This window comes from Mytilus californianus, unplaced genomic scaffold (genome assembly GCF_021869535.1).
Source record: "Mytilus californianus isolate M0D057914Y unplaced genomic scaffold, xbMytCali1.0.p SCAF_2, whole genome shotgun sequence".
NCBI lineage: Eukaryota > Metazoa > Mollusca > Bivalvia > Mytilida > Mytilidae > Mytilus > Mytilus californianus.
In genome coordinates, this window is record NW_026262668.1 from 40,056,550 (window position 1) to 40,128,638 (window position 72,089).

The 72,089-nt window shown below is 32.0% G+C and overlaps 1 protein-coding gene across 1 annotated transcript; it reads right to left on the reverse strand.

Moving 5' to 3' along the window:
* Positions 1-19,636: 19,636 nt before the first annotated feature.
* On the reverse strand, positions 19,637-56,094 carry LOC127727932 (homeobox protein MOX-1-like). The gene is made up of 3 exons (XM_052235092.1): positions 55,550-56,094; positions 22,228-22,397; positions 19,637-20,465 (listed from the first exon to the last, which is right to left on the reverse strand). Exons 1-3 carry the CDS (start codon positions 56,019-56,021, stop codon positions 20,286-20,288), a joined length of 822 nt encoding a protein of 273 aa, XP_052091052.1. The 5' UTR covers positions 56,022-56,094; the 3' UTR covers positions 19,637-20,285.
* Between the last annotated feature and the right edge of the window lie 15,995 nt (positions 56,095-72,089).

Below are 72,089 nucleotides of genomic sequence, written 5' to 3' on the forward strand. Positions count from 1 at the left end.
TTCGACAATAAATGTCTCTCCAGTGATGCTCGAGGCCAAATATTTGAAGATCCAAAAATTATTGAAATATTGAAGAGCTGATAAAACTAAAATATGTTTTCGTCCTTAATATGCACTCACTATATGCAAGCAGCAATCAATCGACTTATCATATTATGTTGCATAATATATAATTGGAATAATACATCACCTTACGACTTGAACAATTTATGATTTGTGAATTTCATTAACTGTTATTTACCTTGTTAATACAGTTTAAATATTAGGCATAATAGGCAACCTTTAAAATATCCGAACCATACTAGTAATTTAGAAATTAATTGTCATACACAGACAAAGATAAATTCCGAAATAAACACCAAAATTCAAACTATGAATTTTATAATTAATCACTTTCATAAATTTACAGAATTTAAATGACACGTCCATGCTTTTCTCAGACTATTTATGCATCTATAAACTAAATCCGTTGGATGTGTACTGATTGATACTTTAGTCTGGGAGAATATGATTCATTTATTAGTTTTTATTGGTTTTAAACCAGCTTTCAGTAGATGCAACTATTCTTAGATCAGTATTTTGTGTCTTTGTCTTTACGTTAGTTATTTTTTGTGCTTGGTGTCGATCTGATGAGTCAAACCATTTCCAACTGATTTTTACAGTTTTTTATTATGTTGTGCTGTTACACCACTGTCCCAGGCTAGGGTAGAGTTGATCCTTCACAAGCATGTTTTACCCCCGAGTAGTCTTCCTTTTTAATGCCCTAAGTCAGGAGCCTGTATTCCAATGGTTGTCGATGGTTGCTGTCTATCATATTTTTTTTTTCGTTTATTGTTTTGTCATCAATCGTTTTTTCGTTTAGATTGTTAATAATTTTGTCAAGTCGGGGATTTGTATAGCTGACTATAAGGTATGGGATTTGCAAATTGGTGGACCTAATACGGTGACCTATAGTTGTTTAAATCCGCATCATTTGGGCTATGTTGGTTAGTGTCTCATTGGCAATCATACCACATCTCCTTATTTGTTCTATGTTGAATTTGGTTAAACCGGTAATTTTCGAACATTTGATAAAGGCGAATAATGTTTATTCAGGTTCGTTTAACTGTCCATCACGATTCTTTTCATGCTGTTAGTCAAAGACATACTTTGATTTGATCTAAGGTTTTTGAAGATATTAACCGTTAAATGTCTTGATTTGGTTACAGTTTTGAACCATTAATCTCTTTTTTCTGGTCAAGAGTAAACATTTGACTTTGACAGGTGGTTTTCAAAAATAAATTAACCATTCTAATGTGTCATTTTGTAGAAATTACACTAAAAATTCGTTAGATCTACTAGATGATGTATCAATCATTTGAAATTGATTCGAATTCTAAAATTAACCAGTTAACGGCAAAGAAGAGGAACAATAGTTCTATTTCACTAAAATACACAAACCAACTGCTGAATGTTAATCTATAAATTAAATTTCAATCATCTTTTTATGTCAAATTTAGTACACACGTATTACTCGACAGAGAAAAAATATATGACTTTAAAGATTAAATTTTATTGATATATAATAATGTTATTCGTATATAGCATATACTGTAACACTCAATAATTGAGCGTTTTAAAGTTCAACATACGGTCATCAACTATAAGGCAAGTGTCAATATGTAAAGCTCTAAATAGTCCGAGGTCTAGAAAAGTTGTTAATAAATTTAACAGATACTATCAAATAATATGAAACTTCTTAAATGACGAAAAATGCATATACAACAATACAACCATACCAAGACACAACCACTGACAAGGTTTCTGACTTGGAACAAACACACGCACATGTGTTCCTTCTTTCATACAAACGAGTCGACAATGTGGATCACGTAAAGACATTGAAATAAAATAATTTTAAAAGTTTAAAGTTTGCCTTCGTCGTACTGATATCTACAGTTCGGATCAGTTATAACCTAGTTACAACGCACTTTTTCGAAAGCAATGTTATTTTGAATCAATAGTCCACAACTTCGACTAAAAAGTACATTACTCTTTGGTGTTGATATAACAGTGTCCTAAAACTATGACAATGTCGTTTTATAATAACATTGTTTCAAGCATCACCGTACTTCTATCTGTGTTCGATAGGACAGTTGATTGGATATGAATAAAAATAAGAATATTTATTGTTCCATTTAAGGGTACTTGATGGGCAGCATGACACTTATACACATAAACCAATACACTATGATTTTGTAAAAAACAAAAGTACTTTGAAATGAAACATGAACCTACATATATTTCTTCATCTTATATAAATCTTGTACATTTTATTCCAGACATGACCAGAACCATAAAATCGTTACAATAATCATCGTTTTTAAGTATATATACTCTAACATCTAAGCATTTAATAGTATCATTTCTTAAAGATACTTTAGGACAGACAAATTTTCGTAAGTAAATAACCAAACAAATTTTGCCTCATTTGAGAGATCTGTAAAGTTATGACAAATATTGTTCATCTCTTTGAAAAATATCTCTCTATCATCATAGTATGCTGGACAACTAATACTAAAATGTTGTCCAAATCAAGAGAATATTTCTTACAAAGCCTCTGATCTCTTTCTATATATATATAAAGTTTTATATCTGTTTCTTTCTATTTTGAGATCATGGGCACTGATTCTGATTTTACATATGTCACTTCTAAAACGAAAATTGTTTAAAGATAGATAAATTTCTTTTGAACAACAAGTTTTTAGTTTGAAATAAGTATCTAATTTGCTACTTTTTGTATCTGTTCATTTCGAGTTCCAAAACTTTATAAAGCTATTACAAAGTTTTTGCTTAACTGACTTGATAAAAAAAGATTGAATATAGTTGAATATTCAGCGTTTTAAAAATATAATGTATGGATGAATACCAGCATTCAATATCATTAGTAGTAAACATGTTTTTGTCACACATATAGATATCACACAGTATGTTCCATATTTATTTTATTCTAAACCAATATTTCACCATTGATAATACAACAGAAAAATATAGAGGGAATCTAACAAGTTCTCCTAGCACATCTAAGTAAGAGGAATTTTTTCTTTACACCTAAAATATATTTCATATATCTAGAATTGGATTTATCTAATAAATCATAAATATAAATGTGTTGTAATAAATATTAATTTTCTTTCTGGCATACTGTAGAGCTAGTTATGAACATACCTGTAATTTCACTGCCATACATTAGAATAGGTTTTATTGACTATGGTCATATATTATATGTAATAGAGTTGAAATACTTGGAATGGAAGGAGATAAAGATCTTTGTAATTTAAAACAGTTTTAGTGATTTTTTGTATATTTCTTCCTTTCCTTGCTTAAAAAGTCCACTAGATGTAAATTTTAAACGTAAATATTTATGACTGTTAACACATTCTATAGAATCTTTCTCGCAGGAGAAATATTCTTTTAAAAGTTTACGAGGTTTGTTAAATATAGTAACATTGGTTTTCGATAGATTGACATCTAAACACCATTTAGTACAAATTAGGACAAACCATCAAGTCGTTAAAGACCTGTCTTGGAGCTAGAAAAAAATAACAATATCATCTGTATTCACGAGGCAGTCAATTTTGCGGCTATTAATATCAACACCATCTGAACTTTCCTTAAATGTATCCTTTAAATCATTTATAAAGATCTTGAAAGGGTTGGGACTCATCCCCTTGTTTTACCCCAATTTGAGAATGAATATTTGGAGTAAGCACATTGTCTTTTTTTTTTAAATATAATTCACTTTTATTATAAATATCGATCAGGACTGCATAAAATTTACCACATATATTATGTTTAGTAGCTTATATTTTTAAACCAGAATGAATGACTTTGCCAAATGTTTTTTTTTTAAACTCGACATAGCAAGCAAAAGGTTTCCCACCGTCCATACTGGTGTACTTATCCATTATAGTTTTTAATACAAACATATAATCAGATGTCCTACTTTTACTGGAAAAACCAATCTGACATGGAGTTATGATATTATTTGTAAATACTAATCAAGCCATTTGTTTAGTATTGAATTAATCAGTTTTCCAATACACACACTAATTGGGATACCTTTACATGTATAATTTTCAGATTTAGGTGGAAACATCAGATTTAAAAATCGGACAAATATATGCTGAAGCTATAGTTGTTAACTTCTATGTCATTTGTTCTCTGGTGGAGAGTTGTCTAATTGGCAATTTTACCACATCTTCTTATCTTCATATTGGCCTACTTCGATTTGTTCAACTCGGGTTGACCAGAGTTATAAAATCAGTGTTAATGCGCATGTGCGCACCCATCCCGAATCGAAGTGAAAACTCTTCTCGAGTTGACTCTCAAAATGGTAGATATAAATATAGCAGCAGTACTTAATTTTCTTTTTATATATACCAGGAGCGGATCTAGGATTTTATGTTGGGGGGGGCGCAAACTTAAATTTTCGAAATTTGTTTGGAGGTAAAATTATCGAAATATTCTTTATGAAGCTGAGGACAACCCATGCTTTGCAAATTTTAGGGGGTGCCACGCCCCTGCCTGGATCCACCCTTGTTAATACGTCGATAATAAACAACATGTTCAAATTTGTAACATTATTAAATTAAAGAACTTATTATCATTTAATCATTTCCAGTTCTTTTCGGGTCATTACATTCATTTTAAAACTCGTGTTGTAAGTAAAGAGAATGGATTGTCGTAATACATTCACATCTTACTCTTAGCAACTCAAATTCACGAAAATATTTTTTTTCTCTGATCTATTTATAAACATCACCGACAGTATTTACACACGAAAAATATTTATTTCATTCCAAAAACCATAAGTTTGTGTAATAATTCTTTGGAAATAATTTATTTTTATTATTTTTCAGGATTTTAGAAAAATCGGCATTTTTTGCTACATATATTCATCCAAAAAATTCATCGGTGATTTCTTCATAAAAATTGGTACAAATAATTGTCATACATAATCAAGTGAAATGTCATTTTAAAAAAGAAATGTTGTTTTCAAGTTTCTTGATCGAGTCAAATGTATTTTTGCGTAAGCTGTTGCTAAAAGTTAATTGTACTAAAAATATGATGTCAATTAAACTTAATTTTACCAAATTCAATTCTATCTTGTTTATTATACAGTAACGTCACAAAGACACCGTCCTATCATGACCCAACTATATTATCCAATTCATAATATTGTAATTATCTATTTTTCAAAATTGATTCAAATAGTTGAAGGCTGTATTATTTTTGCAATTATGCGTCTTACCGACGTCTACCTTCCAAATCACCCTTTTTTTTTACTTAAAAAACATAATTATTTAACACAATGTACAATAACTTTCATGTAAATATGTTCGTGGTGACTGCATGTATATGCACGCAATATTTGTTGTTAGTAAGCATGATGTAGAATTATTGTTAACCTGAGTTGGGCAAGTTTAAATGGCCATACTTTTAATGACCCTTTTGATCATATGGATCTCCGCGTAATCTATTGATCATATGGATCTCCGCGTAATCTATTGATCATATGGATCTATGCGTAATCAAGTTCTCACACACCTTAAGTTTTTAAACTTTTGGGTTTGGGTGTTCAAGAAGAAGGCTAATCCAGAAAAAATTCGGATGTGCCAAATTTTTAAAATGTTATTTTCATTAACTTTTATCTCTGTTTACATTTATATCATTGTTTTTTACAATGGACATTTAAACATAAGGGGTCGCCAAAGGTTTCTCAACGCAAATAACTCGAAAAATACTACATGAGTAAACCTTGTGTTTTGTTTAACATCCAATACTTTGACATTCTTCACTGATAATCAATAATCGATGATCTAATTATTTTTGATATCAAACGTTCTTTTAACATTTAAATCTAATTTAGCTAGCTTTAGAAATAGTAATGCATGTGTTAGAAATTACCTTTTTCGGATTTCAAAGCGATATAACAAGTGTGGTTTTCTAAAAATTGTTGTGGCTCTTCGTATCTTTCAACTTATTTCTCGTGTAAAATTCGATTTTTAGAACGAAATTCGGAATGTATGATACACTTTAAATCGTGGTGAAATTAAGAAAAAGAAAAAATATACTTTCGTACATCTTTTTCGTACTTGCAAGTTATTGGACAGTTAAAAGCTACATGTATTTGGACCTAGCTTAATACAGTTTGCATTACTTTATGAAATAGGAATCATTGAATTCAATATCTAAATATAATAATATTTGTTGAATTATTTATTTTCTTTAAAGCAAAGATTTTGAAAGAATTCAAATTAGTTGGCCCAACGTTCTACTGACTGACTCAGCATTCGGACTAGGTCTGAAAATTTTCTAGAATAATACATTATAGTTTGATGTAATGGAAACTGAAACTTTTCTGCTAACCACTTTATATGATAAAAACCCATGCTTGGCAGTAGAACCGTATTCCTGAATTCATGATTATGCACTAACCACTCATTTGTTCTGAGTGTGGTTTTTTTCTGGGGTGGGGTGAGGGGGGTAGGGGCGTTAGTTTATTTAACATACAGGAACAATATTTTTTAATCTCAGTGTCGTATTTCGTATTTTTTTTGTTGTCCCTAATTCTAAATTAATATTAATTAATTTAGTTTTTTCCACTTTTTTCTTCAAATGATTGAGGACTATTGAAAAAAAATATGTATCGATCCGAAACATAAATACATTTAATCCGGTCGGGTATACTACCATTTATGGATACACATACATTGGCATACTAACGTTCCCGCCATCATAATTGTTTGTATAATAAGCAATATTTTCGGAGTTAAAGAATTGACCAATCCATTGAATGAGTTGCAATGCATGATGGAATACTACGTACTTTACCGCCGAGTGAAAACACGTGTTTTTTCAGTGACTTGCAACTCAAATTTTCAAAGTTTACCGGAAAGAGAATTCATTTAATTTTTTCTTCTTTTGTGTCTACGTATAAAGCATAGGTTATATGCTCAGATTAGAATAATAAACCAAGAGCTGATCAACTTTAACACCTGATAATTTGTAGGTTATTATGTCAACATAATCCTGTAACAGTGTAATAAACTATATGTTAAAGTTAATCAGCCTAATATGAGGTTTAATTATTCGAATACAAAGATATTGTGAACAGAACACATTAAAATTATTTAATAAATATTGAAAGACAGATTAAAATCAAAGTACTGACGTACTGTTAACTCGGATGACCCCCCCCCCCCCCCCCCCCCCCCCCCAAGATCTGATAGCTGGTGAAAAAATCATATAGATTTCCATCTCCCTGTAGACAGATATCTGTAGAAGTAACTTGCAGTTGCTTTCTTACCTCGGGTGTCAACTATCACAGCGTAGACCTTTCTGATTTTGAACATTGTCTTTTTTGTTCTTTGATTAGTTTAATGGTTCAAATTTTAAAAGCAAGACCTCATCCGTTTTATTAATCATGCCATGATCTAACCAATGCATAAAATATTAAATTCATATATTCTTAGAATGTTTATAATAGAAATTGTTTTAGTTGACTAAATGATTTGTTCTAACGGAAGAGGTAATTCACAGAAGCCTATTTTGGGTTGCTAAGCTTAATCAGTAGTGGATCGAAGAAGTTTTAAAAGGGGTAATTATAAAATGTGAATAAGGGGAGCAGGAAGGAGCCAAACCTTATACTTTACTAACTTTTACTTGAGTTCACAACAATTTAGATACATTGTGACTTGTGAACCACTGTCAAACCTTTTTACGGGTGTATTTTCCTTATGTTCCATTTCATTAATGATAGGCTTACTAAAATTATAGATGACCAATTAAGTAACAGTCAATTTGGTTTCAGAGAGAACCACAGAACTGCAGATAGCATTTTCATATTAAAATCTCTAACAAATAAGCATTTACATAAAAACAAAAAGAAATGTTATGCTTGTTTTGTAGATTTAAGAAAGGCATTTGACTCTGTATGGAGAGATGATCTTTTGTTCAAAATTTATAATATAGGGGTAGGAAAGAAACTTTTTAACATTATAAAACATCAGTATGATAACACTGGGTTTAATTACAAAAACATGGCAACTGATGTGTTTAATATTACAAGAGGGGTAAAGCAATGCGATTCACTGAGTCCTACTTTATTTAATATTTTCATTAATGATGTTACAGAGGTCTTTGAAAATGATTTATGTTATCCTCTAAGAATCATAGACTCAAAACTTAGGTGCCTGCTTTTTGCAGATGACTTATTACTATTATCAGAAACTAAAACAGGACTTCCGAATGGTCTAAATAATTTAGCCATATACTGTGATAAATGACAGATAGAATTAAATATTAAAAAGACAAAATCCATGATATTTAATTGGATATGCTCTAAACTAGAACCACCATTTATAAGTTTTAAAAACACTTACATTGATGATGTATCAGACCATTCATTTTAAGGCTTATTACTTAAATGTAATGGCAACATGGCTCATAGCACTAAGGAACTAGTGAAAAGGCCAAAAAAGCTTTATTTGGTTTGAAAGCTTATCCAAAGTCTGAATAATTTACCAGTAAAATTTGCATGCTACCTCTTTGATTCCCTCATAAAACCAATTATGATATTAACTCTAAAGTAACCTATTTGGACACATATATATTTCCTTTTAGAGCAAAACATAGAGCTTTAAATTTTGGAAAAGAAGTAGACATTTTAAGTTTTACTGAATAAAGTCCAATTTAGAATTTTGTAAATTTTTACTTGGAACTAGAAAGAATGCATCTAATCTTGCAACTAGAGCTGAATTGGAGAGACTACCTATAGAATTTAATATTAAATCACAAACTTTATTATATTTAAAGAGATTTGAATGTTATTAGTTAAATCCTCTTTTAAAAGAAGCTTAGCAAAAATTTAGACACGAAAGGAGTATACTCCTGGTTTACCTATGTAAAAAATATTCTATGTGAACTTAATTTAGATCTAACACAAATACAACAAGATACTAGTTCAGACCTACACATAAATAATTCATTTAAAGGTTACTAGTATATAAAAAAAAGTCTAAAAACTACTTTGAAAATTTGATTCATAATAAGATGCTAAAAAATGATGAAAAAAGTAAACTTTATTCATATAAAAACCTCAAACCAAATTTATATTTTGAAGACTATTTAAGAACACCAAACTTTACTTATGGAAAATTAATAAAAAAAAAACTAAGAATTAGTGACCATAATTTAAATAAAGGAAGGCATTCTGATATTCCTAGAGAGCAGAGATTATGCCTTAAATGTAACATATAAGAAGATGAAAAACATGTTTTACATGTACTAGTATCAGATTGTGAATTAAATAGGGAACTGAGAACAATCTTTTGATAATTTTGAATTCTATTTTAAAGATTTGTCTGATAAAGTAAAGGTGATTTTTATACTCAATCCATCAACACCATCACAAGTAAAAAAATCGGGGTCCTACATCAAAAAATCATCAGAACTGAGTACAGGGGACTCTGGACTATCTACTGTCATTAAATATTGTGTATATATATGTGAATTTCAGTTATATTGTTTACTAATTTTGTATTTGTCACAAACTTATTGTTTAAAGTTAATATGGCAGTAAACATTTGAATTAAATTTAATTGAATATAAAAAATAAAAACTTCTAGACCATTATAATAAAGAAAATCAGAAGTTTGCCATCCCCTCCCCATTTTTTAGTTTTATCCTATGCCGTTGTATTACAAACACTCGACTGCACTAAACTATATATGACTTACACTTTTTATTAATTTACAACATTTCATTTTGTTCTCTACATCATTAAAATCCACTGAACTGGGTAAAAATTCTGCTAAAAGAATAAACTCTTCAGTCTTTGCATATTCTAATTAATTATGTTTTGAAAAAAATCATATATAACTATAATAGAGGCGGAAGATACGACCAAAGAGACATTCAAAACTCACAAGTCGAAGAGAAACTGACATCGCCATCACAAAAAATGAAAGACGCCGAAAAGATAAAGAAGTCTACACAACACTACCTAAACAAACTTAGGACTGAGCAACACGAGCCCAACCAAAAACTGGGGGTTATCTCATGTGCTCCAAAAGGGTAAGCAAATACTGCTTAACTATATCTACGCTTAAAAATATTAACATCGTTGAGAACTAAACTTAACATTTAAATCCTCGAGACGATTTAGATCTTGACATATATAGCATAGACACCTCTCTATTATAGAAGAACGCATGTCTATTGCGTGAGTGATTTGTTTGTACGTGCGAAGTTATATTAAAGATTAATTTGACTTTAATGCCAATATCCACTGAATTTATTTCACAAACGGAGCCATTTCAAAAAGTATGCCAATGTTTACTTAATGCAACAATTTCACAGCTCCATGTGTGCACTTTGAGAACAGTTGACCAAGTTATAAATGCCTAAAGATGGCCAAATACCACAAGTTTGAAAGAATTTGGCAAATTAAGAGTATTTATCCACAAATGTATACGAAAGACTTACACAACTAAAACCAAAATTTCTGTTGGAACTAAAGTTGTTTATTGTTTTTCTGATACATATTATTTCCTTTTCAATATTGAAGACCTTTGATGAATTTACAAAGACATGTAAGATTTATAATTTTACATCAAAATGACTTCAAAATAGCAACATTAAGTACCGAAAGGGACAGTACTTTATTTCTGTTATAAGCGTTTACTTGAAATTATTTTATCTATAGTCATCAAACATTTCTTCTATAAAATGATATGATATTCAAGCATCTAGATAGATAAATATTATAAGAACTAACAATGATAATTCCAGTCGTCATATAAAATAACTCTTGAAAACTGGATTCGATTAAAATATAGGCTTTTAAAGGGACATTAGCAACGAGATATAAAAAAAAAATAAAAGTATGATATGTTTTTGTTCAATCATTAATAAAAGTGAAATAGTGAAATAATAATTCACTTTTAGCAGCCAGTTTGGTTCAATTTTGTCAAAATAAGATAAGAAACATCGCTGATGAATTATTCACTTGCAAGTGAATAATTCGACCTCATTAAAACCGTATTCATCTGACCTTCAATTTAACCCCTTAGCTAGAAATACATCTGATGAAAGATTTTTGACATTTTTTAAACACTTTAGTGTCAACTTCAGTTGATTTAATTAGTTTGTGTAAAAAATGTGAACTGATTTGGTCATTAAAGATGCTTAAATATGAAAAATCTATCTAATATGTCATAAAACGTCGCTTTTCAGATGGTTTTTGTTTAAAATGTAAGTGGCCGCATTCGTGCCATTATTCTATATTTATCTACTGAGTCATTTTTCTCACTACTAAACATGTTAATATTACAAACAGATATCCTTAACAAAATAATTTTCATGAAATTTCATTGATAAGATTTATTTATATGAAAGATAAAGAATGCGATTTTGCACTCGATAGTGTCAGCGTAGGCATTGCTGTGAATGCGTTTTCAAAACACACTCATAAAATCGATAAGCCATTCGAAATAGCCTCAACATTCCCTTCGCTTAATTATATAGTAAAACTAAAAGAGTTTTCGAATAGCTAAAATTGGGTGATAGCATAACTACGGATTTCATCCGAGTAAAAAAAAAGTAATTAAAATTCTAAATTAGAGTGTTGTGATCCAACAGCTGCATTTAACAGGTCGGGGACATTTCCTTTTTCGGAATATGCAATATTTTGCATACTAAATAAATGCTCCCGCCAATACATGTATCAGACGAGTGTTTGTTTACAAATAAAGCATTTTTTTTACCTGAGCGAATGACCGGTCAATCCACTGAATGAGTTGCAATGCATGATGGACTAATATGTGTTTACAATTGCTAGTAACTGCATGACATTTTTTTTTAATTCTATGCTTAAATTCACGAATAATTACTTCGTTGCTATATATATGAAAAGATTGCTTTAAATACTCGAACCAAAGCCACTAATATACTGAATAAATAAACAAAGAAAATTCAGATATTCGTTCACGAAAAAAAAAAAGAAAAAAATACCCGAACTACAACCACAAGGATGAATAAACAGACTAAATGTATTCTTCACGAATCAGCAGCCAATTGACAAAAGTAATGCATCATGTTTCCGAAATCGTGAGTCGCATGAACTTTTCAGTAATCTGGTAAAATTGGGAAAGCGATTGTCAAATTTCGGTACAATGGACTAAAAATTAACTTTTTTGTGCACACAATGAATATGGATTGTGTGATATGTAATTTATATGTCAATTTGTTAAAAGCAAATTATGACCCTGTAAGAATAATGTTGTTTTTTAAATTTGTTTCTTATTTTGATTTACAATTTATTCATTCATTTTCAATTTCTGCTTTTGCTACTAGTTAATTTACAACATCGTTACAAAGACCAAACTGTACCGGTTTCCCCTTTACATAAACCATTATACAAATAGAAAAGTCTTTTCATTATTCAGTTTTATCTTTATTTTTTTGTTTGGTTTTGTTTGTCTGTACGTATGCATACTTTTTTCTTGGTGTGGAGGGGTATATATAAATGCAGGGGCGTAGGAGCCGGGAAAAGGGGGACCATACCCGCATTACACACTTGTAAAAATGAGGGGCAAAACTTTAAGCACCCCCCCCCCCCCCCCACCCCCCCACGAACACTCCATTTTTTTGGCAGTTTATTAGTTATTAAAATATAAAATGGCTACGAAAGAGGACATTAACTTAATTTCTACACTATTATGATAGAAAATATAGATTAAAGGTTTTTTTTTGGCTTGTCACTTTAAGAAGTTCTCCCTCCCAACTTTTTAATCTATATTTCGACTTCACTGATATGTATCAAAGAAATAAGCAATAACTTTACTCACACACAGCTTATAGAATTGAGAAGAGCTATTGTAAACGCAAAATCCCTAATTCATTAAAGACTAAATATCTCCAAATATCATGGTACAAAGGTCGGTATGCGCAATTTTTTTTTGTGTTCAATCTTTTAAATAAAAGAACAGAGTTCCAATATCCCCCGCGTTGCACATATTTTATATTTCCAAGGGGCATAACTCTTTTAAAAAAAGTCGATCGTCCACCATTATAGAACTTGTCCGAGATATTGCTGATATTAACCTATAGTATAAGTGTTATAAAATTCTGACAAGAATTGTACCCGTGAGAGCGCTAACGAGGCCATTTTCCATAAATTTAACATTTCCAAGGGGCATAACTCTTTTAAAAAAAGTCGATCGGCCACCATTATAAAAGTTGTCCGAGATATTGCTGTAATTAACCTATAGTATAAGTTTTATACAAATCTTACAAGAATTGTACCCGTGAGAGCTCTAACGAGGCCATTTTCCATAAATTTAATATTTCCAAGTGGCCAAACTCCTTTAAAAAATGTCGATCGTCCACTATTTCAGAACTTGTCCGAGATATTGCTGATAATAACCTATTGTATAAGTTTTATAAAAATCCGGCAAGAATTGTACCCGTGAGAGCGCTAACAAGACCGGACACGGACGGACGGACGGACGCCCGGTATTTCCATGTCCCCCGCAACGCGTTACGCGGGGGACAATTATGCAAATAATATTTATATAAAGGCAGATTAGTTTGCCTTTTCATTAATATCTATATAAAATTGTATTTTGTGCATATAATATTGTATGTACTTTATGTATTATATGTTATTATTATTTTAAAAACTCTCAGAAAGATTAGTTTTAACTAATGGGATTATCCTCTTAAAATAGATATTATCTATTATTTGTGTATATGGCGTCACTATAGGATCCCGATCTGGATAAATTTTGTCTGCTATTGGGGAAAGCCAATTCTTGACCTATTTGTCGCATAAACTGTTGTTCGTCGTTCTGGTGTCCAAGAAATTATATTGTATAAATAAAAGCATATATCACCGAAAGCGCTAAAAACAACTTGAGTGTGTATACAGTGATAACGACGATAACCGGAAAAATATTGCTGTTGTGGCTCTGTTATCGGACGATCTATATTTCTGAACATGTCCTACAATCGCGCCCATTGCGATCGGTAATTTTATCCAATTTCCCTTAAATACCTCCATTCATTGACTGTTGGCCATGCAATAAGTGATCCAATTTTTTCTCTAAAATCTGGGTTTAAAGACATTAATTTCATCGTTAACGATTGCAAGCAAACAAAAACAAAACGAAAGTCGGATTCGTTGATGGAAACAATTAGAAAAACCAGATGGAATATTATAAGTTCATTACTAAAAAAAAACCTAAAACTAATGATCGCACTCGATGTTTCTAGCTCCAATTCCGAACAGAAAAATTGAAAATCAATTGCAGAATTTATAATTTTTTACCTCCTATCAGGTTTTCGAGGTCATTCATTCAGTAAATTTTGACATTTTGATATGGTCCCTTTATTTTTGTAGTAAGTGTAGGTGTCAGTGTTGGTATAAGTGTCTGTGTAGATGACTTTTCGAATATGTCTATTAACAACATACGTATTATGGTCGTCCACACTGTTACGGTGTTGCCTCTATGGTTGGATGAAGCGAACAATATTTTTTCCTGGAAATAAGTTTATGCTAACAGCTATGTGAACTGCACGTACAATAACTCATTCAAACTTTGCAGAAGTTAAAGTTGATATCTGATTTCTTCCAATATCAGTTGTTTGGTGACAATTTTTTTTCATATCAATAGTTATAAAAAAAAACAAGTCATAATAACAGAGTTATTATACTTGTATATCAATGTGTTTGAAATACATGGAGATAAAAAAATGCATTTATTTCAGTACTGTGCAGTTTTTATATGTATTGATTGACCTTATGACATTCTGTTGGTCAATTCTTAAAGAGTGTGAAATTCTCAAAAAGTTAGCTATGCGCTTGTTTTAGGGATATCTCTGTATATGAATGTAATATTTTCATTCCTACCAAACTTTTAAAACAAGCAAATAGATAGCTAAAATTTATCAAACCTTTTAATAAATGTGATCGCAAGTACAGCGATTTGTTGTGAAACTATAATTCCAGCAGCAGGAATTTATCAAAAGTGATATTTTACACATAAAATTGAGAATGGAAACATAGCTTTCTTAACCAGACTCAAGCTAGCAACCAATTTCAGCGACAAATCAAGCTAGCGACCAATTCTATCGACCACTAAAGAACACGGTAATATTATCCATTAATCTAAAAATAAGTATTAGAAATTGTCCTGTACATTTTTCTATAGGGCTAAATGGTTAAAAATTATAATCATACTGTTGTTCAATCATTGCATCTAGTATTTGGGATTAACATCAATTCGCAATTCATAATTAAAAACAAGACTAACTTTCTTATTTTATTTATTTTTTCCTGCAAATTTCCTATGTCGTTTTAAAAGATCGTGTCTTCCTGTTCTGGTTATGTCGTTACTGTTTGAAATCTATTTTGATTATAGTCAATATTGCAGTGTAGCAATTACTTTGAGTACTTTGAGTTTGCTATTAGTAACTGTGCACATTGTTTGATTTTATTATTGTATCGATTGTTTTTGTATTTTTTTATGTCCAGCATATTACTACAAAAGTCATGTGAATGAATTGAACAGAAACCCAAGTAATCTACCAATTACACCCAATTATCCAAATAACAAAAAAATATGATATACTACTATTGAAAAGGTTCCTCACTTGGGACAGGCATATTAAAAATGACGGGGTTATACTGTTTATGTATTATTTTATTTTTCATTTCGACCCTCCCACTTTTTAATCTCGATCTGTAGGTTAACGCGCAATTAAAGGAACAAATAACAAAGACACACAATCATAACAAATTATACCGTATTTAACAAATATCGCAGTTACGAAAGCAATCTAAAATTACTTAACCTGCTGTTAAGAAAGCATACCATACTACATTTGATATCGGTTGCTGTACTTTAAAGAAGATATCATACAATTAATAACATCATTAACAGAACATAAAGACACAATACTGTGCAATGCCCAAAACAATCCGTAAAGGAAAACAAAAGAAACATTTGAGTATTGCTTCAGACTATAAATTAGCGAATTGGAAGTACACCACTAATTCATGGCCCCATTGCTTTCTATGTTAAATTCCTCAATTTCAAGCAGGCACAGCTCTTTCGTTTTAAGTTCAAATAAAATGACAATCATTGCATGTCAAAGCAACACTTTATGGTGCCTTGTACTAAAAAAATCAACATACCTTTAATGGCATATAAGAAAGAACTGGTTCCCGGAACCTCGGATGTACCAAAACAGGTACTCCAGATCTGACAAACAGGAAAAATGTACCCTCTTTTTTAAATTTCATGCAATTTTTTTTATTATTCAAAATTATAAGTCAAAAAGTGTTCTACAATGATCACCAGTCATTTAGCTTTCATTTGATACAAAAATTGCCTAAATATTTTACATATTTTGAAAGTAACACCCATGCATAGGAACTATTTTGTGTTAAATATGTACTACTTTCTGGTACATGTATGTGCTTTCTGGCCGGGCCCGAATTAGTAGTGTTACACCAATTGATATTTATCCCAAAAAATATGAGACGTAATGATTGAACACCATTATTATGATTATAACTTTTATCACTACGTCTTTGAAGCCAATGAGACATATTTAAAGACTTTTTAAACACGCGTGAAAATAAACCTACTTTGTTTCCTCCTGGAATTTTGGGTCCTCAATGCTCTTCAACTTCGTACTTTATTTGGCTTTTTTAACTTTTTTGATTCGAGCGTCACTGATGAGTCTTTTGTAGACGAAACGCGCGTCTGGCGTTTAAAATTTTAATCCTGGTATCCATGATGAATTAATTAGTAATATATTCCACAATGATATCCTTTGAAACATTCAAATATATCAAATGAATTTCTGCATTTCTTTAGTTTAGTTCTACCTTAATATGCCTGTTTGGTTAATTGCTTTAGACTTTTATGTTTTTGGCAAGTTTGTTACTCGGTATATTTCTTAGCGTGGAGTATTTGTTATTTCAATTGTTTAGGATAATTTGGCGGGAGTGGAGTGCATATTGCACTATCATTTTGGTTAAACTGTATAAAAACACTTTATATATAGGTTAAAACTTCAGAAAATTGTGAGCATAGCTCACAAATCCATACTGATGATGAAAACGAAAGTCGCGGAGAGGCAGCTTCAACATGGGGAAAAAAGTCTCACCTCGCTGCAAATAATGACGGCCCCTAGCACCCGGGCCTGTTTATGCGGCACTTTATTCTGTCGATCAGACATCATCCGTGTTTTGAAGAATATCAACAAATTATCAAATATTACTGGCAAAGAAATTAACAAATACTGGCCTAAATTGTCCGATAATCTGACTTGAAAATACAAAATCAGTACAAACATATATACAATCATTTGGCACATATAGATAACTGTCAGATAACTTGGTAGGACATTACGTATGAGTAGGGAAAACAATCCTCCTCCCGACCTTATCTTAGATTTTGCATGTTCTAAACATTGCAGCGTAAAGATTACAAAATAGATGAAGAGATGCACAATGAAATACTGTATGTAACAAAGATTATATGACAATTTTATTAAAATTAATGTCTTGGTTTTCGAGAGAGTTTTTTTTTTTTTTTTTTTTGGCAGATATGGCAAACTTCATGTTATGCAACTTGAACACCCTTTTCCCAGAAAAAAATTATGTACATTTAAAAATTGATAAAAAATAGAATTAGGTACTTAGATTTTATGAAAGCCTCATTAATATTCAGTCTCTGTTTTATGGGAAGTTGCGGATACAATGCACTGACGGACGAGGAAGGGTCAAGGAGGCTGCACACTGTCTTTGGTGATTTTGTACAATGTCCTTAATGTGGACTGTTTGTTGAGGGTGGTATCACTAATGTGGAAATATTAATAATTTTGAAATACCCAAAAAAAAACGAAGATCTCCCTTAGATATGTATTTGATCAATATGAAGTCATGACTTGAATTTGTTTACTGATTAAGTTTGCAAACTAACCGCAGATCGCTTTCATGAAATTGTTTTGCATTTGGTATATCTCATCAGCTGGCAATGCTTTTTCCCACATAGATATATGACTTGGAGAATTAAGCTTAACAAAAAAAAAGTAATTCTTAGTTTGTATTATATGTAGCATGAACATTAGCACATGGTCTGAATTTCATAAGCGAAAAGATTGCATATGTATTCTGTAGAAAAAATCATTCTTAGCAATGTCAGGGTGGGAGAGCAGTTGTTTACACTTTGAAAAAAGAATAGACAACTGTCATGATATACACGTGCTTACTTCTAACACTTTTTAAAAGTAATTAATGAAAAAACATCAGATAAATAAGTTTCAGCAACCTTGTCAAAAAGGAAGTTTATTTGTTCAGAGGCAGAATTCCTTAATATTGAAAACAGTAGTGTGCGAGACAGCTGTGTGGATGTAAAAAAGCTGAAAAAAGTTATACAGATGTAGAAACAAATCTTGCGAAGAAAACTGATGCGTAGCGTAACGTTGTGACGAAAAAAACAAGTAAACTGTTAACATAAAATTGTTCCTAGGTAACACTAGATCCCCCTTAGAAAAAACAAGTAAACTGTTAACATAAATTTTTTATCCATTCTTGTGCCAGTTGCAATTTAAAACTAGATGTGTCGGAACGACACGAATGGGCCCTCTCACAAAAAAGCTTGAAGCCATTTTTAGGAGTAAAAATCTGAGAATGAAAGTCCGTATAATTGTTATGTTTACGAAATTTTCAAAGTCAAAATCCCGTAATTTCGGCACAAATCAGTGGAGCGGAACCAGACGTAAACTCAATCTTTATCTCATCATAGCAAACTCACATACTAATAAAAATGTTAACACGCCTAATTGTTATTTTGATAGTAAAATGCAAATGTTGAAATCAAAATATCAGTACTTTAACATGTAAGTTATGCAAAATTTTCTAGGTCAATGAACCATTACTGAAGGAACAGGGCCAAACAATCTCCATGGAAATGAGATATGCCAAAGCTATTACATCTGCATACCAAATATCATTGACCTACCACTTGTGGTTCCCCATAAACTGACCTAATCACAAACTAATACAATGTTAACTGAGCAAAAGATTCAAAGCCAATAGACCATGACTGAGGGGGTAGGGCCAATTAATCTCCATGGAAATGAGATGAACTGCATACTAAACATCATTAACATCATTCCATCTTCATGCCTAATATATCATGTACTGTGTTACAACTCTAGATTCTACTGACGAGGAAAGGTAATACTAGGCCACCGAAAACTGAATTTTTAGTTCAGCCTAGGTAGCCGAGTGGTCTAGAGCGCTGGACGCAGTGCAGGCGGTGTTGTCTCGATATCCCAATAGCATGAGTTCGAATCCCGGCGAGGGAAGAACAAAAAATTTGCTTCCGCAGATTTAACATTGTTGTGAAGATATTTAGAGTAATTATGAATATAATATCTGTTTTCAGCCGTGTATCACCTTCACTGCTGATCCAATAGATGGATCTGTCGTAGAGTTGTCACTTGTTTAGACGTACTTATCATATAAGTACTCTAATATATATATATATATATATATATATATTTGAGAGAGTGATTCCTGAAATAATATATTTTTTGAATAACACGATTTAACATTACAACACAATTCCAACATTTTCTGCAATGCAATATATTTTTACAGTTGTTCCTTCGAAATTGATAGGATTGGCAGGTTAACTCTTGCTTATGCAAAACTACAGACATACATCTAATCTGAGTTTGCATGAAAATGTAGTCAAAAATCCTTAAAAACACAGGAACAAATGTAGTCCCTTACGCATGTTGAAGAAGGGTGTATAGCCTATTGATCCAAGTAAATAGTTTAAAACTTAGAGTATGAATGCGTTTTTTAAATAGTGCTGAACTGAAAAAACATGCTACAATTAAACATTATATAGGACTATAGACTCAACTTGCAACAACTTTCTATAACACTTCCGAATCGACCGTAAAAATCTTCTTTTCTACAAATAAACAAGTAAATTTTGTATATATAATTTTCAGTTCATCGTATTTTGTCCTATTTTGTGCATTTGTAAACCAATGTTCAACGGATTAGTTTTGATTTAAACCAATATCTGTGCTTCAACTTGATGCTATAAGACACGTACCTTCACCTGCCTTTTTCACATTACGATACATACGTTACACCGATTAACGTCATGTCCACTGTATGAAAATTTAAACTTATAAAACTTGTGTCATGCCGACAAATCACATAAAGTCGTTCTCTGTGAATCTTCGATCTCAGAATTTGCGTTTGTAGATGTAATGTTTGGAGCCATTATTGGTTTCAATTGTCCGTCAACTTTATCTTTCACTAGTTTTGTGCCTTTCACCCTTTTCCATTTCATCCGTCGGTTCTGGAACCAGACTTTAACCTACATACAAAAATGTATAGAAGGATAGAAGATATACATTGTATTGTAATTATGTAAAGAATGCTGGGTATACAATCTATTCTAAGTTCATGATATTACTATGAAAGTTTGTTATTAGACACATTTAAGTGTAAAATACCTAATTAACAAATAACATTTTATGAAAGTTTACAAGTGATTTTGCTTAGAATTCTAATATAGTTATGAATTATGGTTGCCCAGAGGTACATGTATACGCTGATAATCAATCCTTAATCACTTCTTTTAGTAGTTAGTTTTCATTTGAGTTTTTTTCTTTATAGTTACTCACCAATCATATTATCGGGTTGATTTATGTAAATAAATAACAACCTTTTTGAACCTTTTAATGTCTAATTGTGTCTGTTTTCTTAGCTGTCACTTTTTTCATATATAACTGTTTTCATTTTACATACAACAACACTTAATACAGAGAAATATTTGATAAATAGATATAAGAAGATGTGGTATGAGTGCCAATGAGACAACTCTCCATCCAAGTCAAAATTTATAAAAGTAAACCATTAAAGGTCACAGTACGGTCTTCAACACGGAGCCTTGGCCCACACCGAACAGTAAGCTATAAAGGGCCCCAAAAAATTACTAGTGTAAAACCATTCAAACGGGAAAACCAACGGTCTAATCTATATAAAAAACGAGAAACGAGAAACACTTATGAACCACATCAACAAACGACAACTACTGAACATCAGATTCCTGACTTAGGACAGGTGAAATGCTCACTTCACATACTCGGATTTTTTTTACGAATCGCAAACATTCTTACGATTTGGAAACTTTGACGACCGATTTTAGAGTTGTTACGAGTTATTAGAAGCTATTTACAGGTTTTTACAGATTATTACTATGTATTTTTGGCAAAATTCCACGATTTGTTACGAGTTGTCACGGATAACTGCGAGCAACTTATGAACATTTAACGAGCTTTTTATGGATTGTTACGAGTATATTACGGAATGTAATTATTCATCGAATCTTTTACGTGTTAGTTACGACATGATTACGTGTTGTTACGAATATCTACGAGTTAGTTACGAGTATCTACGAGTCCTTACGATTTTGAAGCTTTTATACTTTTACCCAAATCCTAAACAATTCATACGAATACGTAAAGTATACTATCTATTCGTAAAGTAATCGTAAATAAACGTAAAGTGCTCGTAATAACCCTTTACAATCCGTACAGCCATCGTAAAACGATCTGAATAAAATCGTAAACAACACGTAAGCACTCGTAATAATCCGAAAACAAATCGTAAAATAACCGTAAAAAAACGTTTAAAAAATTGTTACGAGTCATTTACGGATTCTTGCGAGCAGTTTACAGATGATTAAGTGTTGTTGTGAGCGGCTTAAGAGCGATTTTCGATACTTACGAATTGTTACGAGTTATTAACGGAAAAATCAATCCGCGGACAAATCGGAAAAAGATTTTTGACATGTCGAAAATTTGCCTCTCCTTTCACGAATCATTAAGAGTGTCGGCGAGTTGTGACGAGTTATTTACGGATACCAGCGAGTTATTTGCATATGCTTGCGACTGACTACGAGTTTGGGATACGAATGGATTCGCAAGAAAAATCCGTGTATGTGAAGGGGGAATAAAGCCTTTGTTCACTACAACTTTGTTGCAAGTCATTCAATGATCTGCAATTAAACGTTTAGTTTGTTTTGCATGATTGTTGTATCACATGTTTTGATGGCCATACATTTATGTACTTACTTGTCTTTCTGTGAGATCCAAGGCAACTGCTATCTCATACCGTCTTAGTCTCGTCAGGTAATTATGTACTGCAAATTCTTTTTCTAATTCTCGTATTTGGTGTTTAGTAAATGCTGTCCGCTCTTTTCTTGGTTTTACTGATAAATCTAGTTTATATGGATCACTGCTGTCTGAAAAAGAAAATAGCAAATATAATTGATATTCAGCATGATAATGTCAATTATCTGGTCTCAACAATACTTATTGTCATACTACAGTATTATGCACAACAGATACAAATTTTGCAATTCAAACAAAGTGTTTCATATTGTCGATTCTGATCCAACTGTCTGATTGGTAACATTTTGCCTATAAAAAGGGAAGTGTGATGACATTAAGGGAGAAGGAAAACACAGTTAGGGGGGGGGGGGGGGGGGGGGGAGACTGTCAAAGAGGGAAAGAAATTTAAAGAAATTAGGAAAAGGGTCAAGATTGAAGATGACCATAAGAAGTTGTAGAAAAGGTGACGCATCTATATGTCTATCGTCAAAGAGATTTTATATATGAAAAGTATTCAGGAAATACAAGCATTCTTAAAACTCCAACGACTTAAATTTATGGTTTTCATCTTATTTAATTGCCTATCATGGTTTTGTTTATTATTACAAAATGTGTGTATCTGTTTCGGGAGAGGCATGACCTATTCTTGGACTACACACACATTTTCTCTTCCATTTTATTACAATAAACGCACATTAAAACTTTACCAATATACTGTAGGCAATTTTGCTACAATTTTGTTTTCTCGTTTATTCCAAACAAACATCAGTCTAATTGCTTAATGCCATTCAGAAGCAGAACAACAGACTAGTTACTAATTACTAAAATGTCCCATCGAGAATGTGTTGTATTTATATCCTATCCTTCAACAAAAACTGTTTGGGAGCGATATTCAAACAGAAATTAATTACGTTTAGGATGGTTTTTCCATCATATTTTTCGGTTATGGTTGTAGAGTTTTCTCACATCTCTAAATAATGAGAAAACCAGTTCTATAGGGACTTGTTTTTGAACGGTATGTTGCTTTCGCGTAGAAATATAGACCACACGTGCAAAGAGACTGACGAGAAAAGATTTGTTTTCAAATAATAAAGTTATGGAAGTACAATTTTCAAAGATGCTAGTTGTTGGAACATGCACTTTGACGGAAGAAGAATATTGGTTATTTTGCACTGTCAATAAGTGATTTTTTTTTAATGTTGACCTGGAACAGTTTTCCATTACTTAAAATGTATCTTGAAAGAAACCGTATATCAGTGCATCAGAGAGTATTTAAATGAAATCCAAATGTAAACCGAAAAGTAAAAGAGTAATGTCTTTTTATTGATATCCGTTTTCCATTGTTTTAAATGGCCTAAATAAAAAGCCGACGCGGAAAGGCATTACTCGACTAACGAAAAAGAGAGGCGAAAGATACCAAAGGGACATTCAATTTCGAAAGTCAAAAATGAACTGTCAACGCCATGGCTAAAAAAAGAAAAGGACAACAGACAAACAACAGTACACAAAACACAACAGACAAACAACAGTACACAAAACACAACATAGAAAACTAAAGACTGAGCAACACGAACACGACCAAAAACTGGGGGTGATCTCAGGTGCTCCGGAAGGATAAGCAGATCCTGCTTCACACGTGGCACACGTCGTGTTGCTGATACAATTATATTCTAATGCAATTCGTTTAGGACGAAAAATTTCATTGGACGTTGAAACATATTTTGAAGGGTTAAATTCCACGTTCTACCAGTCCGTAACTAAGGAAAGCCACCATTTTGAATTCCGAATTATTTTGGAATGTAATTTCTCCAAAAAATATACCAAACGGTCACATTTGTGCCTCAAAAACTTCTTTTTGTCAATATCTAAACCTTCCAGAAGCGTACGAAAAGTATAAATACGTCGTGTTTATGTTTGACGTCGGGAGTATACCTATGACGTCACATTGTTTAGATGCCAAAGACGATGTAACAGTTTCGCGGACTTTTTCTTTTAACCCTCTTGCTGCCAAAGGGACATTTATGGCTTCTACACACAAAACTTGTTGATTCTGTAGAACGTCAAAAGTCCATGGAAACGTCACAATACAGAGGGCACTGACAACGTAAAAGCACGGCAAATGATGAAGGATCATAAGCTTGTTAGTACTATAATACCAACTTATTTAACGTGTTTACTAATTAGAATCTATGTAGTTCGTCATTTTCCAACATATCATCCTTTCCCAGTTGCAATCTCAATTTTTAGCCATTCATCTCAGATCTTTTACTTTGTAGGACCTACTGAGTAACAGATTTATTGTTCATTAGATCTCAGTCGTCCTTTATATTGCATGAAATACCTGCCACTGAACGTTGAGCAAACAACAATTTATCAATCAACGAATTTTAAGAGATATTTCATGTTTGCCAATTACAATGTGTATTTCATCATAGAAAATGAAAATAAAAATATAATATTTTCAAGTCATGAATAATGACTGATTCAGGTTCACATGTAGACAATAGAAATTATTTTTAGAATTTCTTCTCTCATTTTTCAGTTTTTCAAATTCACATTTCAAACATTTCTCTAAAATTTTGTGCAATTAGTGGTCAACAAAATAATAATAAATATGGTTAAGAAAAAAAAATGAATATGGATAATAAGGTTTATAAAAATTCTTTCCTCGCCTACCGAAACAAGGCTTGGAATGAAAAATTTAATCTGACACATATAATACTTTTCACCACGAAGTAGTTCATACAATCGGCTACTCGGAGTTTTGTTTATTTTTATTTGTACATGCATTTTTTTAAATTTTTTAAATTTTTATTGGGGGCCGTTGATTTGTTTATATAATTGTTTGAGAGATTCTTTACGGTCTTTTTCAATTATAACAAGGTTTACTAAGCTAATTAGATAACAAGGATAAATATGTTCTAGTATTTTAGAGGTGGTTAAGAATCAGTTATGCATTTCACTTGACAAAGATAAAACAAAAGCGCTTATAAAATAAAATATTTAGCAATCTTCATTTTTTTTCAAGATAAGAAATGTAAAAAAAACTATATTTCAAGGTTAAAAGTATTAAAAACATCGTTTATAACAATCTTAGAGCAAGAATTTTTATAAAATTACTTTTACATCGCTTTTCCTAATCTAGTTCCTAATTACGGCTAAATTGACGAGGGAAAACTTATGAACGGCGGGAAAGTGCTGTTCTACAGAGAGGCACAAGTTTTGCAACGTCACAAATATGAAACGTCAAGATGCTTTTGGCGCGACAAAGCAAGAAATAAACTCGGCAGCAAGAGGGTTAAGGCATTTTAGGCCAAAATATTTACTAAAATGGAATTTATTTTAATATGTGGCATGGAGATAACTGCTATATATAACAAGAAATTCTGCTCAAACGGATACCGAGGGCCTTCTTGGACTAGCAGTGTAAGCTTTTGTTCCTATGACGTAAATATAAGCATCGATAGGTCTCCGTACGACCTTCAAAATTTAACAAAACCCACGACGTAAAGTAAGCATATTAAGACCTCGACATGAGAACATGTAAAACAATTCAAAAGAGGAAACCAACGGCTTGATTTATGATAAAACAATAACTGAAAAAAAACCAAATATGACAGACACCAACTTCAATTACTGAATTACAGGATTCTGACTTGGGACACGCACATACAGAATGTGGCGGGGCTAAACATGTTTGCGAGCGTCCAATCCTTCTAATCTTGGACAGTATAGTGTAACAGAACAATATATATAGAAACAAACTGTAAAACCTAGTTGAGAAAGGCTAGCTTTGACTCATAATATCGACACGAAGCATACACAAAATATCAACTAACAAAATAACAAAATGTCAAAGGACAAAGTACTGATCTAAGAGTATTCACAGTAACTGAGAGATTTTTCACAGCGATTTACAATCAATAAATAGCCTAATTATATATATTTTCGACGTGTGTTTGTGTATGTGTACGAAAAGCAAAGATCAAAATAAGGAAATTCAAAACTTAATACCGGCAAATTATCACGAAATTTTTTTTTAAGATGAACATGTGCTCCTAAAAATTCAGCAATCGCTTCAAACTTGAAAAAAATACATGCAGTTAATTTCCTCATCTTTCCTTTTTTTCTTTTTTCTTTCATTGCTCTCATTTCCTATATATCTATAACCTTATGTTAATCAAATTTGTTCTATCTCCTAAAGTTTTGCTTATCTTAAAATAAGAAAAATAATACAGGAATATTGACATGCATGCATTTTTGCGTGTAATCTTTTGAAGTGGTAATTCCCAAGTGCTAAATGCTTCTACGATTTGACGTGAACAAACAGCATCTATCTTTGTGTTACTTTTGTTTTTCTTAAAGTAAATGTGTTTACCCGCTAGTTACAGCTAAATAAATTTGATCCAACTTGAAACTGCCATTTTATAAAATACTTCGATAAGTCTGATTTATCGTGTGTTCATTTCACTAAAATAATATTCCCAAATGAAATAGATAAGTTATATAAATATGTAAAAAAGAAACATTAAAGAATTAATTACAAAACCAGAGCTGCAATGCGTTATCCTTCATCTAAAATATGTGTTTGGTACGAAAACTTTATACATCTTTTTGACTATGGATACATTGCAAAAACACATGAATAACGCATGGGATGGGTAACTTTAATATCAATGTTTCGTTTCTATGAAATGTAACAGCCCTTTTACTTTGAAAAAAACCCTTGAAAAATTACATTACTCGACAACACTTGTGGATTTTAAATATTGTAAGTAAATGTTCAAACTAGATTCGATAGACATTGGTTCTAACACGATTTTCTGTAGATATGTTTTCGTGGGTTTTTTTTTCCCCAGCTGGATAGAGGTTATTTTTTTCTGAATTATGTCTTTAAAGAGTTGGTCAATTTTCTCAATTATAAACTTTAATTAAGGTAGTAGTACCACATATCTTTCGTTATTTTTACCTGAATGTCCAACTTCGTTTCAGAAACACTCGTGATTCACATATACACCTAATTAATGCTTAATGTCATTTGAAACTAGTTTCTTTCAAATATAATGTTATCAAAATTATTGAACCAATGCATGCATATATACTAAACTAAGTTCTATATGAGCGTTTTTTTTTTTAAAGATTTATTACGAATCTAAAACGTATTATTGACAAATAATATTTCAAACAGTGATTGTTGATCGCAGGCTAATTTAAAACTTTCGAGTTTGTTGCTGAATTTAACCGGAACGTGACATTGATAAACAATCAATACAGAGCAAGTGGAGCACGTAAACAATAGGCGAATTGATAAAGCCATGATTTTTGTTTTCATATTTTGCATGCGTTTCAATTTGTTAATTAAACTGTTCCTTTACAGTTGTTAAAGAATTTAGTGTATTTAATTTGTTCTGTTAGAATCAATTTTGATTTTGTTTTGATTATTATTGTTATTAGTTCTTTCCGCTTTTCTGTGGAAAGACCTATTGATTTTGATCTGATTATTAAGGCTTTTCATTTTTTCCGTTTTGGGTTTGTTTTGATTATTATTATTTCCGTCACTTTTATTTCTTGTGTGGTATTTTGGTTTCGCGAGATGTCGCTTAGATATTTGGTATATGATATTGAACAGTTATTGCGCTTTTGAAAGTCATCCTGTTTAACCGAACACTTTTCTTTGTAAGAATTACTCCCCCCCCCCCCCCCCCCCCCCCTATTTTTCTTGTTATTTTCAAAATTGCTCGTTGCATTCTCAGCTTATATTTTAAAATTTTGACCGAAGCGATCCGGAGACTCCATATGAGCGTTATTTACCCTTGTGTTTTTGATATAAGTGAAATGTATTTATAACTGGCAAACAATATGTGATAGAGATCTAGGGTATATTAATTAAAGGTCACAGGTAAAGATCGTGTTATAAATTTTGGTGTTTGCTCATTATCGTTTCTCTTCAGAAACCGTTTAAGATATTGACAAAATGTTTTTGCTAAATTGATAGTTGCGACATGTCGTAACATATCAATTTTGGTAAGATATGTGCGGCGACATTTAATGGGAGTTTTCTCCCCTCTAATGTTTAAAATTAAGCTGTATTTTGATTAAACTCATAAACCATATAGAGTAGAGACTTAAGGTCTTTTGATTTGAGGTCCTTGCTTTATGAACATAAAATTGAGGTCAAGGTCAAAGGTAAAGTTGACGTTCTAGATTTGACCTTTGCTATAAATTCCTATTTATACATGATTAAGCAATAGGACATTCCTATTAGGGTAGTAGAAATATGACCTTGAAAAGGTCAGCCAGAAGTGATCTTATGTAAAAAGGAAGTAGCAATTTGTTGCACAGATTTCATTAAAAAGTACCTAGAACCATATATTTTTGGAATCAGTGTAAAGTAACCTATCAGATGATACAGGAAGTGAAATTTTTCAAACCGGAAGTAGCAACTTATTTCCCATATTTCAAGCAAAGGTATGTAGAAACCATATATTTTTAGAATCAGCGTAAAGTGAGCTATTATTTGACATCCAGAGTAACTTTGTTTAAACCAGGAGGTGTCTTCAACATTGTATTTTTGAAATCAATGTGAGATAAGATATCTTCTTACACCAGACATACCATTTTATCCAAAATTTCTTATCTTAAATAAAATTGTTCTCTGAAAATTTTTTTCTTCCGCTCTTTTTTTTTCTTGCGAGAAGATTTTGTGTCGTAAGATGATGCTTAGATATTTGGTATGTGATATCGAAAAGTGTATACGCTTTTGTAACTGATACTGCTAAACTGGACACTTTTCTTTGTAAGAGTTGTCTCCCCGAACACCGTTTGTCTTGTGATTCCTACTCCTTTGCAACCGTAAATGAAACCGACAAACTAATTTTCCCACATTGCCCTTTCATCCTCAGGATGTCAACAAAAAAAATTTACCAAAGCGATCCGGATAATCTATATGAGAGTTATTTCCCCTTATGTATTTGATATAAGTGATATGTATGTGTAACTTGGTAAACCATAAGTGTCTAAGGTCTTTTGAGGTTCCGGGTCCACCAAAAAGAAAATGAGGTCAGGATCAAGGACAAAGGTCAAAGTCATGTTCGGAATTTTGATTTTGGCCTGTTATAGCTTCTCAAAACCCTTATAAGATATTGACAAAATGTTTTTACTAAATTGTTAGTTGCGACATGTTAACACACAAATTTTGGTTGAAATGGTACGTTTACATTTAATTGGAGTTTTCTCCCCTCTTATACATTAAATTAACTGTATGGTGACATAACTCATCAACCATATACAGTAGAGATCTAGGGTCTTTTGATTTGAGGTCCTTGCTTTATGACCTTGAAAGTAAGGTCAAGGTCAAAGGTAAATTTGACTTTCTAGATTTAGCCATAGCAATTTCCTGCACTGATTTTATTTAAAAGTACCTAGAACCATATATTTTTTGGAATCAGTGTGAAAAAAAACTATCAGATGGTACCGGAAGTGAAATGTTTGAAACGGGAAGTTGCAATTTATCTCTCTTATTTCAAGCTAAAGAATATAGAAACTATATATTTTTGGATATCGGCGATTTAGAGTAAGGGAAGATAATGATTCAATAGTAGTACGTTTATGAAAATTTTGATCATATAAAGGATTTTTTTTACAAGAAAGTTCACGTACACTTGTTTTACAGTAAAGCTAAGTCAATCAAGTATATAAAACATATTTAACTTTTTTCTTAAATTTTAAATTTCATATGACTTTAATTCAATAACAAAAAAATTACATATTCTGAAATGTTATAAGAACCAAAGAAACAACACAAACTGCACCTTAACTATGAACATGACATTCTCGTATATAGATATCGCGCTTGTACACTTCAACTTGAAATGTACTTCTTATCATGTATACATACGTCGCTGTTTTTCGGGTTAATATCTATTTGGTATTTTGATTACTTACATCTTTTATGATGATCAACTTCGGATTTCAGTTTTATAATTGCTTTCAACTAAATTCATTAAATGAAACATAAACCCTTGATATTTTCTCTTCCTTTCTTTTAGACTTCTTTGTTTTTTGTTTTTGTTTTTTTATCACTTATTACACGTTTATGGTTGGTACAGTTCATTTCGTATTCTTAATTTAGTTGGATCGGTAATAGTAACATGCGTATAGAAAATGGTCGTGTCATAGGCTGGTTTTCTAAAAGTTTCACTTTTTGTGGTGCAAACGGATTAAGTGATTATAAGCGAAACGAGTTTTTTGCTTATCCAAAAATTTAAAGTATGAAGTTTTGAGTTTCTTTACTCATAAACGAATGTGTTCATTATGAACTAGCAGATCTCAGTGTCTTCTTATTGATGTATGCGGACGATATATATAGAGTCTTAAATTGGTACCAATGGATTATAGGATTTATTCAATTGAGATAGTTAAATTATCGAATTTTCAAGTCCGAGCCTCTGCGTGCTTTACAATTCGAGAATTTAACTATCGAGATTGGATAAATCCGATAATCCACGAGAAAGTATGAAAGAATATGTTATTCAAATGATTATCAAATAACTTTTCATTTTTGATGAACGAAAATCTATGGAACGCCACAGCTGTCTTATGTGGTATCTGATATTACGTTATGTGGTTTAATTATTACTTGACTGTGATATTTTGTCTTTACATAATATGGTTTTGACATTACTTAATATGGTTTTGTCATTACTCGATGTGGTTTCACCATAATTCAATGTGGTTGTGTCATTAGGTAATGTGGTTTTAACATTACTTGTTGTGTATGTGGGTTAACGTGTAGTTGTTTTCTTACATGATGTGGTTTTGTTTTTTGGTAATGGTGATTTGTTAATTCTTTATATAAGAGATTTCCAATAAAATGACTTTACTCGACATAACCGACCTAACTCAACGTGTTTCGTCCTATTGCATTGAGGCATGACGGAGGGGAGCATACACTGCATGCACTTTTTGCTTTTTGAACACGCATTTTTTGCTGATATAGACTTAATGTAAAAATCAATCCCAACTACTTTTTTTAATCTTTAAATATTTTCTATTAAATTTTGGATGATTTTATTGACAAAAATATTTTAATGGAATACTTAAGCTATCAACTTGTAATCAAATACACCCATCATTTCTTGTCATTTCACTTGACCCATATTTCGGTTCTTCTCAAAATGTGAAATATATCTAACATAAGTTAGTTAATATATGAACTAGAAGTGTCTAAACAAAGCCATATTTGCAAAAGTTGTATTTAAGAAGATATCAGTCTGGTGCATAAATTCACTAAAAGTTTGATAGAAATGAATGCTTACATCTTATTTTTATTTTTGCATAACTTCCCAGCACAGTTATTGTTTTCTTTACAAAAGACCTAGAAAATAATAAAATCATAGCATTTACAAGTTAAATTATCTGTTTTATGACCCAGGGGTAGGCATTTTTTTCTGTTTTTTGTCCCTGGGGCCTCACATTTCCTAAATATTTTCCCTGTTTCTAGCAATGTGGTATATTTAGTATATATTTAGGATAGAACACACTATTGTAAGTTTTATTGAGGTCTTTTGTAATTCTAGCTTGTACTTTTTAATGCCGCGGTCCAAAAAAGCACATTTAGGTGTTACGGCTTACTTTTGGGTTATCGACAGGACAAAAACACCCCAACAAAAATATTTAGGAAGGATCAATGAGTTGCAATGACTGCGAAGAGTAAATATAAGCACTTCTAAACAATTTAAATTACAAATAGGCATATATTATGAATTTATTTTGAATTCAGGGCTTTAAGTAAACCATGCATACTGTAAACTGTGAATTTATGCTGAGTCATCATAGTTACGGCTCAGGATTTTCTCAATCTTCATGAAATATTTATAAAACTTCATATTTCAGTTAAATTCTTTAAAATCTCTGAGATAAACCAGTTTTTGTGAAAATCTGTATGTTCTATTTTTTAACCCTATATAGGTTGCAATTCTGTAAATATAGACAATGCAATTTCCCATAGGAACTCCCTTTGCGGCTGAAACTGATACACTTTTACTATGAAGTTTCGTGAAAAATAATATCCCAGAACGGAAAGTTTATATGCACTACTATTTTAATCAAAGGTCAAAATATAGGGCTGTGCGGCATATTTTCAACATTTATATGCCCTGAACTTCTAAGAGTTTAAACTTGTACTAAAATTCTATACTACCCTTACCTCCATATTTGGACCTCCTAAGAATTAAAATTTAGGCGCTACCATGTTTTTCTATACTGGTTACATTCCCAAGTGATGTCTCTATGAGATGAAACACAGAGATCATAAATGGGAACCAGTACGTTAACAAATTAACATATCTATGAATATTATATATCTCCCCAAAAGAGGCGTGGTTTGAGAAACAGCTGCATTTATTTTGGTTTTTTTATAATCTAAATATGGGTCTGAGTGCAAATATGGAAATCTCAATAATAACAATTTTTAATTTAATTTTTTTTTTATCTCAAAACGTGATAATTTGACTAAATCTAAAAAAAATTCTAAATGCTGTCTGATTTATATAAAAAGGTACTTCATTCAGTGAATGTGCCAATGAACCATCAAAGACGTGTTGGATGAAACATCTATTGCGTGCTTTTCTAATATTAACTGAATTACTTAGTAATACCTTGTTTTGTGAGATTAAGATGGGTAGTTTAACATGTTTAATGACAAGAAAGCTTTAAAGAACCATTTCGATAAAGTGAATCGACTTCTATAAGTAACAATAGATTGTTTTAAAGTGATTCTTTTGTAGGATTTTCTTATTTGTCTCTGAAAAGGTAGATCCATCTAAAAGTATTTTGTATTTAATATTCGGACGTTTTTTGAAATATTTCAAAAACAAGATCTCCTGCTTCTTTTACAACTATTTATCAAAGTCTCGTAAATTTATACGGGAATGTTGATAACAACTATTATCCATATATTCTATCTACAACAACATAACGACAACTGTTTAAACCAAACCAGTCAAAGAATGACCTTGACCAAATGGATTTGTTGTATGGTTTTATGTATACAGGGTGCTTGAAAATGGTCAGATTTTGAACGAAAACCACGAAAAAAGCACAGACTGGCACTTTTGGTCACATACGGTTAAAACAAATGATTTTATATAACAGGAAACTTTTACTAATATAACTAAATAATTTAATTTTGGATGTAACACGTCTTCTGATTGGCTGACGTTGTTTTGTTTATCAGCTCATAGACATAATTTTGTCATGTCACCGTGACGTCATCAACGTTTTTTCATGGTTTACTCAGGTTTCAAATGGAATTTAAAATTAAATTATAAGAAATGACTGTAATATTTTTTCTGTCTATTCGAAATAACATAAAAAATGTGGTGCACACTTTAAAATAACACGCTACGCGGGTTATTCAGTGTGCACCACATTTTTGATGTTATTTCTTCATAGACAGAAAAAATATTACAGTCATTCCTTAAATGGACAAAATAACAAATAAAAATTTAGCATGAAAATATTAAAATTATGAAATCCGAAAGGAGAATTTTATTTTATTTTTTTTTTTTTTTTTTAAGTTTTAACGTTTAAAAAGTAGATTCCAACACACCCGAATGTAAAAGGTGTACGCGACTAACTTTAAAAAAAAAATCTATAATTTAATTCAAGTTATTTGACAGAAATTTATATCATTGATACATTTATCAAATAGTATTTTTAAGTCTTCAACTATAATAATGCATGGGACAAGGTTTTTGTCCACGTATACCTAAACGTGCATTCGCAGATACAGGGGAAGAGGGCGTACTCCCCCCCCTTTCGATCTCCAAATAATTTTGAAAATCTCACATTTTCCACGTTACCTATCTATACAAATGTTTAGTATAAAATCGTCCAATTTTTTTTCGCGTTGCTCCGCTTGGCAGTATAAATTCAATTATTGGGAACTATGCCCTCTTTCAAATATCTTGAATCCGGCCATAATCACAAATTGTATGGCACCAAAAAAAAATTAAATGATTGTCGTTTGACTTTGATAAATACGTTTTAAAAACAACAATGTTTGAACATTAATTTAGACATCTCGCACGAGATTTAAAAGTTTAAGACTACAAACTGAATTGGATTTTTTCCTGGATTTAGAGCTCACTTAACACGGAAATGTGATACTGGCATGTAATCTGACACACATTCTCGTTTCTGATGTTTCTTTTAATATAAATATTCATTTATTTAGCTATATATAATTCCACTAACAAATAATCATGTATCTTTTACTGATAAATTATCATTACATTTTATAGAAACTACATATAATCTGCTATACAGTTATGAACACTAATGGTCCTACAGACACTCTGTGCTTTTGACATGACACAAGGTCTTGCTTTTCTAGAGTGTTTATGTACTTTTTTTACTTAATTTGTGATATGCACAAAAAAAGAAGATGAAGTTTGATTGCCAATTCGACAACTCTTCACAAGAGACCGAATGACAGAGAAATTAACAACTATAGGCGACCTTCAACAATGAGCAAAGCCCATACCGAATAGTCAGATATAAGAGGCCACATAATGACAAATGTAAAACCACTACAACTATAAAACTAACGGCCTAAATAATGTACAAAAAAATGAACGAAAGCACAGCAGCAAACGATAACCACTGAATTACAGGCTCCTTACTTGGGACAGTCACATCCATACATAATGTGGCGGGGTTAAACATGTTAACAGGTGTAACAGTACGAAATAATTGATTAATATTCTAGACTGGATAATTATTCTGTATTTATTAGTTGTAGTTGTTTTTAAGATAGTGTTCAGTAGCTGTGAATACTCTAAAATCGGTACATGGAGTTTATTTGGAAATACTAGTAATTGCTGTTTTTGAGCTTCGTTTTAGTCGGACGAGTCAATCCCTTTCTTACTGTTTTAATTGTGAGTAGACATGATCATCTGATAAACATACTTCTATGATCTCTATTAGCTTTAACTTGGACATTTATAAAAACTATGTAGAAAAGAGATGCATGCGTAAAATAAGTTCTCGACATAAATTGGCTAAAATATCAGATAAGAATTTAGCCTCAAGCTATGATACTTACAAGCTTTAATAAATACGACGAATATTTAGCCTCAAGCTATAATACTTATGATGATGATGATACTGATGTTTGTCTTATTATATATCCAGCGACAAATATAACATATATATTAAGGATGATGAAATGATAATGATAAATGATTATTCCTTTTTGTACATGACCAACACTTACAGTCGCATTTTTATATGCTAGGTAAATTAGCGTACCCGATACAAAGACACACTTGTCTTTCTTCGATTAAACCAACACCTGCTCTTACTCGTGAATGCATCATGCTTGGTGGTGAAGCTGAAAAATCTAGTCTTAAAATCATTCGATCAGGGGGTCCAACAAAATAATTGAACCCGTAATCGAGGCTAACCTGCTACCAGTCAATCCCATATTTAATAAAAACCTGTTTATAGATTTTATGCTTTATGTTCATATATTACTATTCTAGCAACACTTGTTTTGTTGCATAATTTGTTTGAGATTTCCCTTGTTTCTTTGTATCAAAAAGCTTAGTTTTTATTGTAAAATGTGTTTCACAGCTTCCATTATCCTTGTGACTTGCTATTGTATTAATATCCAGTAGGCATGCTATTATTCTAAATAGTATAACATATTTTGTAACAACAACAAGAACAAGTAAAGATTACCCCGTTTTGATCCAGACTTCCTTACCACAAGCATCTAAGATACATACACTGATAAAATATTGTACCTGCACTCATATTGCAATCACTCTGTCTGTCCGTCCGCCAGTCTGTCCCGGTTCAACAAATATTTTCAATTTTCTCTTCAAAAGCATTAGTATGCTTAGAATGCATTCTTTTTTTGATTTATTCCTTACACTCCGACATGTATATACCTGGATCCGTGTGGAGCGTCCAACTATCAAACAGAGTCCAAATGGCGTGAATTACACTACAGTGGCTCGTGCTGTCGTCAACAATAAGCAAATACTCATACCGTATTATCAGATATTATAGTATACTAGAACACACCCTCGAAATCGCGGGCATTTAGAGCTTGGTTGAAAGTACGTAAACTGTTGTAGGATGTATTTTTGTAAAAGATTACATGAGGAGGCGGATTTAGAGGGTTTTCCAGGGGGCTAGGGACCCCCCCCCCCCCCACCCCCTTTGTGGGAAAATTTGTTGATTATATAGGGAATCAATAATGCATGACTGGAGCGGGACCCCTCTTAGGCAGTCAGTGCCCCCTCCCCCTTTGTGAAAATTTCTGGATCCGCCACTGTTATGTCTGAAGAATTTCAGAAAAGGTATCAAGAGTCATAGGTAGTTGGAGACAGGACAATATTTTTAAGCCCTCTCTCTTTTTTCCAAAATCCGTTATTTTTTTTTTTCTGTTGAATTCCATTATTTTCGCGTTTCTGTATACTATGAAGTCCTATGAACATACCAGTACTGCCAAGTTTTCATGAAGCAAATGCGTGAGATTTGGCCAAAATTGTAAAGATCAAAGGAAAATGCCGCCAAATATGCATGAAAATGCGGGAGTGAGACTTGGCAGCCCTGATGTCATACGTATATTATAAATAAAGTGTATGTGCTATTAACTATCAATTCCAAGTTTCTTCTTCACGGCGATCACTGCTATAATATATAGAGAGTCTCTATATATTATAATAATATACATGCAGATAAACGCGATAATGATTGTCCTGTTCCCGAGGACTTATGAAAATTATTTGTAAGTTTAAAACCGGAAGTCTTGTCTATGACTTAAAAGTCGGTCTAGAGACGGAAACAATATCCGGACGTCTTTATTTGCGTTTTTCTCCCAAAATAACCCAAACTGAATAATCATAAGAATAGATGACAAATGCGACTATGCAAGGTACCTATAGGACACAGAGGCATGATGATTTATTTATTGTGGAAGGAAGAGAAGCGACACACAAAATGAGGTCTTCTCGTTTAATAGTATAGATAAGGCATTGACTTTGAAAAATGTAAACAGTTAAAACGAAAATAAACATTTTTACAAGTTAGAGTAAAATTAACCCAAAAATGACAGAAAGTAACCAACGACATCCACTGAATTGAAAGCTCCTGACTTGGGAAAGCCAATATAGAATTTGGCCTGATTAAACGCGTTTACCAGCGCTCAACACTCTGATGAAACAGCACAATATAAGAAGAAAAAACCCTGTAAAATTCAGTTGGAAACAGCTCAACTAATCAATATTGAATTAAGCCTAAAACAATTACATTTTTATAATGAATGACAAAGAGTACCGATCTTAAAGTACCCACAGGTACTGAAAGCTAATTCTTACATGTTAAATTACCTGAGAATATTAAACGTATTTAGTTAAAAAAAAAAAAAAAAAAATAAGGAGAAATGGTATGATTGCCAATAAGAAATGAAGTGGATGTAAGCAACGATAGGCAACCGTACGGCCTTCATCAATGAGAAAAATCCATACTGTATAGTCGACTATAAAAGGAACCAACTTGAAAAATATGAAACAATTCAATTGAGAAAATTACCGGCCTGATTTAAAACAAAACAATTTACGGAAAACAACTATAACAGATATAAACCAACGTCAACAAGTGAACCACAGACTCCTGACATGGGACAGGCACATAAGGAATGAGTGTTCAACCCCCCCCCCTAAGCCTGGGACAGTGGTGCAACAGCACGACATAAGAACAACCTGGAAAAACCTTCCTTAAGAGAGCTTGGTTTACATATGGAATTTTTGGTCCTCAATGCTCTTCAATTTTATACTTGTTTGGCTTTCTAACTATTTTGATCTGAGCGTCACTGATGAGTCTGATGTAGACGAAACGCGCGTCTGGCGTATCAAATTATAAGCCTGGTACCTTTGATAACTATATACATATTTAAAGTAATTATTAATATAAAATGTGTTTTCAGCCGTGTATCACCTTCACTGGTGATCCTATGTATGGATATGTCGTAGAGTTTAACTTTTATATATAAATATATACCTCTAAGGCAAGACAAAAATTGAAACTAAAATTTTTTGCTCAACTCAATCAATGTGTGATAGTTTTAGAATCCACTTCTTATTGGATTAGTAAGAGTTGTCTTAATCCAAAAACAACTATGACAATATCAAGCCTTCCTAATTAAAAGTACATTTTAGAAAGAAAATTACTGTAAAGACTGAAGTGGCATTATAGTTGTCTTAAAAATGTAACAAGTATATACATTGGCATTCTCGTCCACTTTTAATCAGAGATACTTGGGGACAGGACATTTTTTAGCCAATTACTATGTACTATAAATTGATAGTTTACTATCCACAGCGGTCAATGTTTATATGCAGATTAGTCATCAATTGCTAATCAAGTACACCTTCCAAATTACAATCTATATAACGAATTGGTGTACACATTTATTTACATATATCATTATTAATTACAATATTCTTTTTTTCTTATGTTGACTTTCATTTGAAAGAGAAGTGTATGTCAACTCTTAAAATTTAAAGAAGTACAAGAACTGTATTAATATTTTTTTAAATATACACATCCCTTTGTCGAACGTTTTCCCTGGGAAAAAAAATCGGAGATTGTAAAAAAACAAGATTAACTGCAGAAGAAGAGAACGTTTGAAATGATGCCTAATAAAGTATGATGCAATCCCAGTTATCAACTTTAACAGAGACAAATTCTGACTAACACTTTGAATTCGATATTTCTGAAATTGCTAGAAAAATCTCTTTCTAATAATAAATACCCACGGAAATTAAATATTATAAAACATTAAGAGACGAAAGGAAAAAGGGACACCAATCTGATAACGAAAAATAAAAGCATGTCAAATATTAAATAATAAAAGGTTCATTTACAAAGTATATCGAAAAACAAAGTCATGGTCAAAACCATGATAGACGACTCAAATCAATTGTATGATAGGTAAAGATACGTGTATATACGTGGTCTTATGACAGTGAAGTTTTGGCGGGAATCTCAATAATCACGTGATATATAAAAATCATGATTTCCTTCGTTTTTCATCATCTTAGAAATACTTGATATTGATAAAATTTATCATGAATGGGTTTTTTGTTTAGGAATACTTAGTAAAAACTTAAGTGACGCATTTAACAAAATTAATAGGTTAGCAATAACCGGTCCCATTACGTGCGTACGTCGAGTTAGGTACGTATGTCATTTTATTGGAAATCTCTTATATGACTTTAACATAACATTATGATATTTCAAAATTTGACGATTTCACACTGTTAGTTCTATTAATTGATGTGGTCCTGTCATTCTTTGATGTGGTTAATTATCACATTACTTGATGAGGTAAAACCACGTGACCATTTTGAAAAAAAAACATTTTATTTTTAAACCGATTTCCATTTGTCGTTTGTTTATTGTGCTTCGGATGAGTGTCGTTATCCATTGAGTTAAAGTTCAAATTAAAGTTCGAGTTGTTGTTCAGAGTTATTTGGTATGAAAAGGGGAACGGCAGAAAAAAATAAGAAGAAAAAAAGAACTAAAAAAATAACAATATTTCGGACATAAAGGGGATATCCCCAAACCACTTAGTCCGGCACATACCAAATGAAATAGAAGTAAACAACTATATGTCACTGTATGGTCTTCAACAATGAGCAAAACCCATACCGAAATAACAAATGTAAAACAATTCAAACGAAAAACCTAACGATCTAAATGATGAAGACGCCGACGCCACTACCGACGACGGAATATAGGTTTGCTGTGTGTCACTTCCGCGAAATTAATGTCGCAGGCTCGACACAAATCAAATGACTTGTACTTTATTGTTTACAAATGAGACACTTTTAATCAACTCACACTAAAGTTACAGGGACACGGGGGGATCGGACTAAGCGACAAAGCAAGAATTCTATAAAATAAGAATTCTCCGATTTTTTTTTGCGTGTATGATCATTTGAACATATACGAATATCAATCTTTTTTATATAAATTGCATTCTCTGATATATAGATATAAGAAGATGTGGTATGAGTGCCAATGAGACAACTCTCCATCCAAGTCAAAATTTATAAAAGTAAACCATTATAGGTCACAGTACGGTCTTCCAACACGGAGCCTTGGCTCACACCGAACAGTAAGCTATAAAGGGCCCCAAAAAATTACTAGTGTAAAACCATTCAAACGGGAAAACCTACGGTCTAATCTATATAAAAAACGAGAAACGAGAAACACTTATGAACTCACACTAAATTGAAAAAAAACAACATCTTAGAATATCTGTTTCACAGGTGACGACGGACATGTTCCAATTGCCGTAACCACAATCCCGTCCTCTTTTCCTCGAATGTGACCTACCGAATTAGACCAAATCATTGGTTTTGTACTTTCACGAATAACACGACGGGTGTCACACGTTTCGCAGGATCTGCCTATCCTTCCGGTGCACCCGAGATCACCCACTGAATTTTATGGATTTATATTGCCCAGTCATACCGATCTATTGAGGTAAGCCAATTGCAACTGATTTTTACTGTTTTTTCTTATGTTGTGCTGTTACACTACCGTCCCAGGTTAGGGTTAGGGTTGAGCGCTCACAGACATGTTTAACTCCGACACATTATTTATGTGCCTGTCCCAAGTCAGGAGCCTGTAGTTCAATGGTTGTCGTTGGTTCATGTGTGTCATATTTGTTTTCCGTAAATTGTTTTGTTATAAATTAGGCCGTTACTTTTCTCGTTTGAATTGTTTCAAATTTTCACGTGGTGGCCTTTTATAGCCGACTATACGGTGTGTTGAAGGCCGTACGGTTACCTATAATTGCTTACGTCCACTGCATTTAAACTCTGGTGGATAGTTGTCTCATTGGCAATCACACTACATCTCCTAACTTTGTTTAGATTTCTATGTCATGTTTTGTATACTGTAACATTGTTTATCTTTTGTACGCATACCCCTAAGCCCTCTTTTCGGAAGCCCGAGCAAAAGCCCTCGATCCGCGATAGAAAATTTAAATACGAACTCACATTAGAAAACTCGAAATCTTAATCTAAATGAGACTCAAATTCGAAGTCTTACTCGAACTCTACCTCAAAAAGTGACTCAAATTCAAAGTTGAAGTCAAATTGTAACTCGAACTCTACCTTTAAATGTGACTCAAACTCGAAGTTCAACTCGAAACTCAATGCTAACTCGAACTTTAATTCTAACTATGGCTTGAGTTCTTACTCGAAATCGAATACTAACTCGGAGTTTAACTCAAACAGTAACCCGAACTTTGATTTGAATTCTAACTCGATGGATGGCCACACTCATCCGAGGCACATATAACTTGGAAATCTGTTTTAAAAATAGAACTAGATTTTTTTCCCAAATGGTCACGGTTTGACCTATCAAATAATGTGATAACCACATCAAAAAACGACAGAACCACACCAATTACTGGAACGAACACATTATGTAGTGTAAAATGGTAACCTGTAAAATCGTCAAATTTTTAAACCTCATTATGTAATTATGTTATATAAAAAATTGGCAAATCATCATTACGAAATAACAAAACCACATCATGTAATGAAACAACTACATTAGCGTTTAAGCCACATACACATCAAATAATGTTAAAACCACATTTCCTAATGACACAACCACACTAAATAATGGTGAAACCACATCGAGTAATGACAAAACCATATTAAGTAATGACAAAATTATATCAACTCAATACGAAACCATATCATGTAATATCGAAATATCATTAAGTAATAATTATATTAGATGTATGTTTCATTATAATACGTTATTCTGATTGGCTAACTGCAATCTCGCGTTATTCCTTAAAGAAACTTCATTACACAATGAAATTTATTATTCATGATGACACGAGGTCCCACAATAAAGTGCACAGGTAAATTAAATAAAAACTTGATAAAAATCGTGTTTTCATGATCCTAGCTAAAAAATGTAATTATAAGTATTGAATGCTTCTTTTTGTAACTTCATAGGGTTGTAAAAGCGTTGACCGTGCGCACATTTTTAGAATGAAGCGCTTCCGCTTCATACAAAATGTACTTCGGTCAAGGCTTTTACACCCCAATGAAGTTACATAAAGAAGCATTCAATTCTTTAATGAATATTCCATATTGAATTATATCAAAACATCATTACGTAATGTCAAAACCATATTATGTAACGACAAAATATCATTTAAGGAATGACTGTAATATTTTTTCTGTCTATGAAGAAATAACATCAAAAATGTGGTGCACACTGAATAACCCGCGTAGCGGGTTATTTTAAAGTGTGCACCACATTTTTTATGTTATTTCGAATAGACAGAAAAAATATTACAGTCATTTCTTATAATTTAATTCTAAATTCCATTTTAAACCGGAGTAAACCATGAAAAAACGTTGATGACGTCACGGTCACATGACAAAATTATGTCAATGAGCTGATAAACAAAACAACGCCAGCCAATCAGAAGACGCGTTACATCCAAAATTAAATTATCAAGTAATAATAAAACAACATAACGTAATATCAGAGTACCACATAAGAAAGCTGTGCCGTTCCTTAAAAATCCCCTTCCACATTCTTGATTTCTACATCATACAAATTTGAAATATAAATTTGTCTCAATTTCTCTAACACCAGTTAGCACATTTCGATTCATCCAGAGAGCTGATAAAGGTTATGACCTTTTAAAACATAGCCAATCATCTAATGAGATCATCGGCAACCACACGTTGATAAAATTCAAGCAGCAGTAAATTTGTCTAAAATTATTAAATCTTCAATTTCAAGTCCATAGATTTTTTTCTTTTAAAATTGTATGTTGTTGATATCATTAAAACGGAAATTTATAGGTCAACAACTTGTGACTTTTTAAGAAAAATCTATGGACTTGAAATTGGAGATTTGATGATTTTAAGACACATTCACCGATTTTATGTGCTTCCAATACAGTTGTTCACTTACTTTGAACTATAATTGTTAACTTTTTATACATTGTGACTTGGACGGAGAGTTGTCTCATTGGCACTCATACCACATTTTCTTATTTATATACACAACAAATTTCTTAATATTGATAAGACAAAAATAGTTATATTCCGTAACTGATTTTTTTGACGAAAAATGGTTTTACAACGGCAAAAGTATAGAAATAGTGGACAAGTTTTGTTATCTTGAATTTATTTTGAACTTCAACAGAACATTTACAAATGCACAAAAGAAACTTGTTGAACAAAGAAAGAAACCGATGTTTGCACTAGAAACTGTCACCTGAACCTAAACTCTCTTGTAACTTTTTGATATTTACGTTGGTAGTGTTTTAACTTAGGCATGCGAAGTCTAGGGATTTTCTAAAGCAGATGAAATCGAAAACAGTTCGTTTATGTTTTTGTAAAAGATTACTCGGAGTTAAACAATCAACCAATACTTGTATGGTGTATTTTGAGCTCGAACGAATTAATTTTGAAGCTTAAATTACAGATTTTTAAATATTGGCTTAAATTTTTAAACACAAATAACTGTATTCTGAGATATGTATACGAGAATCTTAGTTTTTTTTGTGTAAACACTATTTGTTGGTCGACGAATTGGTTAACTGATTAAGGATAAACTACACAACTTGGGCTTATATGAATTTTGGTTACGCTAGCCTGAATTGACACTAATGTGAAAACGCTGTCCACTAATAATACAGCGTCTTGTAGACGTAAAAACACAGGAATTATATTCTATATTGGAATACAGTATCAAGTGCATTATTTACAAAAATATCATCACAAACCTAGATTTACGATATTATGTTTCTAAATATATTCCCCCTTTAGCTCGGAAGGCTATTACAAATAAAAAGACTATCGTTACATTCACTGAATAATGAGACTGGCCGTTTTCTAAATGTACCTTTAGTGGATCGTTTATGCAAATTATGTGGACAATGTATTGAGAACAAGTTCCGTTTTATTCTTGTGTGGTCGGCACTTTTCATTTATCATCCTGGCTTTTAAAATTAAGGACAATATTTTACAAAAATAATTAACAATCTCTTTCTACGTGTTTATTGCAAATATTACTATAATATCTGTATAAATCGATGAGCTGTAAATCTTAAGGTAATAAAGTGTATCAAAATAATACCAGTAGATACTATACTTGTTAAGCCATATATGTATCGCATCAATTAATAACTGTTCGTCCATATCGATTAATATCCGAATGTTGTAAATTCACACCTTGGTGAAAACTTCGAAGGGATTAAGATTTACAAAGTTATCAATTTATCATTTTATCATTGATGACAATCTCACATCCGATCTAACAGTTTAAAGTAATTACTGTCAAACATTTTGATGATCCAAGCACGAGACAATGAAATTCCTGATCTGAAGTTATTTAATTAAGTGATCATACACGCGAGTCTATCAGATTTTAATTAATCTCGACATATCTGTAAACGAGATCGAATAAATTGATGAAATGCGTCTTGATTTATTGACCGTGCAAATGCACATGCTGGCGTATGTTACTTGACAGTTTTACGAGTATTTAGTGGAATTTGAGTGTCGATTGATGTTTGGGAAAATCTTTTCTTTTGCTACATTACTTTGAGTTTTCAACCACAGTCGTTACGGAGGATACATGTTTTGTGTTTATCTCGTTATGTACACAAAGTTCACAACTTAGAGATGAAGGTTAATTCTTTGAAGGTACACGTGCTTTTTTCATATGACCAAATACTGTTACATATATACTGATTGTCTCGAGGGATACGAACATTTGTGAACATAACAATCGGACAAAAGACTCACTATGTTTATTTGTAGTTTTCTTTTATTCCAAATATATATATAGCTAACTTGACTTCGGATTGAATTGGATTGGTTTGCGTCTAGTCATTTCATTTCATTGTTTCCGCTTATATTTTTCTGCTACAAAATTGCAGGGTTATTCCTTATGTAGATTAATTTAGACAATTAACCTAAGTTCTGTACGGGCTTTTAAATTCATTTTCTTACTCAAATTGAAATCGCGTTAAGTTAGTTATAGGATCTGAAAAGAAAAAGGAAATCGGGTTCCATTAATTAAAGAGGATACCAAGTTTTCCTTGAATATCTTAAAATAAGCACTTTAAAACTAATTAAAGATATTCGATTTTCATTTCAGTAAACACTTAATTGTCTATTTTTATAAGAAATAGCAATATTTATATATGCAGTCATTCTACAATTTACATTTTTTAATTATATATATATATATATATATATATAATATAGATTGCCTAACAATGTAATTTTAACACACTATTTAGTATGTAAATATAAGAATGTTTAAAATATTTACAAAATGATGAAAATAAACGCAATATTTCGCTAGACTAACTAGCTTTATCAAGCGTGCATCTATCCAGGTGAAATCGGATGTAGATGATAAGAAACTTTTGCAGCTCAATGTATATGTTGCACTTGAATTTAGCTGCCTTGAAAATAATACATAATTTGGATGAAGTTCAAGATTTTAACAAAATTGGTGGTTGAAGTTAGCAACGTCCATTGGCCAATATTACAGGATAAAAAGGACGACGCTGTGTACTAAATTATTCTTTATCTTTCCTGTATCTTTTCTCATCTTTTTCGTTAAGACCATCAGGTTCTAAAGTGTGGAGTTGGTGGATCCAAAAATTTTCTCTTCTCCTTCTCGCCGTGGTGTCCCACTCAGTGTTGACTTCTATGATTTGGAAAGTAACATTATCAAAAGAATGTTTCATTGAACGAAGATGTCTTGTGAGAGGACAGTTTTTGTTAGTTTTGTACCATGAACGATGGTTATTGAGCCGAATATTAAATTTGTCCATTGTTTCTCCCACATACTGAATGCCACAAGTGTCACACGTTAATATATAAATTGAGTTCTCCGTTTTACAGTTGGAATTTGAGTAGATGGTATAATTTTGTTTAGTAACGGAGCTGATGAAAGAACTGCTTGTATTGGCAGCTTTACAACACAAGCAGTTCCTTCGACCACATTGTTTGTAGCAACCGGGAGATGGAGTAGGCTGCTTTGCTAATAAAGATGTCACTAATTTGTCACGGATGTTTTTAGGTCTTCTGAAGGCCATTACTGGCGGTGAGGGAAATACTTTTTTAAGATTTGAATCATTTTCTATAATTTTCCAATGCTTCTGAACAATGGAAGACACATTTTTAAAATATATATATATATATATATATATATATATATATCTGTGCATGAGTAGATTGTAATTTATATATATATATATCTATAAACAAGTTTAAATTGAAAACAACGTTCAAACCTATGATTGCGTTGGATAAAAACCGCAATTTTTATACGTGTGCATGCACAACAAATTTCTTGGTAGAGGGGTCTAAATACAGCACAAACAACATTTTCCAAAAGACCAAAAAAGTGAAAAAGTATATTTTAACAAAACGCGCATTTGACTAGCAGGTCGAACAACGGAATCGCCTTGCACTATGCCCGACGCGCTAGACCACTCGACCACCTAGGCTCGACAAAAATCAAGCTTTCGGTGGCCGTGTCTTACCTTTCCTCGTCAGATCAGCTGAATTATCTATCGTAGAGGATCTTACAAATTAATGTAGGATGCAGTCAATAAAAATTATATTATATATATACAGTCAGCCAAAAGTTAAGCACCACCTATATATAATTAGCAATATTTTTTTTAACTATTGCGAAGAAATTATTAATGTTTGGTGTTATGAATTGCCTTTAACATACACTAAGAAAATTTATTACGACCAAAAAGATTGAACTCCGATAAACCCGTCAAACAACTTTTTATTCAAGGTCATCTGCACTTTTACAAATACACTATTTCGATACCTTTAAATCATCTTCCTACTGTCACGCGTGCAGGTGAAATTTGATCATCATCAAGTCATTGTGTAATATGGCAAGGCGTAAGTTATCTGTGGCTGAACGTTAGCAAGCAATTGGCATGTCAAATGCCTGTAGGAGTACTAGGAGCATAGGTAACCATTTCAATATTATTCACACCGTCATTGTCAGACTTTTACAACGTCATGTTGACACAGGAACTGTAAATGATAGACCAAGGTCCAGAAGACCCTGTTTAACTAACCGTCGAGATGACAGACTGCTTATTCGTCGTGCTAAAGCCAACCCATTTACTCCTGCCCCGCAGCTTAGACACCACTGGCCTCCAGGTGGTCGTTGTAGTGTTCGCACATTGATCTGTCGACTTCATAGAGGCAACCTAAAAGCACGTCGTGTTGTCAAGAGACCCGCCCTAACAGACAGGCACCGTATAACCAGGTCTCAATGGGCTAATGACCATCGACGCTGGAACATGAGAAGCTGGCAAAAAATTCATTGGTCAGATGAGAGTCGGTTTCTGTTTTGACCAGTAGACGGCAGAATACGAGTTTGGCGGGAAAATAAAACTGCCTATGACCAAAAGAACATTTGCCCAACGACTGCATTCGGTGCTGGTGGTGTTACAGTATGGGGTTGCTTCTCATACCGTTGTAATCTGGGTATGCATATTCTGCAGGGTAACATGAACGGACAGACTTACAGGGATTTGGTGCTTAGAAATATTGTAGTCCCTCATTTTGACAATCACCCACTTGCGTCAAGACCCATGTACATGGACGACAACGCTAGACCACACAGAGCAAGGATTGTAACCGAGTACAAAGAGCAAGAAGCCATTGACACTATATTTTGGCCTTCCATGTCTCCAGACATGAACCCTATCGAACATGTCTGGGATGCCATTTGCAGAAATTTCAATCGCAGAGATCCACCACTGCAAAATCTTGGCGTTTTAAGAGTGGCAATTGTTGATGAATGGAATAGATTTCCTCAAATAAAGATCAGAAGGCTTATACAGACGCCGTGTTATGGAACTGTACCGGAAGAGAGATGGTTACACATCCTATTGACTCAAATATTGACATTAAATTTGCCGAACATACCAAAGATTATTTGTAGAGAATTTTAATGATATTGGGTGATTAATTGTTGTAAAAAAATAAAATCTCAGTGAAACTTAAATTCCGTTTCTGATTTTTGTAATTTGCTCTATTTCTATGAACGCAAAATTTAAATGCATAGAACCTGCATAGGTGACCAAACTTAAGTTTATCGTTTGTGCATGGTATATGTTGGCAAAATTGCTACATGATTGTTTTCTCTTTTTCGAGGAATATCTGATTTTTAGGTCTTTCCACTTTTCTGTGGAAAGACCTATTGTATTTGTTCTGATTATTATTATTAGGTCTTTCCACTTTTCTGTGGAAAGACCTATTGTATTTGTTCTGATTATTATTATTATTTTCTTCCGCCAAATTTTGTTCTCGCGTAAAATTTTTGTTTCGCAAGATGTCGCTTAGATATTTCTTATATAGTATCATACAGTTTATGCGCTTTTTATTTTCACCCATTCTAAGCCGAACAATTTTCTTTGTAGGAGTTATCTCCCCGAACACTGTTTTTCTTGTGACTGCATCTCCTCCGTAACCGTAAAAGAAAGCGACAAATTTATTTTATAAAATTGCTCATTATATCCTTTGCATGATTTGTCCTATTTTGACCGAAGCGATATGAATATTCCATATGAGAGTTATTTCCCCTTATGCATTTGAAATAAGTGATATGCATTTGTAACTGGTAAACCATAAATGATAGAGACCTAGGGTCTGTTGATTTGAGGTCTTTGGTCCTTAAGAATAGAAACTAGGTCAAGGTCAAAGGTCAAGGTCATGTTGTGATTTTTAACATTAAGTTCATATCGCTTCTTCCTAGAAAGAGTTATAGCTATCGACAAAACAATTTAACCAAAAAGTTTGTCGCGACACGTGTTTACTAGAAATTTTTTGTCGAATTGGTACGCGTCATTTTATTGCAGGGTCAATGTCCCTGTTATGGTCGAATCAACAAATTACTTATCAAAACTTCAAATTTTGCAGCTATCATGTTGTAAATTTTTCTTATCTCAATTATCAACCACAGTCTACCACTACACTCCCCCCCCCCTTTTTTTCAACTGATTTTTTTTTTAAGTTATCCCATTTCTATGAAAATAAAATCGCTTTTAGTCCCATACATTATACAGTAAAATGCTAATCCTTCTTATGTACAAATTTCTTTCTGAAATAGAAATCCATCCCTGCAAAAATCTGCTCCAATTCATGTATTTTCTGAAATTAATCGATTAGACACGTGCGGTCTGCTTGATTGCGAAATTAAAATCAATGTTCCAAGTTCGTAAATATTACTGAAATCCTACAATCAAATTTCTAAACATGCATTAAAATACAAATCTGTGCTCCCGTAAACATGTGTACGTAATATGTATGCATGATCCGACATCAATGACCTGTACAAAATAAAAACAATAGTTATCGTGTTTCTCTGATCAATACACATGTGCTCTGTTCAACGGTCTCCCCTGAAAAGAAATTAATATTCTAACTCCAGACATATATATTCGAGGGTCACATGACTTCACAACACTATCTCGCGCGCGGACCTAAATTTAGAATAAAACATTCCATATCCAAATAAGGAAAATAAAACTTCCAAGATAAAATTTACTCCGTTTTCCTACAAATTCAATCAAAATGCATACACAACAAATAGATGAAAAATGGAAGTCCGAGGTAACATAGAAACTAGAGAAAATTTATAAACGAATGATGCTAGTATCAATTTTTATGAGGACATCTCAGGCGTCCGTTTCGCTGTGCGAGATGTATAAGTACGCAGTCACGTTCGGTCAGAATATAGGCGTTATTTAAGTAAGCTGCGTCGCACAGAGAAAGTGCCATGCAATCAATCAATCAATCAATCAATCAATCAATCAATTGACCGACTGACCGACCGACCGACCAACCAACCAACCAACCAACCAACCAACCAACCAACCAAAACACCAATTAATCATCTTTCGGAGGGGAAAGACCGTTTAACAATTGTTTTTAAAACAATTGATTTATATTTTTACATGAAATTTTTTTCGATGCAATAAGAATAGGTGGTGCTTAACTTTTGGCGGACTGTATATATAAGTTATGCAGCACATTTTAATATAGTTGTATATTATGTAACGAATAATTTAAAATTTTATTTTTTATGTTCATGTTTTCAGACGATACAGGGATAAGCATCACCAAGAAATGTAAAAAAGGACTGTGGCACCGTTAAAGTCCACAGATTGCACACTGGTTCGTTCAAATCTAACTCCAGAAGAAAATTGTATATTGACATTTTTAAGTGATGTGCCACAATTATTTTGTATATATTTTTTCTACAGTTGATTCAATTATAAAAAAAAACTTCGCTTTATAAGGAGATGCTAACCCTGTCGACGCACCCGTGGTCTCGCTCCTTTTGAAGTTCATGCGATTCCCTCAGTTTATGTTTGTTACTTTTAATCGATTTACGAGATTTGAACATCGGTAAACTACTGTAGCCTTAATTAACATAACAAAAAAAGTTAACTTCTTTTTATTTTTCATTTTTTCGTACGACAATGGCTGTAAATACAAAATAGCCTCCATATTTGTAAATAAAAGAAAAACTCTTCTTGACAAATGACAAGAGGGAAAACCTTTTCAAAAATATTTAAATCTTTCAGTGACAAATATTACTAACGCAATGATTTGAATATTGTCATTGTTTAAAAATACATGGATGTTAAAAAGTAAAGTTATAGCCAGTTTTGCGCCTTTATGTAAAGTAAAAATAAACGCTCTGACTTAAATTAACTATAAATAACAGGATTTGGACCTTCCTGTGTAATATTGTCAAGCATATAGTTAAAAAAAAAAATTCTGGTGTGTGTTTTGTCAATTATATGAGTCAGCGGAGACCCTCCTATTATATTCTAGACCAAGATATACTGATTCAGTAATTTTATTAAATATTGTAGCAAGATAATGCAGTTTGTTTTCATCCATATTTCATGTCGTGCAGTTTCCTCTTTTTATCTTCTTTTCTCTTTTTATTATGTTTAAGTGTTGTTGTAGCTGTATCATTGAAAAAATAAACGAAAATTAAACAACCTCAATACTTTAATACGGTGTAATGTGACAAAAATCATTTGAATGTCCTTATATATTTGATAGACATTTAAAAAAACTGTTAAATCATTTATATTTGGTTCGTCTTTTTGCAAATATTATAAGTACTTGTGTTTATCAACAAGGAAAATTTGGGGGTTTTGCTTTGTTGGTTGTTGTAGTTGAAAAACAACGAGATTAGATATTTTTAATAAGTTTCATTACATGATAATACTTGGAATCATTACTTTTCAGATTATAACTTACTTGCATTTTGTGTCTGTATTAATGAAGTTTTAGTTGTACTAATATTGAATTATAGTCTTTGGGGATACCGATTGTGACGAGAAGTTATAAATATATAATATTAAACACGCTGCCCTTTTTTTATATTTCTGTTTAATGGTAATAAACGTACACATTTTCCTTTACTCTTTCTTTGCAAGTAACATGCGTTTTTATGCCAAGCGTTTCCGGGATGACGCTATTTATTTTCTGCAAGCGACAGTTTTATGACAAATAAACATAAAATTGTTCCTCCTCAGCGCTTACATAATTACATACGTTATGCATTCATTACATATAATAATGATACTGGAATTTAACGTGCGAAGGAGAAATGGGACAACAACTTTATCCTAAAAGTTCTATTTTTCACTGATTTTGTATGTTAATTATATCTTTTTAAAACCAGTCAATGTTTGAGATGCCCTATCTTGGTTATGCATATAGTAATTCATAAAACAATCTGTTGACCTATAGATTTTTTTTGTTTTTTGGATTTATTGTATTGTTTGACTTTCTGTCTTAGTGTCGTATATTCCATATCTCCTTTTATGCAAAATATTAAAATATAATGAAAAAAGGGAACATGTCGAACAGATATACCAAGATTTGTTTAACTTTGTTCATGTCTGTAATATATGTCGTTTCATTTAATATGATCGTTTATATTTTTATATATTTGTTTTGCATGTAAACATTGTCCATAAGGGCGTTAATTTGTAAATGAAATGCATGGATTTTTCTTTTATTAATCAAAATCTTCGGAAGGAATTTTAGGACAGCTAAAAAAACATGATTCTTGAAAAAAAAATACCATTACGTAATTTTGACGAACGTGTCTACTCGTTTTTGTCATTTAAGAAAAATGTTCAAGATACACAAATTTACTTATCTTTGTGGTGCATTTTGTGTGAAAATATCCACATAAATTATGTGTTTTGAGGGCAACTCCCTCAGACAATATTGACAGTATACGATTTTGGTTTATATATTAAAAGGGTAACTTGGATTACCACAATGCTGGACAGCAGAGCAGACCACATCAACCACCAACATCAACTACTCAAAAAAAAAAATAGATAAATAAAGACAAACAACAAATTAACAACATATTGTTCAGATAACCTGACTTGGTACACGAGATTAAACGAGTACGCACACTGACACCCCCCCCTTTTTTTACTATCTACATCATATGTCGTAAAAGTATAATCTCAAATCTTTGGATTGTTTTGCTTTCTAAACCTTTTGTCTAGAGCTTCCCAGATGAAGGTTATTCGAGAAAGGTGTTGTACGAGTTTGAAATCGATATCATATATAGATTTGTAAAAGGAATTAGTTCTGTGTGTACTGGACATATTCAACTATTCGGTTTCCCGTTCTTAACTAAATTTAAAACGGTTCAAGATCTTGTAGTACACTCTTACAATTCATGTAAATTTCATCAAAACTGGCTATTAAGGTGGTATGGGTGTCTTCCGCCATTTTGGATTGTACAATTGCAGAACATAATAGGTCCAGATTTTCAATTAAGTCAGAAAATTTTGATGCAGGAGTGCAATTTAATTATACGATTTTTCATTTAAATGAACAAATTGGTGTGATTTTAAGTTACAATAAATAATATTTTTACAAAAGTAGAATATTTTTGCTCATTTTTTTTTTAACTTTGCGTGTTAAAGGGATGGAACTCAAAAATAATAGAATTTTTAAAGGAATCTGCAGGAAATGTGTCTATTTTATGTTATAGCAGGAAAAACGTACAATGAGACCCCGTTTATTTCTTTTGTATTCTGACAGCATTTTATGAGAGCTATTTTCTCAAATTGTATTTCAAAATTCTATCTTTTAGTTTTCCTTCTATTCACATTATGATGCTTTTTCTCTGTATAATCTACACAAAATGTTGCATACTTCGCCATCTGTAGCTTGGAAACAAGCTAGGTGAACTATAAATTTTATTATATTTTTGAACATATCATACTATATACTTCATTTTGATAATAAAGTATAAAAATAAATTCTCTCATTTTTTTTTATACTCCCATACCACCTTAACTTTTTCTATATGTCAGTCATTTCACAAAAATATAAACGAACGTATGCTTTGCAGATGCTAACTTGAAGATATACCATTGATATGCAATCTGTATCCTTCTCATTTGGTATATAAAGTGTTCAAATATCACCATGTTTAAAGAAATGCATAAAAATATCAGGTTAAAAACAAATATCGTGAGCTTTTAGTTTAAAGGTGAATAAAATTGAATAAATCAATATTTGATCTCCCTTTTAGCATTTGTCATAATCAATAGAAATTAATTTATATTTGATAAATTATTATTTTATTGTCTATGCTTCAAAGGTATGTTCAATTAAAATTTTCTTTGAAGCTAGGAATAAATTATAAAAAATAATCATAACCGGTTCGCAAATAACATTCAGAAATATAACATATTGTTTAAAATAGTCATTTCCAAAGAGAAGCCTGCAACAACAACAAAGACATCGAATGAAGGATATATGGGTAAACATTAATGACACACCAACAAATAAACACATAGTGACCCAGAAGCCGTTCACAGGACAACAACATTAGACAAGTGTTATAATACCTATTTCAAGTTCTAACTCGGTCCCATCCAGTCAAGTCGTGAATAAATTACCAGAAACTACTAAAAAACTACCATAAATCGACGATATTCAGATCTTATAGTATTGATTCCACCATTCACCAGCCAGTGTTATTTTAAAAAAAAATCTCATTTTGTTTTGGATATTGCGTATATAAATGGAATACGAGAGTTGATCATGATCATACAAAAAAGGGCCAGGGCCAATTTCCAATATAAAAAAGACGGTGTAGTTTGATTGCCAGAGAGATATTACTATCCACCAGAGACAAAATTGCGTAGATTTCTGATAGATACTGATTTCGCCCGCAGCTATAGGGTCATTTTTCATTAGTATTATTTCTTAATATCACAACTGTATGTGTTTATTGGTTTTTATGTTCTTTTAAACATTGAATCAGTTAAAATACTTTATATATGGCTCAAAACTACAATTTTTAGATTTTCGGCAAATTGTGAGTATTTATTCACATATGTATTCGAAAGATATTTTAAACCAAACATATATATAAGCTGGTGTGTACTACCGTTCAGATATAAGTAATGGGTGTCCTCAAAATAAACGAAAATGTTTTTCTTCTACAACGTGTAAAATTTGCATTTTGATGTTTGTTTTGTGTATCACGTTGATATATGTGTTTTAATCACAATTGGCTTTAACACGAATGTGTATGAATGAGTAAGTTAGATTTTGTTGATATTTTCTATAAATGTTGAAAACGTTTTAAAAAAGTAATTTTCTGATACTAGTATTACATTCTACTAAGTTTCGGCTCAGATATTGCCTCTGTGAGTAAAATAGACGCAGGACAAAAGGCCATCGTAGCTTTTTAAAAACATTTCAAATCAAAGAAAATTATTTTTAGAAAATAACTATATCCTTCGTCTCAAATTTAGCCCAACTATGTAGATAGATGTAACGTTTCTAAATAACAGATTATTCAAGTAATATAATATGATACATGGATATAGATTGCTGTCATACATGTGCAGAACACTATACATCATTATATATTATTTTCAATTAATACATGCATATTTAATTGTTAGTTCTAGTATTAGCGACAACACTAGAAAAAGTTTCAAGATTGTTTTAAGCTATTAATTTTTTATAGCAATATACCATCATTGTATTCCGAAAGATTTTAAAATTCAGCTACACTAAAATGGTTATATCGTCGTATTAATTTTAAAGAACATGCACACTATTATGATTTATACCTCTGTTTTTATTTTCTTTTTTATCCATGTCATCAGATAGGCATTGGTCGGATGGCGAAGGAGGACATGATGAGGGACCACAAATCCCGGTGTTATATGATTCTGAATTGTCACAGTTTAGTCCACTACTCGAAGAATTTGGTCCTAGTAACCGTGACGTTCCTGTATTATTATGATGTATAGATGTCCCATATTCACGTGAAACCGGGAAAAAACTTGATGGCGCTGTATTTAACGTCCTGTTAAAATTAAATCCTGTAGCATATGGTCCCGACATGAAACCCCAATCACTTGGGTATGAAGAATAACCAAATCCTGAAGGTGGGGTTATTCCAACCCCACCAGATGGAGGGTGCATGCAGTCAAAAGCACTATTTCGTTGAAAGAATCGTCCCATTGCGCTATAGCCCAAACCACTGTCAGAGCAATTTGTGGAAGAATTCGGATTAATTCCCCGTTCTGTTTCTTCCATTATGTTGGTAAGAAAACGACAATTCCTAATTTCTCGTCATAAATCTACAGTTAAAACGACGAAAATGAGTTCTTCAGATGTACTCTGAGCAGACGGTAATAAGTCAAGAACAGACGATAGGATCAAAAGTTGTTAAACCGTCACTGAAATTTGATGAGCCAATCAAATCACAGTGTTGGCACATCTCCTCTGCTGTTCACGCGATTTTGTTTACGCCTCGTCAGGATGGTGCATTTATAGGTGTTGAATTTTGATGGGAGCAATTTGTCTTATCAAGCAACACATATCTCTAATTATGTAAGATTGATAAGAATCACCTCTCAGACAAATATTTGCATCCATCATACGTCACGTTTGATTTCTACATGCTGGACACCGACTGTATATTCAAATTTAATAAAACATAAAATAATTATCATCAGTGCAAATAAACTAATTTTACAATATAGAATTATTCTTTCATAACTTACACGAGGATAAGACAAGATATTTAAATGTTCATTTTATATATTCATGACGCACTTCGTTCATTTTTACGTATTATACAAAAGACAGTTTTGTAACATTGTGTTCGTACAAAAATAGTGTTAAAAGGAAAAGGATATTTTTTCATGAGACAGCAACCCAAAACATTGGTCAACTAATCGTTAAAATCGATGAGAAAACACAATATTAAATGATAAGCCAAATGAACTTAAATATAACTCAGGTTTGATGTATTTATGTTGGTTTATTTTGGTTTTTCTACCGTTTCATTTTAGAGTTGTATTTTGTTTTCACTAAAAACTAACAGTAACATAATTAATAAAAGTTAGAATGTTAATTATTTTCCTATATGTACACATAAGCTAGGTTTTCACGGTCATGATTTTTTTCTCTGTCTCCGTTTTCTTTCGATGCTGACGTGATATTATTAACGAAATTCGAAAATATGAAAATAAGACTTCATGTAGATGGTGGTGTGCATCTGCTTAATATATGATGTAAGGCATGGACCATTTGACTTTCGGGAGGGGGGAGGGGAGGGGTGGGGCCAGGGTTCTTTTTTAAAACAAAATAATCTGGCCTCTTTTTTGACAAAAAAAATAATCTGGCCTATTCAGTTGCTAAATATTCTGGCTTCATGTCCTATTCCTTTGTCTTTACAAATGTTGAAAAAAATATTCTTGCTTTAGATTGGATTGACTGAAAAAAAATATTCTTGCTCGGTTTGCATGATAAAAAAAAATCTGGCTTGATATAAAAACCCAATCCCCCCCCGAAAGTCAAATGGTCTTTGCCTAATTACAAAACTTATACTGATAAAGTAAACGAACAATCATAAATTGGTCCAGACTAGATTTGTTCTCTCACAATTATCGCAATACACCAAATTCTATGTTCCCATAAAATGCCCATTCATTATTTTCTTTGCCAGAAAAAAAATAATTTATGAATGCAACAACTACCGAACTCTCACTATCAGCCTATTATATGGCTAATATACGGTGTATTTTGTCCTGAACAATTGCCTCAGCTATGCAAGGCACGTCTGTTTCTCTGAGAAATGGACATTTCTTAGTATTATTCTATGCTTCATTCTGACAAAATTTACATGATGGACGATGAGAGCTGATGCTATAAAAAAAAATGTTTGGTTGTTTTACACACAAACATGTTAACTGGTTTACACCCCTTGGCTTTTGATAGAAGACCCAAATCAACCAAACTCAAAAAAATTCTTGAGAAATGCTATTTTCCATTTTCCAAGATAACCATATATCTATAGCAGTAATCAGAATTGTTTCTGTATATTAACTTCATATCAAACGTACACGTATTGGAAGTAAATAAGAGTCATATGCACTTTTATAGAAATAAATCAACAAAATAAGTATATTTGATTGACAAAACATGGGTTACTGATCTTTACAAATTTTCTTTAAAAAAGAGTAGTTGACGCATTTTTGAAAAAATATATTGTCGTCAATCTTCTTAATCACATTCTTGAATCTAATCGTGGCATTTTTCACACCATATACCAGAGGAAAGTCATCAATTTGTAACAGTACACTAATAACGAGGAAGGGTTGTTGATTACACTGTGAAATGGATTAACCGTTTCAAAAGCAACACGTGTTTGTTGATATTTACATTTGTTTCTATTTACTCTGGAACCAATAACGCCTTCACTCAGCCGTGAAAAATGACATATTTTCTTTCTATTTCAAGTTAATTATTGTCAATACAACTTAGGCAACAGCTTTGTGAACATCTATGCGAACAATTACATTGTATACACTTAACTGTATGTACATGCATTTGTAAAATATTTTAACACCTGAGTTAACGCCACATAAGGCAAATTGATTAAACTGTCAGTCATAATATTGGTTTCTTTTAAGTCATATGATACTTCAAATTTAAAAAACAAAGTTGAATATGTTTCATATCATTGAATGGCTAAGTTTTACTATAAAATAAGTGTACGTGGACTTTCTTGTAAAAGAAAATCTGTTATCTAATCAAAATGTTCAAAAATGTACTGCTATTGAATTTTTGTCTGCCCGTAATCTAATTCGCCGATATTTTTCACTATGCAGTGACCTTAACTACGAGACCTCTCATTAAAACTTCGGCCAACGCACAGCGCAAGTGCGAGAGAAAACCCGTGATGAAAGAATTTAAACAAACGTGCACAGGAGTTCTTAAGGAACAAATTCAATACAACAAATCATTTAACAACTTTAATGAAAAAGTTAAATTAACAAATGGGAACGCATGGAAAATATAAAAAAATAAGTTGCTTTCTTTAAAAAAGAGAAAAGCAATGCGTGAACCCGAGACCGCTGGTCACCAAAAAATTGTTATTGTTTTTTTTATTTTGCTTTTGATTTGAAATAATTGACTGTGAATAGAATATTAAGGTAATTTAAACGATGATGCTAAAACACTTTTAGAGAACGTTCGGGAAATTTAGACTGCCACTGAAATGAGGGTATATTGGATATGGACAGATTTTGATTTGAAATAATTGACTGTGAATAGAATAAGGTAATTTAAACGATGATGCTAAAACACCTTTAGAGAACGTTCGGGAAATTTAGACTGCCACTGAATTGATGGTATATTGGATATGGACAGAAATTTTGCCTTGCAACAGGCCACCTACGAACCCTTCAAAGAGTTGTTGCAAGGGGTTTTAACGTGCAGTGAGCGAGGTACTCTCTCTACAAGTACCATTCTGACCGGATGTGGCTACGTACCTGAACATCCTGCACAGCCAAACGGGCGTCCCACTTTGGAAAGGGTTTTACTGCCGATCGGAAGAGGACCTAAGTGACCATATTTCTATTCCCCATTCCCCCTTGTATGTAAACAACTTTAGAAGGGTTTGTTATAAATCAATCTAGTACCGACTACTGAGCTGATGATAAACTCGGGGACTTATCCAATGTATTTTTAAATAAACAACAAAATACATTTAATACGATCCTTTTGAAATAATAATAAAAAAAAGAATAAATGTGTATATAATATGCGTACACCTCACAAATATATATTGTCAATTTCTATTCTTTTAATTTCTGATGGAAATTTAGACTGCCACTGAAATGAGGGTATATTGGATATGGACAGAAATTTTGCCTTGCAACAGGCCACCTACGGACCCTTCAAAGAGCTGTTGCAAGGGTTTTAACGTGCAGTGAGCGAGGTACTCTCTCTACAAGTCCCATTTTGACCGGACGTGGCTGCGTCCTTGAACATCCTGCACAGCCAAACGGGCGTCCCACTTTGGAAAGGGTTTTACTGCCGATCGGAAGAGGATCTAAGTGACCATATTTCTATTCCCCAGTCCCCCTTGTATGTAAACAACTTAAGAAAGGTTTGTTATAAATCATTTTAGTACCGAAGTACTGACTACTGAGCTGATGATAAACTCGGGGACTTATCCAATGTATTTTTAAATAAACAACAAAATACATTTAATACGATCCTTTTGAAATAATAATAAAAAAAGAATAAATGTGTATATATCATGCGTACACCTCAATATATATTGTCAATTTCTATTCTTTTAATTTCTGATGGAAATTTAGACTGCCACTGAAATGAGGGTATATTGGAAATGGACAGAACTTTTGCCTTGCAACAGGCCACCTACGGACATTTCAAAGAGCTGTTGCAAGGGTTTTTAACGTGCAGTGAGCGAGGTACTCTCTCTACAAGTCCCATTCTGACCGGACGTGGCTGCGCACTTGAACATCCTGCACAGCCAAACGGGCGTCCCACTTTGGAAAGGGTTTTACTGTCGATCGGAAGAGGACCTAAGTGACCATATTTCTAATCCCCATTCCCCTTTGTAGGTAAACAACTTTAGAAAGGATTGTTATAAATCATTTTAGTACCGAAGTACTGACTACTGAACTGATGATAAACTCGGGGACTTATCCAATGTATTTAATAAACAACAAAATACATAATCTGTTAGCTTTAATACGATCCTTTTGAAATAATAATAATACAAAAATGTGTATATAATATGCGTACACCCTGAGACTAATTATTCTTTTAATTTCTGATGGAAATTAAGCTATGATTGTGCTTTATTATAGCATGCGCTTGATCAAACTCCTCTTCACAGGGAGCATTTGAACATTGTTCTTGATTTCCATTTCTAGAACGATAAAACATATTACCATCAAGACAAATATAGTAAATGAAACATTTAGGATATAATATTAGTGTCTGTAAAAAAAACCCACACATTTACCTGCTTCGCACCCTATGTGTACGTACGTCTCAATCCAACATGTCTAAGCTCACACAAAGATTGTTAACATCACTAAATGTTTACTGTAGGAAATCCATATGTGTACACTACCGTGAAGATTTCTGAATACAAATGAACAATACCTTTTTATGAAATGTACGTGTCACACAGCATTATCAAACTGGTTTAATGCATTGTTTCGTGCATTGAAAAGTACTTATTTGAACCTTTTCATTGTTTTTTAATTGTAAATGCACTGACATAAAAAAAAACGGACACATAAAAATGAATTTCCTCTCCAAAATGTCCTTTTCAATGCAAACACAAAAACTTTTGTAAACTGACTGTATATCTAAGTATATATAGATTCCATGTACGCATTTCCGTTGATATTTGCATTGGTATGTTTATAAAAATGGCTTTAATCTATATTTTGGAATAAAGCATTGTAAAGCTGAATTAAACGTTTTTAAAACAAAATAATGAGGGGTTGATAATATCTTTTTATCACAAATACTAATTTACCTTCTATGATCTTGTATTCAAGGTTCTAGCATCTTTTTTTTACGTCTTACCAGAAGGGAAGTCTGTTTGTTTACTTTTTTGATCATATTCACTCGAAAAAATGTTGTCACACATCCCAGCAGGACACTATACCTACTGCATGTGAAAATGTCATGTACAATATCAAATAGAATCACCTTATTACAAAAGATACGAAAGTATTTACCTAAGCATATACGTATTATTTATTCTAATGCTTATATTCTGCCATTGTTTGATTATTGTTGCAATATATGGGGTAGTTGTAATGAAAGTGGAATAAATAAACTTTAATAGGTTATTAAAGAAATCTGCTAGAGTTATGGTAGAAGCTGACATCTTCCACTTTATTGTTTAATAGTTTAAATTGGTCGAATGTGGAAAAACGAATTCAATATCAAAAGGCAATACTTGTATTTAAATCATTAAAGGATGTGGTTCCTAACGATTTACGAAAAAACTTTCATTTTATTGATAATCAAAATTATAATTTACGTTAAGCTGATGAAAAACTACTGAAACTTCCAGAGCCAAAACCAAAATTTTTGAAGAAAAATTTTATATATTCTGGTTCTCAAATATGAAAAAGTTTACTAAATGAAATACACTTGTATCTTTTATTGCAAAATGTTACAATTTTTTCATGAAGAATGTAGATTAATATCTTTATAAAATTGTATATTGTGTATATTTTTATTATAATATTGTATGTACTTTATGTATAATATGTTATTCTTATTTTGATGACTCTCAGGAAGATTAGTTTTAATTAATGGAGTATCCTCTTGAAATAAAGATTATCTATTTATTTATTTATTTATACCAACTATCGTTGACTTGGCATCAGTGGTTTCCCTTAAACTGACCCAATCACAAACTTTAACATGTAAACTATGCAAAAGTTTCAAAGTCAATAAACAATGACTGAGGGGGCAGGGCAAAATAATTTCCAAGGAAATGAGATGTGTCAATGATTATACAACTGCATACCAAGTATCCATGACTTACCATTAGTGGTTCTCCTTAAACTGACCTAATCACAAACTTTAACATTTAAACTATAAAATTGTTTTAAAGTCAATAGTCAATAGCAGAAGTCCATTACTAGGGGCAGGGCCAAATAATCTCCATAGAAATGGAGCTTCTCCTTTAACTGACCTATTCAAAAACTTAAACATGTAAAATAAGCAAAAGTTATAAAGTCAATAGATTATGACTGAGGGGATATATAAAAGTAAGAATATGTGGTATGATTGCCAATGAGACTATACTCTCCACCAGAGACCAAATGACATAGTAGTAAGGTATTATATGGCCAAATAATCTCCTGGGAAATGAAATGTGACAATTCTTATGCAACTGCATACCAAATATCGTTGACATACCATTAGTGGTTTTCCTTAAACTGACCAAATTATATACTTTAACAAATTGTTGACGCCGCCGCCGGGAACAGCATACCTAAGTTTCGCCATTTGTCTCCGTCAAAGTGAGACAAAAATTCACCAATAAAAAATGTTCAGTAATAGAATATTTGCACATGTAAAGGTGTGTGACATTATCGTTTAAAATATTTGAAAAATACCTATCGTCATTCTAAAAGATTATTCCGCCATGCATTCATTAAGAAAAATGGAAATGGACAGTGTTTTGTTCTTCTTGATAATTTACGGACTAGTACATTACCATTATTTTGAGTGATAAAGTAAATCATATACATGAAAACAAACAAGAAAGACAGATTTTGAGAACATCGTGCAATATAGAAAAGCGTCCATGTAAACTGTCCCTACCCCGGTTAAAAAGAAGGGAAGTCAATCATTTAGAAAATATCTTTAAGTAAAAAAAAACATTATTGGTACAAATTTAAAAAAAACAAGTTTTCAAAATGAAGTGGCACAAAGTAGTATTGGCGTAAATGTCACACTCCAATATTATACATAATATATAATACATCAGATAAAAGCAGCATAAAAATATATTAGATTCCTGCCTTAAAGACATATGAGACACTTTTACCTCATGCCCATTAAATGCATATTAATAGATTGTGGCGCAAATAAAAGCATTTTTGGCGTAAACGGATATCAGCCGGCTTTAAAATTTCTTACCTATTCAAGCCCATGGACTTTCATAACAGAAGCCTAATTTCGATGCAGGAAAGCAATGTACAAATAAGAAATTTCATTGAAATGAACAAATTTTTGAATAATTTATACAGGAATCTACAGGATTTTTTTCTACTTTATTTTACAGCAGGAAAAAACGTATGATGACCCTATTTTTTCTTTTGGTATTCTGTTAGCATTTAAAAAGTAAAATAAAAAATAAACTGAATTCCAAGGAAAATTCAAAACGGAAAGTCCCTTATCAAATGACAAAATCAAAAGCTAAAACACATTAAACGAATGGAAAACAACTGTCATATTCCTGACTTGGTACAGGGATTTCCTCATGTAGAAAATTGTGGATTAAAGGATTTAAAAGGGCTATCTAAGAGTTGTCATTAAGTTATCTTTGTTCACATAATGATTCTTGGTCATTTTTCAAAACATGTAGCTTGAAAATATGCTCGGTGACCTATCATTTTTAATATATTTATGAACATATCACATTTTATACTACATTTTGACAAAATTGTGTATTTTTTTTTAATTTATTCTCCAATACTTACTACCTTTAATAATGTCAAGGTACAGTAAATGGGTTATGCCACAGATTTTGGCAAAATTTTGCATACAACTTTTGCTCGTTGAACTATAATTGAAAATAGGAAATAATGCGTTTATCTCTTTTAGCTTCTCAAATATTACTGTATAAGTTCTTTCAAAATTGTAAAGAAAACACATAAATTCGACGAAAAACACCCTTTATTTCGTCTTAAAATCAAAGAAATCTCTAATTACCAATGGTTAGATTTTTCTGAAAAATTGATCTGTTGTTGATACATAAATGTGTGTTTAAATGATGTAAATTAATAATAAAGTCATCATCTCCTTTTTTACGGTATTATACTTTATTCAAAGAGGTGTTATAGCTTGAAAAATATAAAACAAAACGTCGAAATCAGTGTAACGTCATCACGTTGTCAAACGTTATTTTTTTTACGTTCCACTACCATATAGATAACAGATTGTTTGATGCACCAAAAACGAAGTAGACTAGCATGACAGAATCGGGGAATTTCATATTTGCACACAACACAATTCATGCATTTATTTGCTCTATTTTATAAAATTTAATAAACGGTAAAAGAGCATTGTTGTGTCATTGGATATCAAACCACATCTCCTAATTTCCATTATAATGAAATTCATGTAGTAGCAGCACATTCATTGAAAAGATATGACCACTGTTCGATTTGCATACTACAACATCTAACATGAAATCATAATTTATTAATAATACTCAATATCATAAAGGGTGATTCAAAAATACTGCGCTAAATATAAAAAAAAAGTCGCTGCGATTTTTTTATTCTCGTCTTCTGCTTAAAATATAAAATAAAAAGATGTGGAAAGATTACCAATGAGACAACTGTCCACTAGAGACCAAAAGACGTGGATGTAAACAATGAGATATGTCAGGGAATTCTTTGCTGATCTCTTATATATAATTTACAAGAATGATTTAAAAACTTTTAAAATCTATGATAACAAAAAGAAAAATATTCAGCTCTGAGAGCCGTATTATAAAAATAAACACTTCTGGTAAATTATATATAGAACACACGTGCTTCTGCACCTGCATTTTATTGTATATTTCACAAATTTACACCTGGCACGCGAATCATAAATATCAAGTACCAACTCTATACCTTGCACACGAGGCGGTCTGCATGAAAATGCATGTTCATGTGCATCTTGAATATATACTACACTTTGATAAGTTGAACTATGTCTATCTCATATTAACACATCAGTTTGATAATGGCAAACACGATATGATTGCACGATTTTGGAAAGTATCTTGGGAATGCTTTTCGATGATCAACTGTGTCTGTTTCAGTATTCAGATACATTACTTATCTATTGTAATAATATATTATGTTTTCAATATGTCTGCCCTTTGATATTTTTTTCTGTTAATTAAATGAAGAACCCATTTTCGTAATGCCAGTGAATGTCTTTTATATACATTGTACTTTATTTAACTAAATCAGACATTACTATATTTACAGCAATTGTTAGTTATAGTTTCGGTACCTTCCATTTCACAACAAGTCTGCCAAAATATAAATTGATTGAAATTGGTGCCTGTGTAACGTCCATCGGTCATCTGTATTTAATTATTACTACAAAACAAAGAGATGTGGTATGATTACCAATGAAACAACTAGATGTATCCTTTGACCAAAGGACAAAGTTTTCAACACATTCAATCATTTTTCTAGACGATGATAGTTAATCATGATAGCTTGGCGCGACAATGGATCTTTTAATGGTATGTAGATAGAAAATAAAACTCCGAAGTTGTTAATCTCTTCGCTTCAGTTCGTTATGATTTGACACTGGAAACAAAAATACCCAACAGAATTTCCCTACAAAAATACACCCGATGCGCCATGAATAAATTTGCAATCTTTGTTCAGCATACCTATATTACAAAACCTATTTTCATACCGATAATCCCAGTATGCTGCTAATCACCAAGATTGCGTACTTTACATTAGTATTTATAATAAAACAAACATATATCAATTAACAAAGGAATTGTCTAATTAATTAAAGTCACACAATTAAAGGTCACAGAACAGGTGCTACTAATTCCGTGATGACCGTAAATAATCATGACAGATTTGGTAAATAGTTTTACCCTCTCGGTATATATATTTTATCCTGATTTGATACTGACGGGGGTATACTGTAAAAAGATGAGACTTACAGTAGTCTTAAATTATAACAATTGGTTTTGAAGAAAGAGTTTTGATATGTTTTGATTTTTAAGAACATTCATATAATTTATGCTAAGTGTCTCATAAACCAAATTAAATTTTAAAGTTGCAAAAGGTATTTTTATAACTATTTTTTTCCGGATTATACACTATTTTTTTTACAATATTAGAGATGATACCAGATTAGAGACAAATCACATTTGTAATAATAACAAATGGTATTGGATTAAAGGGGCACTAGCTACGAGATATATAAAAAATATAAAATATGATTTTTTTTTGTTCACTCATTAATGAAAGTGAAATCGTGAAATAATATACCGCTTTTAGCAGCCAGTATGGTTCAATTTTGTCAAAATAAGCTAAGAAACATTGATGATGAATTATTCACTTGCAAGTGAATAATTCGACCCCATTGTATCCGTATTCATGTGAACTTCAATTTAACCCCTTAGCTAGAGATGGATACCGCATGCATTGTGCGTGTTCAAGTATTTAAAGGAAAAGAATGTCAACATTGAAAGTGAAACAAAGGTAAATCATTTGATTGACTGATTCGATCTACAAAAAATCATTCTGATACAGGTAAAAACGATGATTAACATATATTTTTAATCTATAATATGACATAATTAAACAGACCTAGAAAATCCCAAATGCACGAGTCTGATATCTATTTATATCTATATTTATGTTTATATCGCTTATATGGCAATCGGATGTTTTCGGAGGTCAACTCGACAGTTAATTAGATGGCGTATAGACTAAAATACACATGAAACGAAGCTACATATTATCGAGCCCATGCCCGTATATTGTTTATTTTAGACTTTTTATTATTTGGATAAATCTTTTACATTTTTATAAATCAAATATGAACAAATAATAAAATTTACATATTTTATTTTACACATGGTAGGTTCAATTGAAGTATCATCAAACATAGAATACAATATGAAGTCATAAAATAATACATATCAAGCACTACTCAATTCTACATAAACGTGTACTAAAGTTACAATTAAGCACACATAACAAACAGTTTAATATAAATAGCACACTGAATAAACAGCTAAATTTATTTTCAAAAGCACACACGCGACATGAAGAGCAGATACTTAAAACCACATACAATGCAGAAGGTACAATAACAAAGCACACATAATATATAAGTACAACAATAAAGTTCTTGTAGGCGTTGATTGATTTGTGTGTATCTTTTCTTCTCTTTGTTGGTCATACCCTCGGCTTGGTATACTGAATGATGGTCATTTCGTTTGCTGCCTGCTCTTCTTTAAGGTAGTTCAGTAGCGTGTATAATTGTGTTTGAGGAGGATTGTCGTCCTTGATCCTTAGGTTTGGTAATAATTCCATAGCTGCCTTGTGCTTTCAACCCAGTATGTTGTGACATTAGTCCGTAAACGGAGTGTTACTTCCTGTTTTGTCCGAAATTTCCAGGTTTTAAGTGGATGGAACCAGACGTCTTCTATTTCTGCATGTGGTACCAGTGGGAGAACTGCTGCCCTGCGTATAAGTTGAGTCCTGTTGACTGCACTTTACGGCAAACACACTGGGTATATTGGAAAAACAACCTTTAATAGTGATTATTGGAAAGGCTGATCTGGGAGAATTCTGGACAGCAGCTTTGTTATCAATAAAGAAAGTTGTTGGGTTCAAGTGAATCTGACGTTGCTTCCATAAAATAAAATAATGTGGGACAATCAGAACTCCTAAATTTTAAAAAGTGGGACAATCGGGAATAAACCGTGTGTATGTCAATGAGACAGCAACCCAACATAAAATACCAAATTAAAGTTATAAGATGTCATCATCGGTCTCAACGATAGAAATTAGGCCATATATGTCATTTATGCATTTTTATAACAATTTTGAATAAAGTCATTTTTATTATAGTTCTTACAAAAAGCAAGAATTGAATTTGATATTGTTCATCGGGATCTATAATGTTGATTATGCAAAACATGTACAAAGACATTTAAATGACTTTATGAATAAATATTTTTATCAGGATTTCCTAACTACGTTTTATAATGTATTTCAGAAAAGCAATCCATTCAAAAATAATTAATATTCATCAAATGTCAATATCATTTTAAGCGTTTTTCAGTTGAATATTTTACTTCCGTTTAATACACCTCATTGAGAAATCAGTAATGCGTGTTCGTCCTGTTCGTTACTTCTTAGTTATATTTCCTGTTATATTTCGAAGACTTAATTTGAAAAACAGATATCATACATTTTATTTTCCGTAACAAAAACTGGTGTTTGCTTTGATGTTGCTTGGTAACTGATCCGCCATCAGCTGCAGACGACCATAGAGCATGATACACTAAGGTTATGATTTGCTCCTCCTTCACAAAAACTGAAGTGTACAGTGCAAATGATTTCTTTTGATTATTGCTTTTTGATCCTTACATTTCAATCAGAAATATAATTAGCGTTGTGAGAGTGAATTTATTTTTTTAATAACTTTAGGGACTAAGTAACCAACAAAATAGCCCCTCTTTCTTCTTAACTTCGATGACAAGTTTTAAATCTTTCATGCATGGAAATATCATGAAAAAAATCTGTGTACGAATAAGATTCATTGTCGCTATTCGAATTTCAAACTTCATACACAGGTATAGTTGTACTTCTTCTACAATAACCAACGCCCATAGACTACACAACTCTATGCACATAACCACGGCCTCGTAAATGCTAATAAAAACCAAACTGAGTACCAACAAGGCAAAAAATAAGTGCCCTGTGCTGAACTACAAAGAACGGGCAATAAAAATTTATCTGGTTTATAGAATTCAATTATATTATGAAAACAAAGAGTCAATACCAGGTCATAAACCTGAATTTTCAGAAACAATAAATATATCTTTAATATAGCCCATAGGAAATTTAAAAACCAAAGAAATCGAGGTAATACTTCAAAGAAACAAATTAAACAAAACTTTTATGAAAATATTAATGAAAATTAAATGAACTTAAGCAAACAAATAGTAGAGGAGATTGGAAAACTATAAACTATTTGATGAAAGAAGACAGATCTACTAATGATATTCCGCCGTTGCAAAACCCTAGTAATAATTGTGAATGCTATAGCTAGCTTAGATGATGAAAACAAAAACTTGCACGACTGCGGTGATAGAGGTAATAACGTTTTGTCAGAAATTACTGTTACTGAAGAAGAAGTTAAAGATATTATTTCTACTTAAGATCCAAATAAAGCCTTTGTGCCAGACAAAATCAGTAATTGAATGTTGATAACAGTAAAAAATGAAATTGCACTTCCCTTATGTATTCAATTTATAATATACAACAATTATCATGTAGTTGGTGAGTCCACTTTCCTCATTGTCCATGGCTTTTTAATAAATGGAGCAGCATACTGCATAACTGACGGACATGAAAGACATTTAATCAATCTATCAATCTTATCCATATCGATATCATATATATTTAAAAAGGTATTCTTAATTTTCTGTAAAAATTAAAGTCTCAAGTTTTTATTTTGATTACATTTAAATAAGAAACGTTCTTCATTACCTATTTCCTTTAAGAGGCCATGTCAATAAGCATTGAGATACGTACTGTACAAACCTTGAATGTGCAAAACATTTTGAATTGAGTTTAAAATGTTCTTAATGATTTGCTGTGTCATAGAGAATGTTAAAGAGACAAATTTTCTTTTTAATTATGTCCTTACGGCTAGAATCTAAGAAAATATGTTTCCTTAGTTACGAGTCCAAAGAGCGTACCAAAAATAATATAATCATATATGCAGGCTTCCCAGAGCAAAAGTATGAATAGGAAATTATTTTTAGTTTTAAATACAAAGTAAAGTTACCGTTTCCAATCATATAAACCATTTTTATCGGTGATGATCTTTTTGTAATATGTTGCTATGGCAACGGGAAAATGTAAAGGAATTTGAATTGGAAATGTTAAAAAAATAATTCCTAATTTGTATCATATGTATATGAAAATCTAACTGTAATATAATGTATATTGTATTCTTAATATTAAAATTCCATATGGTTCTATATGGTTAATTAAAAAAATAAAACTGGGTATGCATTCAAGAGATTTTTTTGGTAATGGTTTCAAAAGTGCCCACTTTTTCTTAATTTGTAAGTTTATTTTATGGCTGCCTGAAATGTTCTGTGGACTGAGATGACCTGATGTAATCCAGAATGCTGATCTGCTAACACTATTATAATGATTTGTTTCTTAATATAACAGTTTATAGATGGAATATGCCAATTATTTAAAAGTATTTGATACAAATAAAAGGCGGATTCAGGGTGGGGTGGGGAAGAATAGATGGCATACAGCCCCCCTTTTTTAATTATTTTTTCTTTTTTTTTCCTCTCGCAAAAACTCTTTAAAAAAGTTCTATGATAATGAGCATTGTGCGCATTAACAATTCACTACTTTGACCACCCCTTTTTTCCTCCCTGGTTATTCCCCTTAGTAAGTCCTAAATGGTTAAAATGAATCTTATTTTTTTTTTCGAAATATTCATTTCATTCATTCGAACCTTTCACATAAACAATTGAGATTTGTTTTTGTTTAACAGATGATAACTTTACAGAGTTCATCTCATTAGAATTCACTCGAACAATTGAATTGAATTGAATTAAATTACCCTTTATAAGCAAAGCACCCACTGCATACTATTGATAAAAGAAGAATGTGTCTGAGGACACGAATGCCCCCGTTCAAGCTATGCAATTTTCCGATTGTTATAAAGTCCAAGCAATTTGATTGGACGAGAAGTTGTAAGTATGTGCTAAATATGACATCATACCTCTCCTACATGAAGTTAGCACATATTTACAACTTCTCGTCCAATCAAATTGCTTGAATTTGCCTTCTAATTTTCATAGTATATACTTTTTCCGTGTACTAAGTACTGTAACTACGCATGAATGACCACAAGGGTAAGCTTTCATTGTATCGTAATCAAGATATTAAAACAAAAATTGCCACAGGCTATTTTGAAAAAAATGCTGTGTTCCAAATTAAATAAAATAGTTTGTAATTAGTTTTCACATTGACTTTTAAATATCCTACCATTAAAATCTTTGGATCTAAAAAAATGTTTTTGACGATTGCAAGTTTCTTTCATTTAAATAAAGAGTAACAAATATGGTTCTTTATACCTTGATTAGAGTACAACGCCATCTTAAAATTGTGATAATTTATCATCCATGCAATTTCTTTGTACACAAAAAAGTGTGTACTATGAAACCTTGTGAAGGGAAATTAAGGCAACTTGATCTATTTTGTCATGAATTGATTGATTGATTGATTGATTGATTATTGGTTGCTTAATGTTCAGTGGAAAATATTTCATGCATGTTCAGGACGATGTCATGAATTGAAAAACTGTGATAATGTCTGAAGAGAATGTGCCACCTATATATATATATTATATATACATGTTCTGATAAATCTTTTATTTTTTACTTTGAAATAAAAAAAAAAGACATAAACCCTAGTATCTTAACAGGGGAGGATCCAGCCATTTTTAAAAGAAAGGGGTGTTCCAACCCAGGAGAAAAGGGGGGGGGGGTCCAACCATATATCCCCATTCAAAAGCATTGATTGTCCAAAAAGAAGGTTTCCGGACCCCCCCCCCCCCCCCCCCCCCCTCACGGATCCGCCACTGCATTCTATCTATATGTTTCAAATTTATTATAGCTTTAGTTTTATTGTGAAATTGAAAAATGTTTTAAGACATGTAAAGCTTCCACTGCAGTTTAATTATTACCTGCTTTTGGTCAATTTATTTTGTCATCTTACCATGTAAAGAATTACATGTATAGTAAAACACCGCTTTATATCAATAAACATACTT

Bases quoted from the DNA above. Each gene is read 5' to 3' on its own strand.
- LOC127727932 (XM_052235092.1), bottom strand. From the start codon at position 56,021: ATGGAAGAAACAGAACGGGGAATTAATCCGAATTCTTCCACAAATTGC. The intron at 22,398-55,549 runs GTATAAATCATA...TTTCTTTTTCAG, and splicing joins AAAAGAAAATAAAAACAGAG to ACAGCAGTGATCCATATAAA. The intron at 20,466-22,227 runs GTAAGTACATAA...TTTTGTATGTAG, and splicing joins TGGATCTCACAGAAAGACAA to GTTAAAGTCTGGTTCCAGAA.